Source organism: Mesoplodon bidens (assembly GCF_964165515.1).
Source record: "Mesoplodon bidens genome assembly, chromosome: 18".
Classification (NCBI taxonomy): Eukaryota; Metazoa; Chordata; class Mammalia; order Artiodactyla; family Ziphiidae; genus Mesoplodon; species Mesoplodon bidens.
In genome coordinates, this window is record NC_138175.1 from 47571392 (window position 1) to 47640525 (window position 69134).

General features: G+C 50.6%; 5 protein-coding genes across 10 annotated transcripts in view; 1 reads left to right on the top strand and 4 right to left on the bottom strand.

Annotated features, from left to right (window-relative positions):
* Positions 1 to 7258, top strand: part of LGALS7B (galectin 7B) — a gene marked incomplete at both ends in the record, with an annotated part of 8565 nt that extends 1307 nt beyond the window's left edge. The window contains 4 exons of the mRNA XM_081216029.1: positions 3154 to 3284; positions 5486 to 5574; positions 6317 to 6518; positions 7145 to 7258. Coding sequence (XP_081072155.1) covers positions 3154 to 3284; positions 5486 to 5574; positions 6317 to 6518; positions 7145 to 7258 — 536 coding nt within the window. The remainder of the gene's footprint in view (positions 1 to 3153; positions 3285 to 5485; positions 5575 to 6316; positions 6519 to 7144) is intronic.
* Positions 7259 to 13643: 6385 nt separating this feature from the next.
* LGALS4 (galectin 4) lies at positions 13644 to 20883 on the bottom strand (the record flags this gene model as incomplete). 2 transcript variants are annotated; one of them, XM_081216838.1, is made up of 10 exons in its annotated part: positions 13644 to 13790; positions 13872 to 14037; positions 14229 to 14317; positions 14619 to 14648; positions 14820 to 14858; positions 14982 to 15008; positions 17104 to 17238; positions 18610 to 18814; positions 20427 to 20515; positions 20839 to 20883. In XM_081216838.1, the coding sequence occupies 10 exons, from the start codon at positions 20881 to 20883 to the stop codon at positions 13644 to 13646; spliced, it is 972 nt and encodes a 323-aa protein (XP_081072964.1). The 2 variants fall into 2 exon arrangements, with proteins under 2 accessions (XP_081072964.1, XP_081072965.1); XM_081216839.1 differs by lacking the exon at positions 14982 to 15008.
* Positions 20884 to 22600: 1717 nt separating this feature from the next.
* On the bottom strand, positions 22601 to 32722 carry ECH1 (enoyl-CoA hydratase 1; the record flags this gene model as incomplete). Its single annotated transcript, XM_081216715.1, has 10 exons — positions 22601 to 22898; positions 23077 to 23227; positions 23489 to 23560; positions 23648 to 23718; positions 24684 to 24748; positions 24877 to 24925; positions 25010 to 25134; positions 31763 to 31851; positions 31978 to 32185; positions 32590 to 32722. The coding sequence occupies 10 exons, from the start codon at positions 32720 to 32722 to the stop codon at positions 22794 to 22796; spliced, it is 1068 nt and encodes a 355-aa protein (XP_081072841.1). The 3' UTR covers positions 22601 to 22793.
* Positions 32723 to 35299: 2577 nt separating this feature from the next.
* On the bottom strand, positions 35300 to 49860 carry HNRNPL (heterogeneous nuclear ribonucleoprotein L). 4 transcript variants are annotated; one of them, XM_081217402.1, is made up of 13 exons: positions 47260 to 47548; positions 45211 to 45329; positions 44359 to 44596; positions 44141 to 44228; positions 43016 to 43110; positions 42857 to 42929; positions 39452 to 39523; positions 39060 to 39340; positions 37869 to 37990; positions 37357 to 37558; positions 36455 to 36512; positions 36257 to 36352; positions 35300 to 35525 (listed from the first exon to the last, which is right to left on the bottom strand). In XM_081217402.1, exons 1-13 carry the CDS (start codon positions 47518 to 47520, stop codon positions 35500 to 35502), a joined length of 1731 nt encoding a protein of 576 aa, XP_081073528.1. In that variant the 5' UTR covers positions 47521 to 47548; the 3' UTR covers positions 35300 to 35499. The 4 variants fall into 4 exon arrangements, with proteins under 4 accessions (XP_081073528.1, XP_081073527.1, XP_081073529.1 ...); XM_081217401.1 differs by having other exon boundaries at positions 35300 to 35671; positions 47260 to 47547; XM_081217403.1 differs by lacking the exon at positions 47260 to 47548 and adding an exon at positions 49804 to 49860 and having other exon boundaries at positions 35300 to 35671; positions 39060 to 39523.
* Positions 49861 to 62076: 12216 nt separating this feature from the next.
* RINL (Ras and Rab interactor like) overlaps positions 62077 to 69134 on the bottom strand; it is a gene marked incomplete at its 3' end in the record, with an annotated part of 8276 nt that continues 1218 nt past the window's right edge. The window contains exons 2-11 of one of the 2 annotated variants that reach the window (XM_081216112.1): positions 68505 to 68607; positions 67481 to 67553; positions 67333 to 67397; positions 66910 to 67059; positions 66426 to 66824; positions 65708 to 66025; positions 65316 to 65447; positions 65001 to 65164; positions 64871 to 64918; positions 63425 to 63460 (exon numbers count right to left, since the gene is read on the bottom strand). In XM_081216112.1, the coding sequence (XP_081072238.1) occupies positions 63425 to 63460; positions 64871 to 64918; positions 65001 to 65164; positions 65316 to 65447; positions 65708 to 66025; positions 66426 to 66824; positions 66910 to 67059; positions 67333 to 67397; positions 67481 to 67553; positions 68505 to 68607 (1488 nt within the window). Of the gene's footprint in view, positions 64919 to 65000; positions 65165 to 65315; positions 65448 to 65707; positions 66026 to 66425; positions 66825 to 66909; positions 67060 to 67332; positions 67398 to 67480; positions 67554 to 68504; positions 68608 to 69134 lie in introns of both variants that reach the window. The other variant, XM_081216113.1, reaches the window with a different exon arrangement.

Genomic DNA, 69134 nt, shown 5'->3' on the forward strand with positions numbered 1-69134 from the left:
GAAAGGGCACTGGCTTTTGGAGCCCTGAGCTGCCATGAAGGAAGTCCGGCTACTCGGAAGATGCACAGGCTTCCTAGGAAGGCTGTGTGCAGGTCACCCAGATGATCCCAGCCCCACAGTAACAGAGGTTGCCCCGATATCATGGAACCTTAATAGACAAGCCATTCCCTCTGTGCCCTGTCCAAACCCTTGACCTACAGAAGCCACGAGCCCACACACACACAATGGCTGTTTGAAGCCGCAAAGCGTTGGGGTAATTGGCTTCACAACAAAAGTAACTGGGACCCGGGGAAATGCAACAGCCACATGGCCATCCTGGACTGAGTCAGGAGTCTGATTAAGAAAGAAAGTGATAATGGATATTGGATGGTCAACTGGTGCTCCCTGTTACAGTCCACCCCTTTGTCTACAATAATGTTCACCTGTACTCTTCTTCCCCTACCCAGACCACTCACCTCCTCTTCCGGTGGAGACAACCTTAAGCTCCCATCTGGTTACTGTGCCCAGCCCAGAGGCCAGGATTTTGGTGGAAGACACACACAGTCCTCTTTGTCACGCCCAGCCAAGGCTGGCCCTAGACACCCAATAAACTAAGGTGAAGGCTTTCTTATTCAGGAAACGGGAAACAGGGAAACGTGCAGCAGACACTGGTCCCTAGCAAAGATCAAGCCCACTGGACATGAAGATCAAAGACTGGTTCTGGTTCTGCCTCCAGGGAGCTTCTTCTTGTCTCCACTGCTTTCCAAGGCCTCATCTCGGGGGTAGGGATGTTGGAGAGGATGCTCTTTTTGGGAACCACGGTAGTCCGGATTCTGTACAATCAGAACCCCAAGTTTGATTTATCCCCCCACCATTTTGAAAATTTTCACACTTACAGAAAAGTTAAAAGAAGAGGACAATGAACACCTGCAGAGGTGTCATCTAGGCTCCCAGGTGTGTTAATATTTTCCACATCTGCCATTTCTCTCTGTGAACCATTGGAAGGCAAGTTGCAGGCATCATGACACTTCACCCCTAAATACTTCAATGTGCATTTTAAAAAAAATTTATTTGGCTGCACCAGGTCTTCATTGCAGCAGGGGAGAATCTAGTTCCCTGACCAGGTATCAAACCCGGGCCCCCTGCATTGGGAGCGCGGGGTCTTAAACTGGACCACCAGGGAAGTCCCTTCCGTGTGCATCTTTGAAGCATAATTCTCCTATATAACCACAGTACAAATCACACCCAAAAATGTTAACATAAATTTAGTCATGTAATTATTAGCTCACACGGACACCTCCATTTCCAGCCCGATGTCACAGGGTTCACGGCCCATTTCTTTGGTCCACATCTATACGTCCCTCCTCTGACAGGGAGAGAGCAGCTCTGGACTTGCTTCCATCGCTGACACCCACACGGCATTTCCTCCCCCTGGGGAAGCCGCCCTCCCTCGCTGGGCTCCAGCACCTCTCAGTGATCCTCACCCCTGCACAGACACCTCCTTCCACGTCGGGGCTGCGTTCCCCGCTGTTCCGCCGCCCTCCTTGCCCCCCTCCTGAGGGCCAGACTCTGCTGAGCACCCTCCTCACCGGCGCCCTCTGACACCCCAGCTGGCCCAGCCCTGGGGGAGGGGTGCCCCCTCAGCCCCCTCGCCCCGCCCAGTGGGACCCCACACCCCAGAGGCAGTACTTACTCACCCGCCTAACAGCTGGAGCACCCAACTGCTCAGCAGACGAAGGAAAGGAAGGCAGAAGAGGAGAAACAGCAAATTAGTGTTTTCACAGCGCAAGATGGAAACGTACAAGATTACTTTGGCTTTGGAGAGACAGTGGAAATACTTGAAACTCAACATGTCAAAATCCCACATTCTGATTAAAATGTTTAAAGGGGTTTAATGAACTCAGTTTATCAATGGAACCAAATATGACAGCAACTGCTTCTCCTTTGCAAGTGATTGCATTTGATACAATTTACTATATTTATAAATAAAACTGTAAGGTTTGCAGTGGACTTCCTAGCTTAAGAAAAAGTCACATTTTGGGGAATTCCCTGGTGGTCCAGTGGTTAGGACTCGGTGCTTTCATTGCCGAGGGCCCGGGTTCAATTCCTCATCAGGGGAAAAAGATCCCACAAGTCAAGCACAGCAGGGCCAAAAAAATAAAGGGTCAGATTTTTAAAACATGTCATTTTCCTCATTGGTAAACTAATTTACAAAACCAATGCAGCCCCTGAATTATCTTCACTGTATTTGAAAACCAACCCAAAGTCTCCAAGAAGCTGACATGGACACAGCCTGGGATTTTCAATTCCTACAAACACCGTGGTACACTTAGTGCTTTTCGCCCCAGTTATTTCTGAAGGAGGGGAAAGCCAGCAAACTCAGCCCGCTGGGCATCCCTCTCTTTGTTTTCATGGCAAATGAGCGTGGTGGCTCTTAAATGCTGAGGAGTGACAGTGTTTCCTAGGGCAGGTGGAGGAGGTCTGGCTGTTTCAGGGGCTAAAACTTGATTGGGATGGTGGTTGCCCAGGTCTGTGTATTGTCAAGGCTCATGGAAGTGTTCCGGTAAAACCTGGATGATTTACGAGCGTGACCTACAGCTTGAGAAAACAAAAAGAGTATCGGGAAGTAAGGACATCCGCCACTTATTTAGAGGCGAAACAAAAATGCTCCTTAGCATATTATTCCAGAACTGATTGAAGATAACCAACACAAGTGAGCAAGAATCCATCCAGGACGCCCATATGTGACTGCTGGAAATGAACGAGCAGTCAAACTGGTAACAGACTCAATGCAAACATTTGGCTAAACATCAAGGTCAAGTCAGGACTTTCAGGTCGGCAGCATGTGGGGAAATATCCAACCACAATGAAGAAATCAGGGAAGAGATGAGCTAGTGGGATACACAGCAATATACAGCATGAGGTATAGAAAAGGGACACCCTGAGTGATCAGAGTAATGGAGTCCATCATCCTGGGAAACTCTCCACCCGAGCAGAGGTTGGTGTTACCACCTCAGACCCCACTGTCCTGTCTATTGAAAGTCCCGATGAGGTGCCCTTGGCACACAGAGCGGCTCCAGCCCAGGCCCTGGCCCGTCCTTGCTGTGAGGCCTTGGTGAGAGGCTGGCCCTCTCTAAGCTTGCTTTCTCCTCTGCCAAATGGGGGTGCCTGCAGCCCCCAACGAAAGGCCTAAATGCAGCTGCCCAGCCTCCCTGTCCGAGGCCCTGCCTGGCTCCTCCAACTGCCCTAGCTGTGTGGTCAGGGGCCCGGAGGGAGGCTGGGACGCCCGCGAGGCTGTGGATCAGGTTCTGAGTCTGCTTGTCTCCACCCAAAATTTCCATTCCTGGCTCTGCCCCAGGCTTCTTCACCCTCTGCCGGGTGGGGCGCCAATGGGGGTGGAGTGCGGGGAGTAGGGCGGTGGAAACGGAGAGGGGGCTGCTAGGAGGGGCTTCTGCCCAGCTCCCCACCTCCCCGTCCCTGTCTTCCAGAACCCTCTTTCAGCATTCTCCCTCTGACCCCACCCTTCATACCTGGATTCTTCTTCTGGAGTTTGGGGCTGTGGGGAGTGGAAATGGGCCTGGGTGGAGGGTCCCACTTCTTTCTCTTCCTTGGTCTGGCTGGGGGGCAGGTCATAGGAGACCCCTCCTTCCCCGCCCCTTGTCCTGAACATCGGATGGGAGAGAGGAAGGGTTCTGGGAGGAGGAGGGAGAGAGACTCAAAGGAGAGAAACAGGAACATGTCGGGGGGCGGGGGGACAGAGACACAGGACAGCCAGAGCGACAGAGAGTCAGAGAGACTGGGGCATCCTGGAGACAGAATAAACCAGAGAGAAACTTCCAGAGATCAAGAAAGCCAGAGACACAGTCCCCGTGGTACTGCACAGCTGTGGTTTTTGGGCAAACTGCTTCTCATTTCTGAGCCTCAGTTTCCTTATCTGTCAAATAAGGGGGATCAATGGCCCTCCCTCAGTGGCCTGTCTGAGATCAGTGGTCTGTGGCACATGCTAGAAAGGCCGGAGGCTCCGTTAGTGGCAGCTGTGGTATCTTTTATTCTTTCTTTCACCCATATTTACGGAGCGCTTATGTGTGCCAGGCACTGCACTAGGGACCAAGGAGACAGCCTTGACCATCAGGCAAAATCTCCCGCCCCTCTGAGCTCCCTTTCCTATTATTACTGTTGTTGCCATGGTTATTATTATATTACAGAAGCATAAACCGGAATTTCAGTGCAGACACATCCTTAGCCCTAGTCAGCAGGTCCTAACCTGGGAGAGAGGGTCCAGAGTTGCAACCCACAGCTTAGCCTCTCAGGACTCGAGTTTTCCATGATGAAATGGGCACGAGAGTGTTTTCTCTCCGCCAGGCACCAGGAAGGTAGGGCTGGAGGGATGGTGGCTCAATGAGCCTTCTCTGATGTTTTGGGTTTTTTTAAATACATAAATTTATTTATTTATTTTTGGCTGCGTTGGGTCTTCGTTGCTGCACCCAGGCTTTCTCTAGCTGTGGCGAGCGGGGGCTACTCTTCACTGCCGTGCACGGGTTTCTCATTTTGGTGGCTTCTCTTGTTGCAGAGCACGGGCTCTAGGCCCGCAGGCTTCAATAGTTGTGGCACATGGGCTCAGTAGCTGTGGGACGCAAGCTCAGTAGTTGTGGCTCACAGGATGTAGAGCGCAGGCTCAGTAGTTGTGGTGCACGAGCTTAGTTGCTCTGAGGCATGTGGGATCTTCCTGGACCAGGGATCGAACCTGTGTCCTCACCCCTGTCAGGTGGATTCTTAACCACTGCGCCTCCAGGGAAGTCCCTATAATGTTATTATTACTGTCATTATTGTTAACTGTTCCTATCATCAGCAGCTCAGAGGAGAGGGACTGTACACCTGGGAATACTCAGGGATTGCAGGGGTGTCAGAGGCCCTAGAAGGAGGGTGCTGGCCTGCATGGCCCCAGGGCCAGGGTCTGTGCCAGGTGTGGGTGGTAGGTGTGGAAAGGGGTGATGGTGAGTCACCAGGGCCAGCCACGCCCTGCTTCTACTTAAGGTCCCAGCAGCCATACCCACCACCACCACTGCCTGTCTGCTGTTCCAGCCATGGCCGGGATAATTGTGAGTGGTTCAGGGGTGTGGGGGTGGCGAGGTTTTGGACCCAAGCCTGCACTGGACTGGGGTAGGGGCTGGTGTTTGGCTGAGGTCCCCTGAAAGTGGGTGTTCGGGCATGCTATGATGTTCTGGGTTGTTGTTTCTGGGTTAACCCAATCCATCCCATGCTCCCATCTCCCCCTTGGTGTTTCCCCCTTACTTTCTACCTCTCTGAGTATCTTCCTGTTGATTCTTTGTGTTCCTCTCTCCAACCCTTTCCCTACGCCTGGCTCTCTTTCCTTTGCCTCTGTGCCCTTTCTGCTCTCTGATTCTGCTGGCCTGGGTCCTGGTCATGTTCTCCTCGGCGCTGACCCATGTGTCTCTCTCCTCTGCCTCCCTGATCCACTTTGGCCCCCGCACCCCTGCTGCTGCAGAAGTTGCCCTACAGGGTCTCGCTGGCGAAGGGCTTCGAAGTCGGCACCGTGATGAAACTTCGTGGTGTTGTCCCCAAGGATGCTGAAAGGTGAGACCTCCAAGCCTCAGCGGTAAGGGATGGGAGGTCTCCAAGCTCAGCTGACCCCACTTCTTACAGCCCAGAGAACGCAGCCCCAGGCCAACTTTGCCCACCAGGATCTTGGAATCCCCAAGCTATTTCCCACCTTCTGGAATCTGATGTCTTTACTCATTTGTCCCAGGACAGTGTACCTGGGGTCCCTACAACCTTCTAAGAATCTGGGAGTTCCAGGGCAATCCAAGGCTCTTACTTATTGTAAGACTTCCAGTCTGAGTCTGAAGCAACTGTGGAAACACAGCCTGTGAGTCAGAGGTGCCCTGGGCACCTGGGAGGCCTCAGCAATCAAACCTATGTCTTCCTGGGCCGGGAGCTTCAGGATTTCTGGGAATCTACGATGCCTGGAAATACTGAGGTCCCTGGTACTGTTCCCAGCCCTCTGGGAATTGGGGGATCAGGAGCACTGTGGTTGGGAACCAGGAGCACCCTGGTCTTCAGGACCATGACTCCTTGGCAACTCCCAGACTCTGGAAATGAGGGGGACCCAGGCCATACTACAGTGACCCTCGCCTAGGTGGATGTGTGTCCAGGTCCCCAGTTGGTTTCTGGATGTCCTGGAATCTGGGCTCCTTGGCCTCCAGTCCACCACCCCTCCTTCACTGGTGTGTGGCTCTCAGGTCCCTGTAAACTTGGATGTGCTCTGGCAATCGGTAAGTCCTCTCTCTGACGCCCCCTCCCATCTGCCACCTAACAGCTTCTACATAAACCTGATGTGCAGTGACAAGGACGACAGTGACACTGTCCTGCATTTCAACCCCCGGCCGGGTAAATCCACGGTGGTCTTCAACGCCATGGAGTGCAGCGCCTGGGGCCCAGAGGAGCGCGGCAGTGACCCTGCCTTCCAGCGTGGCGAGGACTTCGAACTGCTCCTGATCGCCCAGGAAAAAGCCTTCAAGGTGCGTCTCTGCCCCAGGGGTGGCCACCAACACCCAGGTCTCTTCCCTTGGCAAGGCCAGGAAGGCCCTTGGCGGAGGTGGGGAGCAAAGGCGCGGCTAAGGCTGGGCAGGGCGCCCCCCGTCCCTCACCTCCCCTGGCGCAAGCGCACTAGAGGGCAGGCGTATGGCGGTGACAAGGACGCGAGAGCACGAGCCCAAAGGGTGGGTGTCCAGCGGGGAGGCGTGGACATCCCGGACCCTATTCCCTGTCCACTGGCGTCTGACGTAGCGGCTCTGGGGCAGGGGGATGGATGGGTTGGGAGACAGGACCCAAAATAAGTCCCAGCAGGGAGTGGTCGCTGTAGACCCTCCACCACCCAGGCCGTTCTCCACTTTCAAGCTGTGCGTCACAGTGAGGCGGTGGACGCGGGCACCGTGGAGACCACATCCACCGCCAAAGCTTAAAAAGCACCCCCGTGCCAACAATGAACTCATTGAATCCTCACGGCAAGGGCTTAGGATCAAGAGTAGTCCTTTTCCTCAATGCGGGGTTGCGGGGGTGACGAGGTCACGCGGCGTGGGTATGAGTCGGCAATGACCCCGCAGTCGCCTCGGGAACCATAAACCCTGTCTCCTCGCCCCTGCAGGTTGTGGTCGGGGACAAGGAATACCACGAGTTCAGCTACCGGCTCCCACCAGCGTATGCGCACTTGGTAGAAGTGGGCGGGGACGTGCAGCTGGAGTTCGCGAAGATCTTCTGAGCCTTCCCTGGAGGGCCGGTGGGGACGGGGCACAGGGGTCTTGGGTGACAAATAAAGTCTTAGCCTCTCTTCTGTGCGCCTCCTGTGTGTCTGTGTCTCCTTCATATAGACGAGGATAGCAGGCTCAGGGAGGTGAAGACACTGACTAAGGGTCACACAGCGATTGCGTGGCCGCGGCGGGTCCGGGCTTGGATCTCCGAGGGCACTTTGTGTCCCTGGAGGCCTGAGGAGGGTCACGATCTGGCGGAGGTGGGGCTTTGGCTTGCCCCCCTGCAGCACTTTGCAAAGCAGCCAGGTGGTAATGCGGTGGGGGGCGACTTTAGGGAATTTGCAGGGGCCCAAGCCATCCCTTGGCGCCCGCTCCGTGGGTGTAACGGACCCCTCAATCGGTACGTGTGCAAACAGGTCCCTTGGAGACCCGGGTGCGTGAATCTCAGGCTCCCTGCGCCGATGTCCCTCTTCTTGCCTCTCGCCGGTTTCGCCTACCTACTGGCGCCTGCAGACAGGTGGCGCGGGGAGGGGCTTGGAGGCGGATCCGGGCCTCGCCTGCCTCCCATCTGTTCGGGAGTCAAGACAGGCCTCCGATGGTCGCGCCCCGGGGCACAGGCGCACTGAAGCTGCAGCCTCCCCGCCGAGAAGACGGGGAACGCGAACGGCCGGGCTCCTGTGTCCCGGCTGCCGTCGAGCTTGTTCACACACTTCGTCCATCTAGGCTCGCCCGACGGCCCCGAGACGCCGGCCCTCCCCGAGATTCTAGGGGGTATGGGGAGTTGGGTATATACAGACGCCCAGTCACCCCCGACCGCCAGGTGGGGATTTTCTGGTTTCTGGGGGTCTCTGGGTCGCCCTTGAATAGCTGTGGTTGGCGGGGGAGCCGGGACCAAGCGAGCGCCCCCAACCTCGCACCCTCAGCGAGGCGCTCGCAGCGGCCGTGGTTCGCAGCTGCGGATGGAGGCGGGGGTGGGGTGGGGAGGCGGGGGGGAGGTGGCGGCAGCGTGCCAGCAGCTCACAGTGGGTTCGGGCCCGGGTCTCGGAAAGTTCGGATTCGCACCCCTGGCGGATGTACCACAGGCTTCCGGCCCGGACTCCGGCCAAAGTGTGACAGACAGATCTCCCTCCTTCCCTTGGGCCGCTGCAGAAGTTGCGGTTTAAAAACGGAGGCTCGGCAAGGTGGGGCTGCTTGCCGACTGAACCTGAAACAGCTAGGGTGGTGGGAAGACCAAACCCTGCCGCGGGACTTGAGCTTTTTCTGGACCCGTTTTTCTGCCCCTTGAGACCCTTCGGCTGAAGCCACTTCACCCCCATGCCCGGCCCTTGAGAGTGTATCTCTGGTTGGGTCGTGGAATGCAGGACACCCTCTCCCGCTGGAGGACCCGGGAAAGTCTGAATTCCCCTGGTCCCAGGGCTCATTATGTTTATTTTTATTTTTATTTGCCTGTTAAAGGAATTTATATATATAATATCACTTTTAATATATATATTAATTTAAAGATATACCTACGGTACAAATTTCAAAGTATGCAGTGGAAAATACAGTTGTTGGCACAACTGGTAAAGGTGTTTGGGGTCTCAGAATAGATGGTAGTTATCCATCTATTAATCTGTTAATTATGGTAGTTATCCATCTGTTAATCTGTTATCCATCTGTTAATTTCCTGATTTTCACTGTTGCCTTACAGTGGACATGCAAGAGAATGTTCTTGTTTGTGGAAATACACAATAAAGTAATTGAAGGTGATCAGGAAGCATGTTGGCAACTTAGTCTCAAATGAGTGTCGGGGAAAAAATTTTTGTACTGTACTTACAACTGTCTGTGTTAGTCATTTCAAAATAAAAAAACTATCAATATATAAAATATGTATATGAAAGTCCTCCTTTGTAAGAGCAAACTTCTGTTACCCGTGTCTTTATCTCTTGTGTATCTTTCCAAAACTCTCTGCACTTCTAAACACATGTATATGCAATTTTTCCCCCCCTTGCATAAAATTGAGCATCTTTCACCTACTCACCTCTTTTTTGTCACTTAGCAAAATATGGGCATAGTTTGATGTGTGTATTTGATGTATTGACCCTTTTATCATGATGAAACGTCCTTTGTCTCTAGTACAATTTCTTTTAACATCTATTGTGTCTGATACTAATTTTGTCCTTCTAGTCTCTTATGGTTACTGATTGCATGGTACTTCTTTTCTCATCCTTTTACCTTCAACTTATTTATGTCTTAGATCTAAAGTGTGTCTTTTGTAGATAGCATATACTTGGATCTTGTTCTCTTATCCAGGCTGAAAATGTATTATTCTCTGTAGCTTCATAACAAATTATCCCAGTAACATCATAACATAACACATACTTACTGTCTTACAGTTGCTGAAGTTAGGAACGTAGAAGTAGCTTAACTAGGTTGTGGTGCTGAGTTTTCCTGCAGTTACTGTCAAACTATAAGTGAAGTTGCTAGCACCCAAAAGAAGTTTTGGCAAACTATGGCTGTTGGTTAAAGCCACCCACTACCTGTTTTAGTAAGGCTCACAATCTAAGAATGGTTTTCACATTTTAAAATAGCTGGAAAAAAATGAAAAAAAGAAGAACATTTCTTAACACTTCAAATGATGCGAAATTCAAATTTCAGTGTCCATAAATAAAGTTTTATTGGGACACAGCCATGCTCTGTCATTTATGTATAGCCTACTGGCCGCTTTTGTGCCTCACCCATGGAGTTCGGGAGCTGCAACAGAGACTGGGTCACCCACAATGCCTAACATATTTACTATGTGACCATTATAGAAAACGTTTGCAACCTCTGCTCTAAAGGCTTGACTGGGATTGGAGGAACTTCTTCTAAGAGGGCTCACACACATGGATGTTGGCAGGAGTTTTCAGTTTCTTGTCACATGAACACTTACATAGGACTGTTCAAGAAGTTACTGACTCCTCCTGGGGGAGTCATTGAGAAATGAGAGAGCAGGAGAGCAAGCCAAGACAGAAGCTGTAGTGTCTCTTATATCCCCATCTGAGAAGTGACATACTCTCAGTTCTGCCATATTCTCTTGATGAAATGTAGTCACACATACCAACCCACTGGTACCATTTGGGAGGGGTTCACACAAGGGTTTGAATATCATTGGAGGCCAGTTTGGAAGCTGACCACCACGGACGATCTCTGACTTTATTTTTTTTAAGTTCTTTTTTTTTTTGGCTGCGTTGGGTCTTTGTTGCTGTGCGTGGGCTTTCTTTAGTTGCGGCGCTCCGGCTTCTCACTGCAGTGGCTTCTCTTGTTGTGGGGCACAGACTCTAGGTGTGTGGGCTTCAGTAGTTGTGGCTCGCGGGCTCTAGAGCACAGGCTCAGTAGTTGTGGCACACAGGCTTAGTTGCTCCGTGGCACATGGGATATTCCCGGACCAGGGCTCGAACCCGTGTCCCCTGCATTGGCAAGCGGATTCTTAACTACTTCGCCACCAGGGAAGCCCCGATCTCTGACTTTTGGTTGGAAGGTTTATTTCATTCACACTTGATGTCGTGATTGATACAGTTGGCTTCATGGCTGCCATTTTGCTATTTGTTTTTACTCTGTTAGTCCTTCACTACCTGACTTTGTGTTAAACAATTTTTAGTATACCATTTAACTTCCTCTGTTTTTTTCTTAAACTGTATATTTTGAAATCTGGTTTTTAAATGGTCACTCTAGGGATGACAATATACATTGTAAATGATCAAGTCAACTTTAAGTTAATAGAGATTTAATTCCAGTAAAATATAGCAGCATTGCTCCAATATATCTCCATTTCCCACCTTTTTTTTTTTTTTTTTGCGGTACGCGGCCCTCTCACTGTTGTGACCTCTCCCGTTGCGGAGCACAGGCTCCGGACACGCAGGCTAAGCGGCCATGGCTCACGGGCCCAGCCGCTCCGCTGCGTGTGGGATTCTCCCAGACCAGGGTACGAACCCGTGTTCCCTGCATCGGCAGGCGGACTCTCAACCACTGCGCCAACAGGGAAGCCCTCCCACCTTATTTTGTGCTATTGTTGTTATATATATCACATTCATATATGTTATACACTCTACAATATAGTGTTATAATTTTCACTTCTACAATCACATTTTTAAAGAAAATAGAAGAAAAAATAAAAGAAATTTTATTTATATAATTTTGAAAAATATTTATCCACATGTTCATAATTTTTAGGATTCTTTATTTCTTCCTGTGGATTTGATGTCATTTTCTTTCATTGTGAAGGACTTCCTTTAGTATTCCCTACAGGGAGGTCTGCTAGCAATGAATTCTCAGTTTTTGTCTATCTCAGAATATCTTTCTTTTGCCTTCAGTTTTTTGTTGTTTTTTTTTCTTCTTAACATTTGCCTTCAGTTTTTAAATATAGTTTTGTTGAGTACAGAATTGCTGACAGTTTTCTTTTGTTTAGTGCTTTGAATAAATCATTCAAGTGCCTTCTGGCCTTCATTGTTTCCATGAAAATTTAGCTGTGAATCGTACTGCTTTCCCCTGTACATGATGAGTTGTTTTTCACTTATAGCTTTCAAATTTTTCTCTTTGTCTTTTTTTTTTTTTTTTTCTTCCAGCAGTTTAACTATGATGGGTCTCGGTATGGATCTCTTTGCATTTATCCTACTTGCAGTTCATTGAGCTTCTCGGATCTAGAAACTAAGGTCTTTCATAAAATTGGGTAAGTTTTCAGCCATTATTTCTTCAAACATATTGCAGCAGTGACAGAAAACTAAACATGGCCTCTCCAGCTCTTTGGGGGACCCTCTCCCTGTGCTCCTCTAGGCTCGTGACTGATGTATCTCCTGACAGCCATCCCTGGGCAGTGAGTGTTCAGTAAGGGAGGAGGGAGCCCAGAAGAAGGAGAAGACTGCCTCAGACTGGAGGCTGCCCGGGTCAGCTCTCCTCCCTTCCTGACCTCCTCAGCATCCATCCAGGGTCTGAGGGCCCCCAGAACATCTTTGATCAATGTTTGACAAATCCATAGAATCTTTTGGAGAACTCAACGAAAATATTGATGCCCAGGACCCACTACAGATTTACTAGGCTAGAACATACGAAATTATTGATATTTAACCACTTTTAACCTACAAAAATGGCATTTTTGTGGTTTAACCTAATGATGGTCTGGGTTGGGGTCAGGTATCAATATTTTTTAAAAGCTCCCCAGGGGATTGCAACGTAGGACTGTTTAAGAACAAGACCAGGTGAATGAATGAGACAATAAACTGAATGAGTAATTGAATAGACAGTGACAAATGACTGGATATGTGAACAAGCGAGTGAGTGAATGAATAAGAGTGAATAAATGGATGCACGAAAGTGTAAGTAAATGAACATATTATTAACTCAACACAAAGATGATGATAAAAGGATGCTTGAATGAATGACACATGGTTAGTGGACAGATGAAGAGATAAATATATGGATAAATAATTGGAAATGGATGGAGGAATAGATCATGAAGAGAAGAATGGATGACTGGATAGATAAAAAATGGACAAATGGATGGATGGATGGATGTGCTGGAAGGCAGAGAACTGCATGGACAAATGAAGGAGGGAGTGAAGAGATGAAAGGATGAATGAAATTTGGATGTAAGGATGGCTGAGTGAATAGACATATGGACTAATAAATAAGTAGTTAGATGTTTGAATGGATGGATGGTCAGATGGATGGGTGAACGGCTGGATGATGAATGGATGAACAAACAGCTAAAATGGAGAGGTAGAGTGGATGGATTGTTGAATGTTTAGATGGATGGATGAACATATGCTCGGATGAATGTTTGGAAAGATTGATGGATGATGAGATAGATGGATGGAGGGATGAATGGATGGGTGGATGGATGAAGGGATGGATGAAAAGATGGCTGGACAAACAGACGGATAGATGGATTGGTGAGTGTCTAGATGGTTGGATGTTGAATGGGTATATGGGCTTTTGGTTGGATGGATGCAGGGTGGATGGGACAACAGGCTGTATAGTGGTTGAGCATGTAGCCTTGGCAGCCAGACCACCTCGATTTGGATCCTGGTTCTGCCATTTATGGACTCTGTGACCTTGGGCAACAGCTTTATCTTTCTTTGCCTGTCTCCTCATCATTTACAGATGGAAAATAATAATAGTACCTACCTCCTGGCATTGTGAGGAGTGAATGGGTTCATACACATAAAGCCCTAGATTTATTATGATGAGAGGATGGATGGACAGATGATTGGATGGCTGAATGGACAGTGCTTGATTGAACCAAGAAGGAAGGAACAGTGAGGGAGGCGAACAGGGTCGTGTACACTCACAAGACACCCTCGGGCATTTTATTAGGGGCTTAGAAAGGAGTCCTACAGGATCTTCCTCTGTGTTCCCAAGGGTTATGGCCCCAGATATAGATCAGATCTGGACATAGGACAAGGTGACATCACCCTGAATCTCCACCATGTCCACCCTCTGGAAGGCTGAAAGGCGATGGGAGAAGTCGAAGAGGTGCTGGCCGTTGGCATACACCTTGAAGCGATCCATGCCACAGCGAATGGACAGCTGCAGAGAGAGGGGCGGGCATGAGGCCAGAGCCAGGACAGAGGCTTTGGAGGGAAGCAGGGAAAGAGACCCCAGACTCACATCAAAGAACTGTCCAGGACCAAACGGGTTGTAGGGGACCTTCCTTTCCTCGGCTCCCCACAAGCCATTCAGAAAGCTGTTCCGAACCACGGTGCCCTCATTCAGCCGGGGGTTAATGTGCAGAGCCAGGTCCCCTGAGGATCCCACCTTGAAGTTGATGACAAAGCTGGGGGCAGAGAGAAAGGTAGGAGTGAGATGGGTGGGGGGGAGGTGGGGGAGCGATTTGCTCCCCAAGGAAGGAGGGGACTGGGGACTGGATTCCCAGGTCTCCAGTGGAGGAGGAGGCTGAGGGCTCAGACTCCTAGGACTGAGGGATGAGGAGGACCAAGGATTCACACCTCAATCTGGATTCCGTACCTCTTGGCTGTGGGGGGTACGTAGCCCTTGACAATAATGGTTCTTCGGGCTGTAAGCCCCCCTTGCAGTCTCCCATTAAATGGCACAGGCTGTGGGAAGAGAACATGGTGTCCCATCATCTCTCAGGTCCCCAGAAGCCAGAGGCGGGACAAGTTTTCAGAGAGGGGCTCTCACTTGTCCTGGGAAATGTCCCAAACCGCCAACCTCCACCCCCTCTGACCACCAACTCCACCCTCTCCCCACCCACCTCCCGCCCCAAACACCCTCTGCCCACTCTATTTCCTACCTTCTCTGGGCTCCCCATGGCTCAGGACCCCCGACCCACCACCAGTTCCTGCTTGCCCACAAACTGCCCACCACAGAACCCTAAACTCCCACCAGAGACCTTACCGGGTTGAAGGTTGGGGGTCCCTCCATGGTCTGTGAAGTGAGGAAGAGTTATTCTATAATATTCGGCAAATATTAGGCCCACCTACTACATGCAGGCGTAGCTCTAGGTGCTGGATTAGTACAACTGGGGATCCAGTCTCTCTGACCACCCTCCAATTCTTGCCACCCACCCCCAAATGGCCACACAACCCTCCCACTTACAGGGAGGTTACTTAGCACTTGGTAGCACTGCCCAGGACCCTACACAGATGGACGGAAGGCATGAATGGAGAGAGGCTGGGGGTCCTTTGGCTGCCCTAGGGCCTCCTCAGCCACTGAACCCCACCTCAAGGGGAAGTCCATCACCCACCAGCAGGTACTTACTGGGTACGCCGGATTAGGCATGGGTATCTGTGGGCACAGAAGGAGAAGGAGGCAATGAGGGGGACCCTAAACTAGGGCCTGGAGGGTGTCAAGGATGCCCGCCCCAGGGCAGCCTACCACCACCATCCAAGGGAACTCGGGGTCAAAGGGTAGCACTCAGATGGCTCATTCATGGAGAGGAACTCGCCGTGTTTAGGGATATCCAGTGCACAGCGAACCTCAGCCCACTCCTTTAGGACAAGGCTGGTAAATTCTGTTTTTGTACCCACCTCTGTCCTGGCTTCCTGCTGACCCAGGACCCTCATCCACTCCTCTCCTCCCACTCAATCCAGGAGCCACACGATAAAGTGTGCACCCTCATTACACACCCCCAGGCCCACACAGCACCCTGCTCACCTCATCTCCAACCATGATTTGCCCCTCCCTCTACATGCGCACCCCTGGGGCAACTAGGGGTGCTTTAACCAGCCAAGTTCGTGTCTCTCCCTTGTCTGTCTCAGCTCTTTCAGTCTGTGTGTGACTCTGTTTCTCAGCCTCTCTTACTCGCTGTCTCTGTCTCTGTTCCTCTCTCTCGTCCTCACCTTCTCACCAGTGGTTCCTTTCCCCACCCAACAATTTTTATTCACTCTTTCTCTCTGTTTCTGATGCACTCATTTCTGCCTCGACTCCCGTTTTAAGCCAACTATCCTGAAGGTCCTTTAAAAATTGCTTCATCCTTGTTTTTCTTTTTATTCTGGCTGTGCTGAGCGTTTTGCAGGATCTTAGTTCCCTGATCAGGGATTGAACCCGGCCCCTCGGCAGTGAAAGTGAGGAGTCCTAACCACTGGACCGCCAGGGAATTCCCATGTTGTTTTTCTTTTTAAAATACATTGATGAGGGAATTCCCTGGCGGTCCAGTGGTTAGGACTTGGCACTCTCATTGTGGGGGCCCGGGGTTTGATCCCTGGTCAGGCAACTAAGATTCCGCAAGCTATGCAGTGCGGCCATAAGTAAGTAAGTAAATAAATAATAAAATGAAACACACTGATGAAGCACAAGAGTAAAATGAACACCCATGGGCCCAAGGCCACCTTAGGGATGAAGACATTCCCAGCGTTTCCTCATCAGGGAGGAAGAGGAGTGGTTTGATCCGTGCCTCTGCCGCTTACAAGCTCCATGACCTTGGGCAAGTTACTGAAGCACTCCGTGCCTCAGTTCCCACATCTGTAGAATGGGGCTGATGATCATCAGCGTACTTTCCCCTTGGAGGGGCTGGGGGACTTACAGGTTGGGAAGGGTAGAGCCCTCAGCTGAAGGACATGCCAGGGTTCTGAAGTTTGGGCTTCTCCAAGGAGTGTTGCTGTGGGGTTCTAGTGCTTGTGTCTTGGCCAGTTGTTCACCGTGGACCTGATAGTGGGGTTTCATGGTCACCGGTGTGTGTCTGTTCAGCTTCCGTAGATGCTGCCCAGTTATTTCCCGAGGTATGGGAGTCTCGGCCAGTCCACAGCCTCACCAGCCATGGGTATGATGTGCCTTTCCCGTTGTAGCCCTTCTGGCGGGTGTGTAGTGGTAGCTCCCTGTGATTGGCAGTGAATTTCCCAGCTGACTGATGACGTCAGGCAACTTCTCAGAAACATGTTTGCTACTCCTGTGGTTTTTGTCCCTCCCTATCTTCACTTTCTGACTCAGCTTACACACCTACTTCTCCTCCAGAAAGCCTTTCCTAAGACTTTCCAGGGACTTCCCTGGCCATCTAGTGGTTGGAACTCTGCACTTTCACTGCCAAGGGCCAGGGTTCAATCCCTCGTCGGGGAAGTAGGATCCTGCAAGCCACGTGGCACAGCCAAAATAATTAAATAAATAAAATAAAATAAAATGATGGTGTAGAAAATGGTGCAAATACCTTAAAAAAAAAAAAAGACTCTCCAAACCTCCTGTATGTGCCCCACCCCTGCACTGACGACTTGTGGCCACTACTATCTGGTGACACATGTGTCTTCCCAGTAGACTGTCTTGGTTGCCGCTGGGTCTGTGGCATCACCTGGCAAAGGGTCTGGCACAAAGCAGGTGCTCAGGATATAAGTGAATGTAGGGATGAATTAAGGAAGAAAGCAAGCAAACAAGAGGGGGACACACCACACACCTGGTTTGGGGTGGGCTGGCCTCCGATGATGTTGATTGATTGAAGCTGCAGGTCGCCATCCACATGCAGGTGGGTGACCATCTGTAGTGGGATCCGGTGCCCAAACTCATAGAAGGGATTCCCATTTACCACCACCTGGAGGGCAGGGGTCAGGTCAGAGGTGGCACCTCTGACCCTGGAGGGTAGAAAACAGGAAGCAGGAAACAGGGAGATTTTTAACTTGGGGTCACAAGTTTTGAGGGTGAGCTGGGATAGCCTCAGAGTCAGGAATCTTGAGTCCACCGGTGAGAGGTCAAGCTGAGGTCAAAAGTCAGTTCACAGATTGGTGGGTGGAAGAGAATAGAGAATTTAGCCTGAGGATGGAGATTGGGAGATAACTTAATTGGAGTCCTGGTTTTGGTACCAAATGATTGGGTGTCAGGTCCAGCTCTGACATGTCTTGGCTGTGTGAGCTTAGGTAAGTCAGTCACTTCTCTGAGTCTTTGTTTCTGCATCTGTAAAATGGGATCTCGCTCTGGGACTGTTGGGAAGGCATGTCAAAGGCACTGTGGAAATCCCATGTAGAGCCTTGCCTTGTCATCACCTCTCAAGAGTACTGTAAGCCATCACGGTTCTATTTATAGTGCTAAGCAATGGGCACAGCCGAGACCCAGCTCCCCAGGACTGAGAGCTTCCTACATGCTAAGCGCTTTACCTGCTGGCATCAACATGATGATTGGCTCAACAGCTCTGTGAGGGAGGACAAAACACTGTCCCTGTTGTTCAAGAAAGCAGAGGTTCCAGGTGGTAGAGTGACCAGTTCAAGGTCACATGCTGGGGAGAGGCAAAGCCCAGACTTGAACCCGTGTCTGTCCGAGCTCAAGCCCTGATGTTAACCTTGGTGATGAGGTTAGATATCTGGTGTCCATATGAGGGCAGGTAACGTCCAGGTAGGTTATCCTGCCAGAAGACTTCTCCCATGGGTCAGGCTGGGACAGATGTGCACAGGGTGTCTGATGTGTGTCATTTATGGGGAGTGGCAGGCAGGGGATGGAGAGAACTCCATTCATATTTATGAATGAAATTATGTGATAGCTGGGATTTGCTTCTAAATAACCGGAGGGGAAGTGGGAGGTAGAGAGTGGACATCTCTCGGCGCTGGCCAAGGAGAGGGGGGCTTCCCAGGACTCTGTGCTTCTGTGTGTGTTTAGACTTCCTGATAAGAAAGGGCCAACATACATACCTCGCAAGAACACGGGAGCAAGATGTTATGCGAGAAACACGTTAGAAGGCTCTCCGAGGTGGAGGAATGGGAATGAGAAAAAGAGAGGCAGGAGAGGAGGAAAAGAAAAGAAAAGAAAAGAAAAGTGAGGTAGGAAGGGAGGAGGGAGGGGGAAGGGAGAGAGGAAAAACGAAGAAAGGGAGAGAGGGAGGGATCAGGGGAAGGCAGAAAGGCAGGGAGGGAGGGAGGGAGGGAAGGAGGGAGGGAGGGGTGGGGAGGGGAGGCCCCGCCCTCGAGGCTCCGACCTTGTAGTGCTCGGCCAAGACCATGAACACCAGCTCGAAGGCGGCGCCCCTGCTGAAGGGCATGCTCCTTTTCTTCTCCTCCTTGCCCCAGTTGCCGTTCTGCCTCGTGTTTAAGACCACCTTATCCCAGCCGTCAAAGCGGGGATTGAAGTGGAAGGCGACGTCTGCCTCTGGGCCCTGCCCCACCTCGAAATTCACGAAGAACCTGGTGGGACACGAAGGGCTGTTCCCCTGGCCGCCCACGCCAGCGCACTACTACCCAAGACTGGAGGCGGAGATCGTGCCCCTGCACTCCAAGGGGCAGATTCCCACCGCTACCCCTTTGCTCACTCCCTTTCCTTATGAGACCCCCTTCCCTGACCCAGCTTCAAATAAGACTGCTACTGGGACTCCTGCGTTTACCCCAGCCCAGTCTCTATCGGCTCAGGTCTCTCTGCCCCCGCCCTGGCTCCTGAAGGCCATTCTCCACATGCAGCCAGAGGGACCCTGTGAAAACCCAAATCGGAGCACCTTCCACAGCTCCCTTCACACCATCATCCCCCAAATTATTCCAAGGGGGCATGTACACACCTGCCTCAGGACCTTTGCACTGGCTGTTCTTTCTGCTTGGAATGCTCTTCCCTCAGATACACCCCAGGCTCCCTCCCTCACCTCCTTCAGGTCTTTGCTGAAAAATTCCCTTCCCAGGAACCTTTCCCTGGCCACCTTATTTAAAGGGACAATGCCACACAACCCCTACCCCACATCTGCTCCCCATCTCCCTTCCCTCCTCATTTGTCTCCATAGCATTTATTGCCATCTGACTTATTGTATATCTGACTTATTTATTTTTTATCTGTCTCCTCTACTAGGATGTCAGCTCCACGAGGACAGGGATCTTTGTCCTGTTGAATGCTCTGTCCCCAGCGCCTAGGCACAGAGTGGGTACTCGGTGGACACAGAAACAATGAACAAAGAAACAACAGTCCTATGACATCATTCAATTATCATCACCATTTTTTTTTATCATCACAATTTTAAAACCATAAAAAAAGCTAAGTGGACTTCCCTGGTGGCACAGTGGTTAAGAATCTGCCTGCTAATGCAGAGGACACAGGTTTGAACCCTGGTCCGGAAAGATCCCACATGCCGCGGAGCAACAAAGCCCATGCACCACAACTACTGAGCCCGCGTGCCACAACTACTGAAGCCCACAAACCTAGAGCCCGTGCTCCACAACAAGAGAAGCCACCGCAGTGAGAAGCCTGTGCACCACAACAAAGAGTAGCCCTCCCACCACCACTCGCCTCAACTAAAGAAAGCCCGCATGGAATGAAGACCCAACGCAGCCAAAAATAAATCTAAAAAATTAAAGAAAACAAAAAGCTAAGAGTTATTGTAGTGCTGAATATACGACTCTATATGCTTTACATATTGAATCCTCAAAACCCATTCTACAGATGACAAACTAAAGCACACAGAGCTTTCCCAGTCATACGGATGGTAAGTGACAGAGCTGGGACATGAACTCAGGTGGACCAGCTCTGAGCCTGTGATCTTAATTCATGCTGTCATACCCATCAATTCCAATCCAGTGTCCCAACTCTGGGGCCACCTGTCATGGTGAGTCTCCCTAACACCTCCCAGCCCCCCGCCTGATCTGATCACCAAGCCCTGGACTCCCCAGACCAGAGCTGTTCTTTGGCCATCAGGTGCAGTGGCATAGAGCCCTCTTCTCAGCGGTGGGGAGGAAGGGAAATAGGTTTCCTGCACCTGGGCTGGAAGCCCCCTGTTTGTAGCCCCCTCCCAGCCTAGCCTGGCATGGAGGAGGGTCTTACCTCTTCATATGCTCGCTAGCCACTCCTTGGATGTAAATGGACATTCCAACTCTGAGATTGCCTGGGATGGGCCTGTGGTAGGGCAGCGTCTGCAGAAGGGGCCAGGTGAGGGGCCTCAAAGGCCATCTGCCTATTGCAGCCCTTACTACTCAGTCAGAAGCCCCTCCAGCCCCCCTCCCTTAAGCAAGGGAGAGGAAACCAAGGGGTGAGGGATCAGCGTGAAGATGAAGAGGGTTGAGAGCTGGAGATGGATGTAAATAGTCTATCAGGGTGGGAGTAAGTCAAGCCCTAGGGTCAGTACTGGGTAAATCAGACCCACCATGGCCGGGTGGGTGCCTCTGAGGATCAGGGTGAGGGTAAATCGGTGCGTGGAGGTCAGGGTGGAGCTAAGCCGGGGACTAGGGTATCTCACCGGGTTGTAGGTAGGCTGGTAGCCTGGTGCAGGAACAAAGGCCATCTTGAGAGGCTGGGCTGGTGGCTTGTACAGTGAGAAGAGCTGCAGGAGTAGGAAATGGCGGCAGATAGCAGCTGGTGGGTGGTTCTTATACCTGAGGATAAGGGAGTGGCTGGCAGGGCAGGGTCCACGGGGTCCCTCTTCTGGGCATCCTAGGCACGCATCTTCTAGGGCACCCCCAGTCTCCCTTCTCTTACCAGCCTCACTGGTAACCAGCCGGAACCCAGATCTTCTGGGCCAGGCCTGAGGTACTCAGCTCAGGACTGCCTCCTCTAGGCTCTTCTGCAAAGAGGAAGTGCTGGCGAACTTTGGCCCTTCAAGGGCCTTATCAGAGCCCATAAAAACCTGGCTGACCCCTTGTTGTCAGAGGGAGGGTGAGGCCAGGAGGGTTGGGCAGGGTAAGGCTAAAAGGAGTGGCCCAGGACAGATGGGCAATGGAAACAAGTGAAAAAGCAAGGAGGAACTGGGCACTCTTGATACTCCCAGGAACTGTTCAAGGACCTAAATTTATTGCTGCATGCCTCTAGTATGTACGTTATATTGTATATGTAGTGGTTTAGATCACTGACTTCTGGAGCCTGAGGTGCTGGGTTAAACTCCTTCCTCTGCCACTTCTTCACTGTTTGATCTTGTGTCAGTGCTTTAACCTCAATTTGCCCATTTGCCCATCTGTTAAATAGGGAATATTAATAGTATTAACCTCATAGGGTCCTTGAAAGGAATTACTAAGTTAATAAATATTCATAACAGGACGTGGCATATAGGAGACACTAAATTAATGCTTGGGGACTTCCCCGGTGGTCCAGTGGTTAGGACTCCATGCTTTCACTGCCGTGGCGCTGGGCTCCATCCTTGGTCGGGGGAACTAAGATCCCACAAGTCTCCCATAAGCCGCACGGCGCGGCCAAAAAAAAAAGGAAAATAATACCTTGTAAAAAATGCTTGGTCTCGGGCTTCCCTGGTGGCGCAGTGGTTGGGAGTCCGCCTGCCGATGCAGGGGACACGGGTTCATGCCCCGGTCCGGGAAGATCCCACATGCCGCGGAGCGGCTGGGCCCGTGAGCCATGGCTGTTGAGCCTGCGCGTCCGGAGCCTGTGCTCCGCAACGGGAGAGGCCACGACAGTAAGAGGCCCACATACCGCAAAAAAAAAAAAAAAAAAAAAAATGCTTGGTCTCTTGCCCTCATTCCAAACATAAATCCAGGGCGTTGGTTTATTTTTTATTTTTTTGGCCACGCCACGCGGCTTGTGGGATCTTCGTTCCCCCACAGGGGATTGAACCCGGGCCACTGCAGTGAAAGCCCTAACCACTGGACCGCCAGGGATTCTCCAGGAGGTTGGGATTACATATGGAAAAGAGAACTCAGAGCTTAGAGAAGTGAGGCAGTTGGCCCAAGACTGGGTAGCAGCAGAACCCTAGCCAGACTCCAGCACCGGAACCTACTATGCTGTGCGGTGAGTGGGGGCCAGGCAGGGGAAATGCCGCCCTCAAGCCTGGAGCAGGCAGGAAGACCGTCTGTGGCCTTTCACGTGACTTGCTACCAGCCCTGGCCTGCCCACTGCCCCTCTGAATGGTCATCACCTGCATGGCTCCCATGCCCATTGGTCATATCTCTATCCCCAACTTTCAGCACAAGTGTGGTCCTTGGAGCCCCCAGGATCATCATGTTAACCCCCTTTCTGCCTCGCCTCTCTCTCCAATAAGGACACCGGGTTCTTTATATTGCTTTATTGTTCGTGGGGCGAAGACAGGCATGAGTAAAGCTGTGTCATAAAGTTATGAAGAGGGAGACTGGCCAAGAAGACAGCGAGGGGGACCATCTTCACTAATCCTCCCTCTCTGTGAATGAGGAAGCGCAGGCATGAGACGGGACAACGCTAGACCCTGGGCCAGGACCTGGGACGAAGGGCCTCTCAGAGCTTGGAGAAGGTGATGGTCTTCAGTTCCTTCTTCTCCATTAAGGCCTGGAGAGACTTAACGACGTCCTCTGTCTGCAGCATGCTCATGTTCCAGGATTTCTGGATAAAGACGGCGGCGGGGAATGGAAAAGATACGGGAAGATTTTAATTGGACCAATGAAAAATGGGAGATAGCAGTGCACCAATCAGAGGACAAGGCCTGCCAGGGGCCGCTGTGCCCTGATTGGTTGCTCTGGGATCAGAGAAGGGATGCGATTGGTCGGACGGAGAGTCTCACCATGAAGTTGAGGCTGTCTGTCACCGAATGGTCGCGGGAATAGAGCAGGTTGATCTTGGTGCTCTGCACCGCCACGGGGCTCTTGCTGGAAATCTCGGCTGCCAGGGCGAAGGCCGCATCAAGCATGACCTCCTTGTCTGGGAAGACCCGGCTGAGGATGAAAGGCATTTGGAGTCAGCGGTCTGAGAAGAGCTCTCCTCTCCCTCTCATGGATGAAGAAGTGGCCAATCACAGTAGAAAACGGAAGATACCACAGTGAAATGGACCAATCAGAGCAGGGCAGTAGACTCCAGACCACCCAGAGAGAGGAGGCCACTTGGAATCCATGAGTTAAGGTACACGGGGATCCAGAGAGCCCCACCCAGGTCTGGCTGCCCCTGAGCTCTTATCCAGCACAGGCCTCAGCCCCTACCTGACCAGCCCACTGTCAAGGGCCTCGTCAGCCATCATCTTGCGGGCAGTGAAGGCCAGCTCGTTGACCAGGCTGCAAGAGGGCAGAGCATGTCGGGGGTGGCAGTCATCCCAGGTCTAGATGTCCTGCCGTCCCCTTCCCCAGGATCCTCTCACCCACCTCTGGTTTCCGATGACTCTGGGCAGTCGCTGCAGGGTTCCCACATCCGCTGCCAAACCTAGGTCCACCTCCTGGGGGGAGCAATCCTGTCCGTGCTTGGTTTCTGCCCACTACTGTCCCCCATGCAACCTCAGTGCCAATGAAATTCTGCATTTACTGCAGAGGTCCCACCCCACCTCAGAAACTCCCATTCCAAACACCCCGTTTCATTCCCATCCACATACTTTTGCTTGCCCATGTAGGTTCCTTCGGTCTAGAATACAGCCCACCTTCCAATTCCTCTGCCCTCCCAATTCTTTGAGGTCGGCTGCATCTATCTCCAGAAGGAAGCCTTGCTCATCCCTGCCCTGCCCCCCTCCATCCATGAGCTCCATCGTGCCTCCTGCCCCCTCCAGCACTGATGCCAGCAGCGCCCCCAGCCTCAACCCCTCCCTGACAACTTTACTCACTCCTGACCTCACACTGACTGCATGACCTACCCATGACTTCCTCCCTGGCCAAGTGTTACTTTTCTTTCTTTTTTTTTTGCTCCTGTGGCACGTGGGATCTTAGTTCCCTGACCAGGGATCAAACAGGCGCCCCCTGCCTTGGAAGCGTGGAGTCTTAACCATTGGAACACCAGGGAAGTCCCAAGGGTTAATTTTTTTTTTTTTTTTTTTTTTTTTGCGGTACGCGCGCCTCTCACTGCTGTGGCCTCTCCCGTTGCGGAGCACAGGCTCCGGACACGTACGCTCAGCGGCCATGGCTCACGGGCCCAGCCACTCTGCGGCATGTGGGATCTTCCCGGACCGGGGCACGAACCCATGTCCCCCGCATCGGCAGGCGGACTCTCAACCACTGCGCCACCAGGGAAGCCCCCAAGGGTTACTTTTTAAGGTTCACTTCTAACTAACTCTTCCATGAAGCCATCTAGACTCACTCTCACCCCCTTAGCTTGCTCCCTTCCTGCTCTACCCCTGCTCTGACCTGTCTCTGCCACTCATTTCCCAGCTCTAAGCAGGGCCCAAGGAAGCAGAAGCTCGGGAGGATGGCTCACCTTCACCTGGAAGGAAGCGTCCTGGGTACAGTACCGGATGTCACAGGCGGTGATAAGATCCACTCCTGGGAAGTAGAGGCCAAGGACACTAAACAACCACAGGACTGCTCCACCCCCACCCCCAGACTGTGGGGTTGCACCTTGGGCCAAAGTCTAACTAGCAACAGATCTGGGTGGGTGGCTGCAGACTCACCTGCACCAATGCAGGCCCCATGGATGGCACCAATCACCGGCTTAGGGCACTGGAAGGGGACAGGAGGGGCAGGGTCAAGGCTGGTCCAGGAGCGGCAGGCAGGGGGGATGCCCTGCTAGCCTCCCAGAGTCACCTTCTCGATGACGCTGAAGGTCTCTTGGTATCTGCTGAGGAGGCTATGGAGGTGCCAGCTGATGCGGGCCACGTCGTCTCCTGCGGGCTGAAGGAGGCCTGAAGCCATGTCCACGAAGTCGATACCTGGTGGGGAGATCTGGGGAGGCTCACCTAGCCGCCCAGGCCCAACCCATTGCCCTGGCTAGAGTTCAGAGGCCACGCAAACCACCACAGTGGCAACAGCAGCTCACACAGGAGGGACTGCCTTTGGGGTGTGAAGTCAAGGCAAGCTAACGTATATCGAGTCTTTGCTCACTTCAGCCTCACAAGGACCCTCTGAGGTAGGTCCTATTACTACCTCCATTTTCCTGGGGGAGAAACTGAGGCACAGGGAGTTTAAATCACACGCCCAAGGTCACACTGGCTTGTGAACAGTGGAACTGCTGATTTCAAACCCAGAACTATGCAGCTGGCTCCAGGGGCCATGGTTTTCACTGTGATGCCAGATGGCCTGGAGGTCAAGGTTTGGGGCACGAGCAACTGCGTCAAAGGTGGTAATGTTTCCTGAGACAGGAAGCTCGGAAATGGAGAAATTTTTGTGGCTCCAACTTTAAGACAATCCCAAGTCTGACCTTTCCTCCACTGACCTGCCTCCACAGTCTGTTCCCCACACGCGGCCAGAGGGCACTTGTGATCACCTCAGGGCCCTCTCTTCTCCCCGACGCCCCCCATCCCTCTTACTTAGAATGAAATGCCAGGTCTTTTGCCAAGGCCTTACCAGCCCTGCACAAGCATCATTTCCAACCTATGCCACTGGGCACACAGCCTCCATCAGCCGTCCCAACAACACATTCGCTTCCCAGGGCCTCTGTGCCTGCCCCTCCCTCTGCCCAGAACAGCCCTTCCCCAGCGATCAGGCCACAGTTCAAAGGTCACCTCCTCAGAGAGGCCCCCTCTGGCCACGTGGCTAAATAGCAGCCTGTCACCCTTCACCTCCTTTCTTGGCCATGTCTCCCGCACTGCCTTCTTGTTAGCACATAATTGTATGCTTACCTCGTTTAGTGCCTGTCTCCCTTTCTAGGATGTGAGCTCCATGAGCGGAGGAGTTTGTCTTCCCCGCCTCCCCACCCCCAAGGAGTTTGGCTTTTTGCCCACCACTGTATCCCCAGTGCCTACCAGGGCCTAGCACGCAGCAGGTGCTCAATAAGTGAACAATACAGACAACAATCTCTGCCCCCATGGAGCTGCCCTTCTATGGGAAACAAACAGGTAAGAAGATACATTTTGTCAGGTGGCAACAAGTACTAAAAGAAAATTAAAGGAGGGAAGTAGAATGGAGTGTGTGTGTGTGTGTGTGTGTGCGTGCATGCACATGCACAGTGAGGGCTCTTGCAGTATTAATTAGGGTGGTCAGGGACCCTCTTAACTGAAAAAGCGACATATGAATAAAGATCTGAAGGACCACAGGGAGGGAGCTGTAGGGATATCTGGGATAAGAGAGTTCTACATGTCAGGAACAGCCAGTGCAAAGGCCCTGCGGTAGGAATGCCCCCAGTGTCTGTGTGAGGACCACTGAGGCCAGCATAGTGGAGTGAGCAAGGGGGAGATTAGGAAGAGCCAACGTCAGAGAGGTGACAGAGGCAGACTCTGTGGGGCCTTGTGGGCCAAGAGGAGGACTTTGGCTTTGACTCTGAGTGAGGTGGAGCTACAGGGTGGTTCTGAGCAGAATTTTCTTCTTCCCGAGGTGAACCACTCTCATCCTTTTGCCTGTCCTCTGAACAACGCTATTTGACAAACCTGAAAAATCACTCCCACCTTCAGCCACACCCCTGACTCTCTGAGGCTCTGTTGCCTGCACAGCTTATTTAAATGAACGAGAACAGAGGAGTGTTGACTCAGGGCAGAGCTGAATTTGTGCAAGTTAAATATGGGTAAGACAGAGCTCCTCTGTGTGACCCTGGCCAGGTCACTCCATCCTTTGGGTCTTGGGTTTCTGCTCTGTAAGATGAGCCTAAAATCCTCCTGAGAGCTGATGGGGCTGCAAGGATTCAAGCGACAGAGCCCAGAGGCGCTTTGAGCAATGCCTGGCACGTAATGGCATCACAAGTTACTATTATTATATACTCCGCCTCAGCTGAGGCCAGAACCGCCTGCATCAGCCTGCAGGCATCTGCCAGCTTCCCACTAGGCCTGCACAGCTTGTAGGACTCAGTGGGAGCCACGCTTACCCCCAGAACAAGCCCAGCTTGGCACCTGGCCACACCTCCTCCTGCTGGTTTTGCTGGTTTATCCACCCTACCTGGATCTGCAGACGCGGGTGTCTGCAACCCCTTGGAATAAAGGGCCCCAGACCACGGTACAAGGTGTCCCCCTCCAGAGTCAGAAGTCATTCCGGAGAGGTCCCCTATCTTGTTCCCTGGGAACCTCTGAATGTTTCAGATCTCCTTCATCATCACAATTAAGTTATTTATAATCATCAATAATAACAGCTACGGGGACTTCCCTGGTGGCACAGTGGTTAAGAACCTGCCTGCCAATGCAGGGGATACGGGTTCGAGCCCTGGTCCGGGAAGATTCCCACATGCCGCAGAGCAACTAAGCCCATGTGCCATAACTACTGAGCCTGCGCTCTAGAGCCTGCGAGCCGCAACTACCGAGTCTGCGTGCCACAACTACTGAAGCCCGCGCGCCTAGAGCCCGTTCTCTGCAACAAGAGAAGCCACCGCAACGAGAAGCCCGCGCACCTCAATGAAGAGTAGCCCCCGCTCGTCGCAACTAGAGAAAGCCAGCGCGCAGCAACGAAGACCCAACGCAGCCAAAAATAAATAAATTTATTTTGAAAAAAAATAATAGCAGCTACATTAATAAAAGTTCCACATGAATTAATGTTCTGTGCCTAGCAACTCGTTTCATCCTCACGGCAACCTGATGAGGTGGGGGCTCATAGCATCTCCCTTTTCTTCAGATGGGACCACAGAAAGGTGAAGGTGTGTGCAGCTGGCAGGGGTGGGAGGGGGCGGGCTCCTCCGGCTCGGCATACTTTGAACCAGTCTGTCAGACACCTGGGCCATAGTCACTTAGCCGTGAAGAGCAAGGATTCTGCAGCAAGGCAGCCCATGTTCAAAAATCCCAGCAGTGAGAACTGGGCAAGTTTCTTCCTCTCTCTGAGTCTCAGTTTCCTCACCTATCAAATGGGGATGGGGACTGAGCCTGTCTCATGGGGTCATGGTGAGAATTAATATGTGTAAGGTGCTCAGAGACACTCCGCAAATGTAAATAAGTGTGGGCTAGTTCTTTTTTTTTAAATTAGTAGTTTCATTCTATCATTGAAACTGCTAATTAAGTTGGGTTTCTTCTTTCTGGCCTTCAGATCGAAAATGGGACGAGATGGCCACAATCAGCTGTGAGCTGAAAGATGAGGACCCCAGGCCTGGAACGGCTGGCTACACATGAACCCTCATCCTGCACTCCATGAGGGAAAGGGCTCAGAAACAGGGGCTGCTTACTTTTCTTTCTTTCTTTTTTTTTTTTTTTTTTGCGGTATGTGGGCCTCTCACTGTTGTGGCCTCTCCCGTTGCGGAGCACAGGCTCTGGACACGCAGGCTCAGTGGCCATGGCTCACGGGCCCAGCCGCCCCGCAGCATGTGGGATCTTCCCGGACCGGGGCACGAACCCGTGTCCCCTGCATCGGCAGGCAGACTCTCAACCACTGCGCCACCAGGGAAGCCCGGGGCTGCTTTCTGTTTTGAGGTCCGTGGCACCCAGGAAGGGGGCTGGCACTGGAATGTTGAATGGATGAACAAAGGAATGAAGGAGAACAGAGAGAGTTGTAGAAAGAAAACAACGGACACGACATGCGGAGATGTTAACAGACGAAACAGAAATACATGGTCTGAGCAGGATGAACCATCATTACAGACTAGAGTGTCTGATGTCTCTGTGATGCCACTGCTTGGAACTGACCCAGTTCAGGGCAGGGGGCACTGGTCTGGAGTCGCCCTGGCTTCTGCTGACTCATTGGTTTCTTCCCAGGCCCCTGATTCTTGAAGGAGGCTCCTGAGCGCCTCGAGGGCGTTTAAGACGTCCACTGTTGTGTTATTCTTGAATAAAGCAGGAGAGCTTTTGGAAGCCCAGCCAGGGCAGTGCTCCTTCACAGAGATTCAGGGCTAGCCTGGTGACTGAAGGCCTAAGGTTTGGAATTCTCCTCTTGAAGAAGTGCTGTTGGGGTAGCTGGGATGCCCCGGTAATGGTTCCTGCCACTTCATTCACAGCAGCGCACCTTCTACCTGGGTACTGTGAATTTTGCTGACACAAAGGGTGTCCTCTACCTGGTGTTGGACAGACCCTTGGAACTTCACATGTTTCCTGCCTTAACCTGTGTGAGCAGCTGTCAACCTCCTGGGGTGGGGAGAGGGGACTGCCTAGAAATTTGGGGGCCAAAATCATTGAGGTGGCCTTGACTTGGTCTTATCAAGAGGATTCCAATAAAATATTTTAAAGCAAATTAAAAAAAAAAAAAGAAAGAAAGACATTGTTTACTGTCTGTCTTCCCCACTGAATTGGGAACTCCATGAGGGCAGGGCCTGGGGCTGCCTCAGTCACCACTGGGACTCCAGCACTAGGCTGGGCCCTGTGCAGAAATCAGTGTATGTGACCCTCCACTTCTGGTATGGACCCTCCTACAGGTGCCAACTATGTGCCCTTGTTGGACAAGATCCAATTACCTGAAGGCACCAGGCAGACTCTGGAAAAAGTGACTGGCCGAGTTACCTGTTTTTAAAGAAGTTAACCTGAGGGCAGGTTGAAGTTGTACTTGAAGAACCAAAGGACAAACAGAGCCCAGGGTGACCTCAACTGATAGAAAGTGAGGGGGGGAAATTCCAGAAAGCAGAGATCCAGAGAGGGGAGCCCCAGGTTCTGTGTATAAGCTCTGCCCAAATCTCTTGTTGACTCATGAAGCAGGCAGACAGCCCAGCAAAGAGATTTAAACACTGACTCCAACTTAGCTGCTAAAACAGGAAACTCAACACTCTGGAATTTTGTAATAGGATCCTGAATTTCCACATCATTTTCTCCCATAGTCCAATATCCAGGATACAATCTAACCTTACTCCGAAAACAAAGAAACAGGAAAATGAGACCCATTTTTTTTCAAGAGAAAAGATAAGAAACAGAGATTGACGCCAAGGCGACCCAGATGTTGGAATTAGGAGACAAGGATTTTAAAATAGCCATTGTAACTACGGTCAGTGATGCAAAGAAAGATATGGTTGTGGGACATCCCTGGTGGTCCAGTGGTTAAGAATCTGCCTTTCAATGCAGGGGACGCACGTTTGATCCCTGGTTGGGGAACTAAGATCCCACATGCCGAGGGGCAACTAAACCCACACGCCACAACTACTGAGCACACGGGCCACAAGTAAAGAGAAGCCCGCACGCGGCAATGAAGATCCCGAGTGAGCAACTAAGAACCGATGCAGCCAAAGATAAACAAATAAATATTTTTTTAAAAATATGATTGTGACAAACAAAAAGATACGAAACTTTAGCAGAGAAATGGAAAATATAAAAAAGAACCAAATGGAAATTTGAGAACTGCAAACTACAAGTATACCTCATTTTACTGCGCTTCACAGATACTGTTTTTTCTTTTGATTTTTTGGCTGCACCACACAGCATGTGGGATCTTAGTTCCCTGACCAGGTATCGAACACATGCCCCGTGCATCCCTGCATTGGAAGCAGGGAATCTTAACCATTGAACCACCAGGGAAGTCCCACAGATACTGTGTTTCTTACACATTGAAGGTTTCTGGCAACCTTGCATTGTCAAATGGTTAGCATTTTTTAGCAATAAATTATCTTTTAATTAAGGTATGTACTTTCTTTTTTAGACATAATGCTACTGCACACTTAATAGACTACAATATAGTGTAAATGTAACTTTTATATGCACTGGGAAACCAAAAAGTTCGTGTGACTTGCTTTATTGCTATATTCGCTTTATTGTGGTAGTCTAGAACTGAACCCACAATATCTCTGAGATATGCCTGTATCTGAAATTTTTAAAAATCATTGGATGGGCTTAACAGCAGAACAGAAGTGACAAAGGAGTTGATGAATCTGGTCAATGGAAATTATCCAACCTGAAGAAAACACCTGTGGGACAATCAAAAGATCTAACAGACATGTAACTGGAAATCAGTTCATGTGGGCTGAGTAATTAATTGCATGAAAGCATGCAATTTTTTTTTTTTTGGCCGCGCCACTCGCAGCTTGCAGGATCTTAGTTCCCCGACCAGGGATTGAACCCGGGCCCCTGCAGTGAAAGTGCTGAGTCCTAACCACTGGACTGCCAGGGAATTCCCAGAAAGTGTGTAATTATTACAACACGCTTTACTGACATAAAAAAAAAACAGATTCTGGGTGATTAAAGACCTTGATCAAGGCCACAGGTTCAGGATGAAAACCCTGACTTTAGAGCCGATGATCCTGTCATGTTCTGTTGGACTAATTTCTTTTCTTTTGTTTTTGCTGCACCGTGCGGCATATAGGGTCCTAGTTCCCCAACCAGGGATGAACCCATGTCTCCTGGAGTGGAAGCGCGGAGTCTTAACCACTGGACCGCCAGGGAAGTCCCATGGACTAATTTCTGTATTTGAAAATGATCAAAGTGGAAGTTAGAAGCTGCTTAAAACACTAATTATGAAGCATTACTCTATTCCCAGGAGCAGGGGAGACTGGCAGGGGTGGGTGTGGCGAGCCCCTGGTACCTGAAGTGAACATTTTTCCTGCGCCAGAGATCACCACAGCACGACAGTCAGCATCTTCTGCAATCTTGTTGAAGCACACCACCATCTCGCTGTGGGGGAAAGGGGGGAAGGGCCGTGTCTGGCGTGGGAATCCCCTGCCCTCAGGCCCACCCCTGCCCAGTCCCTTAGCCCCCGCCTCCTCCTGCAGGCAGGCCTCCAGAATCTGCAGGCCGGACCTCCAGAAGGCCTTGTTCATGGCGTTTCTCTTCTCCGGCCGGTTTAGCTGCACATGCAGGATGTGTTTCTGGACAGATGTCACCCGAAGGGACTCATAGCTGTGGCCTGGGGCTTCCTTGGGGGCTGCTTTGGAGGCCTCATCTTGTGCAAAGGAACTCATGGGATGAAGGTTAAGGCTGAGACCCAGGTTGGTGCGGGCTGTCAATCCTGGGGAGATGAAGGAAGGAAGAGCCATTGATGGCCCCAGATTGGGGGCACAGCACCTTCAAGAGCAGAGGGCACACATCTCAGTGACACTAGATTGGGGAACACAGGCCTGTTAGAGGCCTTGGTTTAGGGAAATACAGACTTTAAGATTAGGGTGCACTTATCAGTGGCCTCAGTATGAGGACCACTTCAGACCCGTGATCGTGCTACTGACTCCAGGTTGGGAACACTGAGCCGTCAGGGACCCGAGTGTAAGACACAGGCCGTTTGGATGGGGGCACATGGACCCCTGAGTTTAATAAGGGGCTCCGACCTTGCGAGACCCGGGACAGGCCTCCCCGTCCGACTGTCGCTATGACAGCACGAAAGCTCAACGGACTCCCAAAGGTCAAGAGGTGACTCACGCCAGGTCAGCAAGCTGCGGAGCCTCCGAGAAGCCGGTATCACCGCCGCCATTGCTACTGATTCGCTGGAGTAAACCGACAGGAGGAAGCTAAGGGGGCGGGCACAAAAGGCCGCCATGTTTGGTGAGGGCATCGAGGCCACAGCCTGACGCCAGTGACGGTCCTCTTCTCGCCATCTTTACCAAGGGCAACCGGAAACAGCCTTCTAGGTTCGCCGGCCATTAGAGTGATTCGGTCATGGAACCTTTGGACCAGTAGATACCCGGACTAAGAAAATGGTTCATACTGCTCTTGGACATTATGTACAGAATTCACCACAGCTGTTTCATAATGGTGGAGAAACTGAAGACAGATGAATGTCCAAGGGCATAATGGCAGAATAACTGCAGCTCTGCAAGTTTGCAATCATGCATTTGTACCATATTAACTAAAAAAAAAAAACACACAGGGAGCTTCCCTAGTGGCACGGTGGTTAAGAATCCTCCTGCCAATGCGAGGGACATGGGTTCCAGCCCTGGTCCGGGAAGATCCCACATGCCCCGGAGTAACTAAGCCCGTGGGCCACAACTACTGAGCCTGCGCTCTAGAGCCTGTGAACCACAACTGCTGAAGCCCACGCACCTAGAGCCAGTGCTCTGAAACAAGAGAAGCCACTGCAATGAGAAGCCTACTGGCTGCAACTAGAGAAAGCCCGCGAGCAGCAATGAAGACCCAACGCAGCCCAAAATTAAAAAATAATAAATTTTAAAAGAAAAAAGTTACTACTGAATTTATCCATGTAAGGGAATGGGAATATAGGCCGGCCAACATTAAGCGCTGACTGTATAATCTGAATTGCCACACCACCGCGGGGTTGTACTATATTTTACGTTGTATGCAGAGGAAACCGGCTGAGGAGAAGTCACTAGTTCAAGGTCTCTGTCTCTGGCAAATGGGGTTGTAATGAATACTTTGCTTTTTAAAAAATTTTTTTATTTAATTTTTTGTCTGTGTTGGGTCTTCATTGCGGTGTGTGGGTTTCTCATTGCGGTGGCTTCTCTTGCAGAGCACAGGCTCTAGGCGCGTGGGCTTCAGCAGTTGTGGTTCGCAGGCTCTAGAGCACAGGCTCAGTAGTTGTGGCCCACGGGCTTAGTTGCTCTGGGGCATGTGGGATCTTCCCGGACCAGGGCTGGAACCCGTGTCCCCTGCATCGGCAGGTGGATTCTTAACCACTGTGCCACCAATGAAGCCCTACTTTGTGACTTTTTTGTTGTTTCTTTTTGGCCGCACTGCACACTGCATGCATGTAGAACTTCTCAGACCAGGGATCAAACCTGTGCCCCCTGCAGGGGAAGGGTTGAGTCTTAACCACAGGATCACCAGGTAAGTCCTACTTTGCCTTCTTAATGTGTCAGATGGTTAGGCTCTTTTGGAAAACAGAGAACTGTTTGGTCAGCTACACAATGGAGAACTCTGGAACCACTATGCGGATACCAAGATGTGAGAATAAAAAATTTAAAGATGTAGAACATTTAGTTAGGTTGCTATAAAGTTATAGATGGCTGTACCTTCATAAAAAATATATGCATAGAATATCTAGGAGACTCATAACTACTAACATGGGATGAAGACTGGGTACTGGCAGACAAAATGGGGAAATTTACTTTTTACCCCCCCTTGATTAGCTTAAAATAATCCTAGATTTTTAAGTTACGGCTGCAAGGTGACTGTAGTTTCTCCTTGTCTAGAGGTTGTTTGAAGCTTTCCCTGGTGAAACTTTGATAAATGCCATTTGACTTCAGTAGATGTTACTGTTTAAAAACTCTACAGAAAATTACCAAAGTGGGTTTTTTCAAGCGCACACAAGCAACTAGACTTTTTGACTTGCTCCTCTCTGCAGGACCTCTTCCCTCCAGTATGAGTCAAGGTTCTTAAAGGCGGCTCCCTTCCAGGTTATCGTCTGCCCTCCACCCATATGGCCCAGTCCCAACCATAAACACAAGTTCCCACACACCAAGACTGGGGAATATCTATCAAGTTGCAATTGAATGCATCCTTTAATCCAGCAATTCCACTGCTAGGAATTTACCTCCAGATCAGTATCAAGGAAGTTGGATAACATGTGTATAAAGATGCATAGTAGTACTGTTTGCAGCAGCAAATTGGAAATTACCTTCAGAACCAAGTAAATTATGACATATCCACACAAGATACTGTGTAAGACTAAAGATAATGAGGTTGCCCTGCATGTGATGTGAGAACATCTTACAGTACAAAGCATTTTCTGTTAAGACACATAAGCAAATAGGAGAACTTTCCTTATGGAAAAAAAAAAAACTTGTTTTCAAGGGGAGTGGGGAGATGACTTTCACTTTTATCTGAGGATTCATTTTCCAACCTTAAAGGCGGGTAAGTTTACTTTGTAAGATTAAGGCTTTCTTCTTTTTAAAATCTCAATTTAATTTTTTCAACTATTTACTTAAAAAAAAAACAGACTCTTCAACTAGATCCAGCTTGCTTGGGTAGAGCCCATGAAGGATGCCACCAGGTCTCCCAGATTCTCAAGACCCTTTCATCATTTCCCAATCTGCAGCTCTGGCCCACATCACTCGTCAGGGCTGGACCTGCCCCTCTGGAGGGGCCGCAGCTGTGTCCTGGCCGGCCTGCCCCTCTTCAGAAGACTTGAGTGTGAGGGAAGCAGACACACCCCAGAATCCCAGAAAGTGCTACGTTTATTTTCCAAACAATTTTATTGAAATGTGCCAAGAGTACACGGACAGCACAAATGTATGAACAGGAAAAAAAAAAAAAATTACATGTACAATAATTTTTTAAAAGTGAAGGTTAATCTTGGGAGATAGCAGTTCCCCTTCCCCTCCCCCTTTAGACTTCCAGCGTTTCCATTATGGTTAAGCCTCTACTAACCTAGTATTAAAAAAAAAGGAATACAGGAACATCTGCAAAACAAAACAAACAAAAGAAAAAAACAGCATAAAGGAAAGAAATGTTTTCCTGCTCAGATGGGACTCTCCATAGGCACCTAATTAGGAGGCGTGCTGAGCAGTGGAGAAACACAACTTCAGGGTGTAAGGGTATGGCCCATCTGCAAAAGAGAGGACAGAGGTGTAACTGGGCCCCTCTCTGGATGCTCCCCCCACCCAGAGTTCCCCTGGTTTTGCACACATCTCTCATTTTCTGCAATTCAACTGCAAGGGTCAAACTCACTCTTCACTGCCACTTCTGAGACTCAAAAACAAGACTAACACACAAGGCATTTCTCCTTCTCTTCCTTCAATTCCATGGAGGATCCCATTCCCAGTTTTTCAGCTGGCTCACAATAGGCCTGCCTAGGAACTGGGTGGGCAAATTTTACCTGCTGGCTATTACAGCCCCTTTTCCTGGGTACTGAGCCAGCCTCTGATGCACAGAGAACGGCAGCTCCCTGGAGGACAAGCCTGAGCAACTCCCAAGCTGGCAGAGCGGGTGGCAGCAAGCAGCTAAGCTGGCCCTCCCACATGAAACATCAGGCTGCTCTCCTGGCGACCAGGTCCCACCTGCCTGTGTCAGTGACAATAAGGAAATCCCTGGGGCCCTATCTTGATGGCAGGAAGGATGGCTCTGGCCCGAAGCGAGCCAACCCATTAAGCAACAAGGGGGATGCATGACCGCAGGACCCACAGATACTCACTTGGGTTTTTCATCTGATAATGGTTCAGGAAGCCCAGAGTCTCCAGGGCATCACTCTTGGATTCCCACTCCAGCAGCCCAGAGGAGCTGCGTTCACCTGATGGGAAAAACAAAGGTTTGAGGCTGACCTGAGCAGAAGCCAGGGAGCTGCCCATCTACAGTCAAGGAATGGGGGAGGAAGGTGGGGCAGTTTACTCACTTTTGCCTGAGAATACTTTCACAGAAGATGGCCGCTTCACTCCCAGCTCATCGCAGATCTGCAATAGAAACAGAAAACAGACTCAAAGGACTTCCCTGGTGGTCCAGTGGTTAAGACTCCACGCTTCCATTGCAGGGTGCACGGGTCTGATCCCTGGTCAGGGAACTAAGATCCCGCATGCTGCATGGCCAAAACAAAAACAAAGAACAGACAGACTCAGAAACACAAGGAGTGCCACATGGCAGAATTCAAGCACACCACAGCTGAACACTTGGATTTTTCTGGACAAAAGAGTTTCTAAGCTTTTATCACACACTCTAAGGTGTCCCTGTAACCCCCGCAAAGGTTGAGAAACACTGCTCTTAACTATTTTGTTGCCTAAAACCGGGAAACTGCTTTTTAAATTTCCCATCTTCAGCTGTTATTTGGGTGTGTTCTGGCACTAGGTAAATGTTTGCTAAACCGGAATAGCAACACCTCAGGCCACAGTAAGGCCCAAAGTCCAACTCCACAGTCAGACTTCCACCCTTCCCCAAAGCTGCCGAGGTTCCCTCTGACAGCACCATAATGGGACCCTCCCTTCTAATGTCATCTAGGCCCCAGACGGCCTGACAGTGTGGATGTTTCGAGATTGGACTCCAATCACCAGTCCGTCACCCAGACAGGGAGCAATGTTTCAAGGCAAATGAGCAGCCACTCTGACTTGCCAAAAATACAAGCAGCATGGCAAACTCCACTGTTGCTGGAAGTTTGGTGCCATTCTGAGCCTTTCTCGGTCCCTGCTATGTCCCTAGCACCCAACCCAGAGCCCAGCAGAGCAGCTCAATAGATATTCGTTAAAATTCAAAAATGAATGGCCTCCTCAGATGGCTATGCTGAAGGACCAAGTCCACGGCACCCACCTCAAAGAAATTCTCCTCAGTCACCTCCAGAGGGGCATTGAAAAAGTGTAGCACGTTGCTAGGGTGCTGGATGCGGTTCTTGGCTGCCTGCTCTGGAGTGGAGAACCGATTGTTCCTTGACTCACTGAAGTCTTTGTAACTGCAGGACCCGTCTTCTAGCCCGTATGACTGACCGGGCATGATGGCTGGTTGCTTGGAGACACTGTAGGAGGGAAGGGGAGCCCTGTGTCAGACCTCAAGTTGCCCCCCACCTTCTACTGTGGCCTCCTTCCTGTCTGACAGCAGTGTACGCCTCAGAAGGCACTGCTCCACAGCTGAGGAGAGGCCGACACACTTTTGCCCACTGCTTCAGAACCCCTGGGAACACACCTGCATGCCCAACTCCAGCCTGGATAAGCACTTGGTTTCTCTGTGCTCCTCTGACCTCTGTCCAGAGTGGGCCCCACTCCCCCTCCCGTCTCTCCTCCGTCCCTCTCCAACCCTCCCCAAGCCCGAGGAGCCTGGGTACCTACCAGACATTCAGCTTCTGCCCAAACATGAAGTTGTTGTTGAGGTGAGTGATGGCCCGGTCCACAGCATAGCCATCAGCCATCTCCACCATGGCGGCCCCTGGCTTGCTTTTCATGAATTTCACCTTGAGGAGAGCAATCGTATCAGCACCACCGCCCAGCTGTCAGAGACCCTTCTCCTGTCCCTTCCAAGTCAGTTAGGAAGTCAACTCCTGCTCTGGATCGAGGCTTCCATTTCCTCACTTGTGAGGAGTCAGAACACAGGAGCCTGTCTGGCCCACAGCAAGTGCTCAGCCCAAGTTGGGCAGCAAAGACTAGGCAGTCTTTCCCTAAGCTCAGGACCTGATCCCTGAGTAGGTCATTTAACGAAGCACAACAGAAAAGCAAGTATGGTGGGAGAAAAAAAGCAGCTATTTCCATCAACAGACATATATACAGATACTGAGTCATGACTATGTGGGTTATGTTACAAAAACACTAAGAACAGTAGTGTCAGCTCTGAGTCCTGCTTCCACATAAAGGTTAAGTGAACCTGGGCAAGTTATCTGCCCCCCAGGCTTTCAACTCCCCTGCTTGTCTCATCAAGAATTCTTGTGAGAATGAAACAACTTACAACATTTAAAGCACTTTTAACAGTGGTACAAAAAAAACGCTTGACACGTTATTAGCTGCTAATGTTAATGGGCCAGGCCAGGGGCTATAAACTCAAAGGCTTCCAGGACCCAGATGGGTTTGACAGAAGGAACGACCTAGTCTGAGGTGGACAGTCACCAGACAGCCCCAGCCAACTTCTCCCAGGCAAGGCAGTAAGGCTCAGTGTTGCCATATCATCTGAAGTGTTCCATAGAAGATCCTTACATAATGATCTTTAACTGTGATGGGTAAATTTATACACCGTAATATTTATGTAATATTAAGTACTAACACTTTCATGTGATAAAGTCTTTTTTTTTTTAAATAACACTGAAAATTTAAAAAAATTAAAAATAAAAAAATAAACCACCCACATAGCATGAGGACCAAATAAAATCCATCTGCAGCGTCACCTGATTAAATTAGTTACCCTCTCTGGACCTGCTTGCTCCTAAAGAGGCTCCTTCCCCATTCTTTGCTCACTGGGGGGGCCAAAAGGTCGGGGCCTCCCCTGGGGCTGCCAGGTCTATAAGGAAAGCAGTGGACCTAGTGGAAGCTCACCTTCTCCACATTGCCATACAAGCAGAAGACATTGAAGACCCGGTCACAGTTCATCTTAGACTGATCCAAGCCATAGACCATGAGCACAGGGCTGTCGGCGTGGGGGCCATACTCGGGTGGTGGGGGAGGGGGTGGGGGGTGCCCATACTGGGGGCCGTAGCGACTTGGGCCCCGGCGGTGACCCCCCACTGGTGGGCCCATCCTTCTCCCTTCGTAGTGAGGTGGGGGGGGCCCGTAGCCCTCATCATGGTAATGGCTGTGGTACCCACCGTGGGGCCCTCCTGGGGGGTGGGAAGGAAAGAGAGGGAGGACGGGTGAGAATTTGTGCGGCGGGCGGCGGGCAGGGGCACATGAGCCACGGGAGTCCACGGAGGGGAACCCCCTGCCCTCACCATATTCTGCGGGGTGATCTCCCAGGAGAGGGGGCTGCCTCTGGCGTTTGTTAGGGTTGCTGCCAGGGTCACCTGCAGACAGAGAGAACAGTTAGAATCTAACTTGGAAAAAGAGGTATTTCTCTCCCTCCTGACTACAGAGGCTGATCTCAGCGTCCCTCAGCTCCTGAGGGCCTGGGCAGTGGCCTTTCCTTCCTCACAAGGGTTACTGGGGCTTCCTTCCTGTGGCCGGGCCCAGGGTGGGCATGAAGCCCAAGCCTCAAGGGTGGAGCCCACTGTCCCTCCCGCCGCCCACTCCAAGCAGGCTGCTTTCCTTCATCCGTGAAGGATGAAGACAGGTTCCGGGCCTCTCACCTTCCCGAGCTCCCTCGGGAAGCTCCCGAGCTTCCCCTCTGGGGAAGTTGCAGCCACTATGGAAGCTGATATGGGGGCTGGGAACAGATTTCTAAAATAACTCCCAATGAAGGGAGAGGAGTTAAGAGCCAGAAAATAACACAGGGAAGGGTAGAAAAATAGAATTGGGCCCACAAAGCCCCAAGGGTCTAAGAGTGCTAGGGCCCACTCTCTAGAGAGAAGACTTTCTCAATCTTGGTACCAGTCACCCTCCCCTCTAGTCACATCCACCCCAAGAAGAGGGACTGTAGGAAAGGACAAACAGGGCGACATCAACATCAGTTCAAATGAGCAGTCATGTACAAGGCATCAACAGTCTCAGACAATGGCGCAGTTCCACCCCGCCCCAACCCCAGCTGCAGTTCATAATCGCTACCGTTAACTTAGCACTTGAGTGGCACTGTGCTAAGTACTTTACAAACAGACATCACCGTTTCTTAAATTCCTCACAACAACCCTATGAGGTAGGTACTATTTTAGCCCCGTTTTACAGATAAGGAAAATGAGCACTTAACTTTTAACTGAGCAGTTATAATACAATTTGGCCCAAGGTCACAAAGCAAGTTAGTGGCCAAGCTGGGACTTGAACCCAGGCCTGGTTGACTCCAAAAACCCAGGGCTCGGGACCACTGCCCTTTCCTGCCACCCGGCCTGGGTTTTGTTTTCCAACAGTCATTTCAAAGATGGAAAAGGGCTACTTACAGCAGAAGTACAGAGTACAATGTCCATTTGTCACAAAAAACAAATCTGTATTTTCTCTTACCATTGGACGCTTCAACAGTGAGTTAGCACAGTTCTGAAAGATGGCGTCCCATCAAACATACACTGCGACCCTGCATCACATGGTTTTACAGTCATAAATACAAGTTACGGTACACATCCGATACAACTTTTTAAGAATTGTTTTAAAAGTCAATGTTTTGATTAAGTCAAAAATGGCTCACAGATGTTCTGTCCTCAGAAGATATCAGAAAAGTGGAAAATAAAGGTGTATGAAGTGGATAGTGTCCCTCCATGTTGTCACCTCCTCACATTGTGTGCTGCAGTGCGGTGCTTCTGGCTGTGTAGCATTCCGTGTGCGTGTCTCCTGGTTATGAGGTGTGCCAGTGGCCCCACTATGCCCGCGCTTTTGGCCTTGGGAGCACTCCCAGTTACCCGCCAGCAGGTAACTGTGTACCTCTGAGCTGTTTGGCTGTTTGGTTTTAGGTCTGTTTTGGTTTTTTTGATTTTTTGCTGCTGTTGTGGTTTAAGTTTTTGGTTTTTTTTTGGTTTCTGATCTCCAGTTGGTGCAGATTATGTTGGCAGCCGATGACTGCAGAAAAAATAAAAATATCAAAACAGAAAAAAAAAAAAAGAAGGCCCTCCCCAAACCAAAGGACTTAAAAAACGAAAAACAAAAAAAACCAAACCCACATGGCGAGGAATGGAGAGGATCCTATTGTCTTGGAGGCCCATGGAATCTACTTCAGTCTATGAAACGTTCTCCGAAAAGAGCGCCGCTGGCTGGCTGGGAGAGCTCTGTTCTCTGTGTTTCCTACTTCTGTGTACATTTTCGGGTTCAAGTTTGCTTGGATTTTGACATTTTTTTAATGTTTAGTAAAAAAGCAGTGTCTGCTGCCATGTTGCGTCTCTTTCTTTGTCTCTGTCTGCCTCTGTGCTTGTAGCTGTTCCTTGGAGCGCGGTGTGGTGTTCTTGATGTAGTGAGCTCAAGTCTGCGGCTGTTTCTGGGGACGTGGTGGAGGCTGCGTGTTCTGTTCTCTCCAGGAAGAGCTAGTGGTTTCTACCCTGTGTGTTGGTGAGCAATGTGCAGAGGCAGAGCCGCTGAAGTCTGGTTCCCAAGGGGGTGGCGAAGCACCTCCCTCACTCCAGGTCACCTCAACAGCTCTCGTTTTTGACCCCCAGCCTGGGGGCGGCCAAAGCTGAGAGGCATCAAAACCAATGCACAGCCAGCCCCTGCCACTAGCCCCTGCCGGTCTGCACATCTTCTATTTATGTTCCTTGGAGAAGAAATGGTTGGTTGCCGTGTTTCTGTTAGCAGTCATGTAATGCCATTGCCCGCTCTGGTACATTCACTCGGTCACCAATTTGTCTCTGACCTCTGGAGGGGGCAGCGAGCCCCACAGCGCCCATTGTGAGGGTCCTGGGGAAGAGTCTAGCCCACCCGGCCCACGGCTTCCCAGCTGCAAGGGCGAACAAGACAGGCCTGCCTAGGAATGGGGGCCTCTGGCCTCCCAGGGCCTGTGAGATGTCAGCAACCAGCCACCTCCCTCAGCCCATGGCCTAGTCCGACGTATCAGACCAAGACAGAAACAGAGATGGATGGTCTTGCTGAGGGGGCGCCGCTGTTTTTCAAAGGCAATGCTCCACCTCTCCCTCCTATCCAAGGCAAACCATTCTTGACAGATTCTAGGAAGGGGGTTGTCCATTTGGGCCCCCTGCAGAGATGTTGCATTCCCTCTACAAGTGAGGTGAGGCGTGTCCGCCCTGCTCCAATCCAGGGTGTCTCACCTCCACAAGGTCAACTTGCTCAAAGGCTCTGCTGCAAGGGCCTGGGAGCCCTCGTCACATCCCCAATCTGTCCCCCCAGAAGCAGACCCTGTCAAGAGTGGAGAGCAAGAGGACCATTCCTGGCCCAGTGAGAATGGGGTCAGTGACCCTCAGCAGGCTCCTAGAAGAAAAGCAGCAGAATCCGTTTGGGAGCTGCTACTGGTTTGTAAGCCATTGCCGTGGCCTGTGCTCAGTGAGGCCCTGCTCCCCACCCCACCCAGGCCTCTGCCTTGACCCTGCATCCTCTGCTGCATCAAAGGGCCACAAGCAGCAGCTAGGACCTACAGAGGCCCCTCATTCACCCCCTCCCACTGGAGTGTATCTTCCAAGAGCTGACCCCCAAGGCCCTCCCATGTCCACAGGAGCCCAATGGCATTACATAACCCTGAGTCCAGGTCTATGAAGTGCGCTAGTCAAGTGAAGGCAAGGCGGGTATGTTTAAAACAAAGCTGCCGTCAGGATTACCTTGTCCACTGAGGTTGGGGTTGGTGTAGTCCCAAGTATCCTGATCATTCTTGAACACATTTAAGCGTGTAGGCTGCAGGGACAATAAAAAGCTTGAGGTCAGCCAGGCTCCGGGCTCACCTAGGAAGCTGACAAGGGGCAGCCATTTCCCAGACCTACCTTCGCATACTCAATCTTCAGAGTGCAACAGCCTGAGTAGATGTCAGCCCCATTGAGTGAGGCCTTGGCCCGCTGGGCACTCTGCACAGAGTCAAATGTGAGTAGAGTTAAGGGAAAGTCCCATCCCAAGAGCTCTCTGAGAAGAGCTTCAAGTTGCGCCAGAGAAGGATGAGAACAAGTAGCACCCCAAAGACTGCTCCAAGCGGGCTTCGGGGTTAGTTCACTGCCCACAGCCACCAGCCACTTGTACAGACACAGCTGGAGTGTGGCCCCAAATGCGCAGACACGGCCAGAGCTCCTCTGAGACCTGTACTCCCCCGTCCTGCCCCACAGCAACAACCTTCTCTGCCAGCATCACAGGCCAAGCCACCTTCTTCTTCAGCCTCATCCTCCCCCTCTGCTTCTACACGCCCTAAGCCTGAACAATCTCTGAAACGTTAACCAGATTATACTCCTGCCCTGAAAACCCATCAGTGACTTCCCGCCACTGCACCGACCCAAGCTTGACCCCACTGCCTGGGATGCCGTAACTTCTTCCAATGTCCTAAGGAACCCTCTCCCCCTCATCAGCTACTCTTCAGTTGTCAGGTTGTTCGCCTTCTCCAACACTAAGCTCCTGCCCACCTGAGGACCTCTGCAGATGTGGTGTCCTCAGCCTGAGTATCAGTTCCTACCTCTACATGGAAATAAGGAGAGCACCTCTTCAGAGACCTTCCCAGAACCCCTGTGAATTCTTTCCTCTTGCATCTCATGGCACACTCTTCTTTCCCTTCACACTTTAAACCTCGTACTTTCACACTACACAACGCTTGAACACGTGTGCGTGTGTTTTAGCGGCACCGACTCTCTGTGCAGTTGAAAACCCATGTATTTAACCAACCACAGATGGCATAATACTGTAGTATACATTTAGTGAGTGAGATTCACCTTAAGGTGGACCCCCAGAGTTCAAATCTGTGCTGTTCAAGGGCCTATTTAGGTGTGATTGTTTATTAACCAGCCCTTCCATGAGACCATGGGCTCTATGAAGGCATCTGGCACATGGCAGGCGTTCAGGAGACACGTGCTGGTTGAAAAGATGGATTCCTACCAAGCCCTGTGAGCTCCCATTTCCCAGCAAAGGATATTCCACCATAGCCTGGACTCCATTCTTCCGGAAAATGACAATTCTCTGGACAGGACCACAAGGGTTACAGATAGTATAAAGAACATCCTGTAAAAACCAAACACAGGCAAGATGAAGGGACACTGGCAGGTCAGTCTGGCTCATGGGAGAAGACAGGGAAAAAAGGCAGGAGGTAGATTCCATAGGAGAACCTAAACGAATAACCACTGGCACGCACCGTGGTAATCGAATAGATGGGGTTCAGGATGGTAAAGAGAAGCACACTGTTGACGCTCCTGGAGTCATCCGAGTCCCCAGGGCGGGAGATTTTCTGGCTGGTAGAGTAATTGACAAAAGCTGGGTGGCCCGCAATGTAGATCTGGTTGTCGGCTGCGTAGTTCACGGCGTTGCAAGCCCCCAACACATCTTCAAATTCCACCAACGCTTGTCTCTTTTTAGGCATCACCACCACATAACTGGTAAAGAGAACACAAGTTGCAATCCTCTCAGGGGGATGGAGACAAGAGTCAGAGGACAGCCTCAGTTATCTGCGATCCGACTCCTCCCTGGCCTCTGGACTCCTCTGTGCCAGTCATGGTTTCTTGACCTGAACATCCCTTGCCGTAAGTGGCACGACAAGCAAAAGAGGTGTGTGTGGCTTTGGCATCAGCTTCTCTGGGAAGCCTTCCTTCCCAAGCCCTCACCTGATTGAGTCAGATGCCTCCCACAGACAGCTGAGTTTCCCCTATCACAGTGTTGACCACTCTGGGTAGGCAACTGTCTGGGAGGAATCAAGACAGTGGTGTTCACCACTCTATTCCCATTACTCACCATGTGCCAAAATTACAAGGCAGAGAAAGAGGAAAAAAGGAATGAGAAAAAAAAAAAAAGGAAGGAGGAAGACACAGAACTTGCTGTAACTTATCCAAGGGAAAATGGCTAACCCCAGGAGTAATGGAGCCCCAGAACCTAGCTGAAGGAACGTGGACCAAAATGGCCAAGTTACTTCTAACCAGAAACCCAGTTACACTCAGGACACCAAGGAGTTAACTCATCTGAATACCCAACCCCTGGCCTCTGAGCTGAGTACCTGATGGGTCCAAACTCCTGCAAGGCCTCCACAAGGTCAGCTTCCACCACGCCGTCAATCAGGCCCCTGATGTGGACAACTGGGGAGGCGGGGGTTTTGTGCGGGTCATCGTAGTTCTCCTGAGAAAGGAAGCAAAAACAAGACTTCACTTTCTGTTGTACAAGACAGTAGATTACTGGCGTCTGTGCCACTGTGGACTCAGACAGATAAAACATTCGAGTGTGTCACCCAGAAAAGACATACAGGGCAGGCAACTAGGGGCAGCAATTCAACCAATCACCCCAAAAGGATTCTGGGCCAGCGGAACAGAAGGCCTGAGTGTATGGCCACATGCCTAATGGCTCTTACTGTAGTTTCTGAGGAAGGCAAAATGGAGGACCAGACAAGTCCCAAGTCCCATCTTACAGTCTTCCCAGCACCAGTCTCTTCCCACTGGTCAAAGAAATGTGGGAAAAGAGAGGCTTGGAAAGGGGACTCAATTTTCTGCTGCATTCACCCAAGTTTTTCTGCCCCTCCCCTAGTGGAGGAACCTACCATCACCACACAGCCAAGCACTGCTGTTCCCCACCACTCATCCCCAGGTCCAGCAGGTGCCTCAGACACTGGCATCCAGGCCAGTCTTGACTCTGCCTCTAGTCTTTACTCTCTTACCAAAATCTGTATTGGAAAATACTACCTAGGTCAGACTAACAAAAGAGAGAGTGAAGTCTTTCAAAAGAAGAGAAGATCCAACCTGTACCACTAAAAATCAAGACAGTTCCCTTCCCAGGGGAAGTATCTTTCCACCCACAGACAAAAGTGTCTGGGAATCAATAAAGAGCAAAGTAACTTTCTCCACCTCTCCTGGGCTCTGGGCCCAGCCTCCAATGTGAGAACCACCAAGCAGAAGCCCATGTAACATGGGCAGAATTGGATTCTATTTCAGGAATGAACCACACAAACCACAGGAGCCACACCCGCCTGATGGTTACCAGCTCAGTGATTTGGAGTTCCACGGCCCTAAATTCTAATCCCTGCCCCTCCTCAGACTAGCTACAAGACCTAAAGGAATTTACCTCGCCTCTCTAAAAGGGGAATAGTAAGCCCATCTCTTACCTCATAGAGGAGTGTTAAGAATTCAATTAAGACACCTTTCGAATGCGTGCAACAAGACCTGGCACGGTTTAAATGCTAGTAAATCATGGCTACAGAGCGCCGCTAAACCGTGGAAAACTCTGCAAATGGCTGAACGAGACAGGGCTTCAGGAACTTCCAAGGAGGAGGGAATGGGCTCCAAGCCAGGAGTAACAATTGGTTGTCTTTTCCGAGCAGGAGACGGAAGAGGCTGAATCCCTTACAAAGTGCCCACCCCTCAGGGAACATTTCGGTTCATCAAACCTACGGCATCCAGTTAACCCTCAGAAAATGTAAGCGAACTTGTGATAACTCGAAAGCTTGGTTCAACTTCCAAACGGCTAAAAAGACCTCTCACAACGCTTTCTTCCGGTTTTTAATGCCCACAAAAATGAGGCAGATATTCTGGTCTGGGGGAATATCCTCAAAGAAATCAATTTCTGTACTGAGACAAACCATGACGCTACAAAGATCAAACAGCGATCAGGCAGATACCCCACTCAGGCACGGAAAAGACTACCGCCCACTCGTTCCCCGCTCACGTGGTGCCCCTCCCCCCCCCAACCGCCCACAAGGCCCGGGCAAGAGAAGTGCGCCTGCGCATGAGGCCAGAAAAGAAAATGATAAAGAAAAAATCGGCCCGACCGCGTGCCCGGCCCCCACAAGCCAGCCCGCGGCGCCTGCGCACTGCGCCACCTGCACCGCGAGCAGTTTCCTCCGCCCCCCACACCCCGCTCTGTAGAGCGCGCACGCGCAAGCGCCTGTCCTCGGGCAAACCCCGCCGTTTGCCCAACGCCTGCCCCTCCCCCACCCCGTCCACGGCGCGAGGGCCTGGGCGCGTGCGCAGAGCCCCCCCTCCCCAAAATAAATGCCCTCAACGTGAGAATTTTCCCCTCCCTTCCCGGCCGTCTCCGGCGCTTAGGGCCCTGGCCTCACCCCGCCGCCACCGCCCGCCGCCCCGGCTCCTCCACCGCCGCCGCCGCCTCCATGCTGGTCGCCAGCGTTGTCAGTCTTGAGCCGTTTAGGGGCCCGGCCGCCCTCACTGCCGCCGCCGTAGTAGCGGCCACCGCCGCCTCCGCCGCCCGCCGCCGCCATCTTCACCATCGCTCCGGACCGCCTCCGCTGCTCGTCCGGCTGCTGCCTCTGCTCCAGCCTCCGACGCCGCTTCTCCGCCCGGGGCAGCAGCCTCCGCGACATGGCGGCCCAGAACCCGCCTCCCCCCGCCTCTCATTGGGGGAGGGACACGCCCGTCACCCGCCTCCCCCACCCGATAGGGGGAGCCACTGGTCCCGCCGCTGGGGGAGGGGAAGCCTCCATACGCCTTGCGCACCTATTGGATAAAGCCCACGCCGTTCTGCAGGAGTGCCCGCCCTTGTTTGTCTGGGACACTCCTTATAGGCGATCGCTTTCTGCCAGTCATTTCTCCGACCCCGCCGCCTTAAAATAAACTCCAACTTGATTGGTCAGATTTCTGACACTGCCTGGCCTCGTTAGGAGCACCTGATAGGAGCGGCGCTCACCACTCTCCCCAAAAGCCCCGCCTCCTTCCCACTTTCATTGGTCTTCTCGCTAATCCATCAAACCGAAAGCCCTTAGTCTTCCGTCACAGCAACTACCTTCCCGCGCCTCTCCGCAAGGAACCAAGGAGGCCCCTCCCTTTTGCCTCTCTCCACTGGCTACTGCAGGTGTCCATCTTCTGCAAGACGCCCGATTAGTCAGTTGAGAGTGGAAAGAGTCCTCTCACCAGACGGTAGGACCACTGGTGGCCCCTGATTGGGTGAAAAAGGAGAGCCCATCCCTGACCCGTAGGCGCTCTTTGGCGCAGTCTAGGAAAGGATCGGAGGAGAGGACGCATGCGCGAATCGCTCTCAGGCGCCGCTGGAGGCGGGGCGACCCTCTAAAGGAGGGAAGGCCTGAAGTACCCTGAGTCTTTATTTACCGCTGTAAGCAGCCCCGCAAGGGCAAACTAAGTTAGAAGGGCAACTGCCAGTGCAGCTCTGTCCCCATCACTGTATTCTATTCCTCTCCATCTCTAACCTTCACAACGCCAGAGAAAAATTTTTTGAACCCAATCTGACCCCTTCCTTCAGTATAAAACCATTTGCTGTTGCCGACTATCTTATGACCCAGTCCAGCTACCACTAAATTCAACCACAAATAACTCCTTTCAGTTTGCAGAAAGGGCAGGATCTTTCGCGCACCTCTGGATCTTTGGCCCGAGCAGGCCCTTCCACCTGGAAAACTTTCTCCGCTATCCCTCCTGCCAGAGCTAAAGAATAAAATTCTCTTGTTCGTGCTCTGCTCACTCTGAGAAGCGTTCCTTGTCCCTACCAGCCCAGACCCTCGGCTTCCCCCATAATAACGCCTGATCGCTCAGGCCAATGGTTCTCACGCGACAGCCCTTACTACTCTGGGTCGTCACAGTTTGGTGGCTGTCTTTTTCCGTAGCATGTAAGTGCTTGTGTGAGCAAGGGAGCAGTGGTCTCTGCCTCGGCCTTAGTGAAGCTGGCCACCCTACCAAGCTCCAGGTACAGCACCCGGTACAGTGCCAGCACTCTGCAAAGGCGAGTAGTTAAGAGTATTCTAAGCGTCTGGCGGGCCTTGTTTCCTCCGAGGCAGGTAGGGCCACCCCGCAGAGAACACCTTCCCAAGTCTCTAGGGTGCAACGACGCCCAACAGCCGGAACCTGGGGGCGGGGCTGGGGCGCTGACCTAGGATCCCGCCCTAAGGGCTTTAACGTTATGGGGCTGCCTGCTGGGGGGGGGAGGGGGAGGGGGGAGGGGAAGAGGAGGAGGGGACGCTGCTCTTAGCGAGGAGACAGACGTGGGAAATGCGGGGACGCCCCCGAAAGATGCTCTGGAACCTTTCCACTCGGGTGAAAGGGGGTTCCCGAAATAGGGGTACTAGTGGAAACTAAGTTTGAAATGGGGTCTGTGGCACTAAGAGAGTGGGACCTTCCTGGTAGGTCCGCGGGTTTGAGGAGATACGAAAGTTGGGGTGGGCTGGTGGAGATGTAAATCAGCTCCCAGTCACCCCGAAAAGATCCGAAAGAGCCGGCCGAACGGAGATGGGAGACGGCGCAGCGCCTCCAACACGTGATCAGTGCGACGGAATTAAGGCGGTGCGGCTCCGACTGAAGGGCGGGGTCGCGAGGTCCAGACGTCAGAGGAATGCGGTGGGGGGAGGGGGAGAGAGGGGCCCCTCCCCTCCCCGCCCCCGCGCCGGGCCCGGACGCCCCTCGCGCCGGCGCGCGCCGACGGGACGCGACGGAACCGTCCCACGCGCGGCAAGTTCCAGGCAGCTCGGCCGCCCGAGCGCGCCCACGGCTCGCGACCGGGCTGCCGCGTTATCTGCACACCCGCGCTCCCGGCCTCCGCCCCTCCCCCACCCCTTGCACACGGGCCGCGGTCGCGGGCCCCGGGCGGCGCCTCCCTGGGATCCCCCCTCACTCCTCCCTGACCCCTCGCCCCCAGCCCCTACCAGTTCGGCGGCGAGCCTGGCCGGCCGTCCGAGATCGAAAAGAGAGCAGACACTGGGAAGTTTTGGGGGAGGGAGGGGCGGGACTTAAAGGGACCACGACCTCTTTCCAGCCCGGGGGAAAAAAATGGGGAGGTAGAGGGGGGAGATCGAGAGTTGCTCTGCGGTTGAATGGAGGAAACAACGCAAAAAAGGAACGGGAAGACTCCGCGTCCCTTTTCCCCAAACATCCCCAGCCCCTCAATACCCGCCCCCCATCCCTCACAGAAAGTCGCACAGTTGTTTGGGAATCACGCCTCATTCCTCCTGGTCAGCCAAGTGTTCTGTTGGTTGAGGTAAATGTTGGGGTGCACATCGTACAGACGGGGAAATGGGCTCAGGGGACGCTAGCGACCTACCCGGGATCCCACCGATTGTAAGTGGCATATAGCAGGATTTGTCTGCCACCAAAGACACATAACCAGTGCACTGCAGTGCCTGTTACACGGTGATGGGGTCTGCAATATCCCTTGGAGGTTAAGAGCATGAGTCCTGGGGTCAGACTGCCAGCGTTCAAATATGGACGGTGCACCTACTTACTCTGTGGCTTTGGAAAAGTGATTTAGCATTCTGGGGCCTCTGTTTCCTCATCTGGTAGGAGGTTGGTAATAGCACCTGCAACGCTGGATGGTCTTGAGAAGTGCTGAGAATGTCTGGAAGCAGAGGGGACCTCAGGTCTACCTCCATTTCAGAAATTGAAGCTCAGAGAAGGGAAAGACCAACTGAAATTCACCACATCATCTGAAAGAACAAGTCCTCCCTCCTTAGGGCCCCCACGGCATAATCCAACCCTTGTGGGCCCATCCAAATCCATGCCTAACCCTTTCCACTTGTCCTCTACATGGCACAAACACTGGTTCTCCTTCTGTTCATCAGATACCTAGAGCTCATTCCTGACTCTGCACTGGCTGTTCCCTCTGTCTAAAACACCCTTCTCCCAGATCTTTGCTCCTCATTTGAGAGGCCTTGGCTCACATGTCACCTCCTGAGCACCCCAGCCTAGTTAGTCGCCATACACAGTTATAATCCTGGCTTCCCATTTATCTCCCTCTTTGCTCTTATTGCCATGTGAAAACAACCAGTTATTTAATTTTTGTCTCCTCAGTAGAATCTGGGCTCTTTGGGGGCCAAAAGTGGGTATGTTTTCACCCCTCTAAAGACCTACCCTGGGGTCATTCACTCATTCATCAGATGTTTATTGAGCTAACACTCTTTGGGGCATCTGGGATAAAAATGGTGAACCAGAGAGGAAAAAATTCCCTCCTTCCAGGGGTTCCATTCTAGTGAAAGATGCACAATACATCAGTAAAATATGTATCAGAGGTGATAACTGCTATGAAGATAATAAAACAGGGAAGGAGGGTGAGGAGTACATGAGGCCAGTTTGCTCAAAAGGGTATTCAGGTGAAGCCTCACTGAGAAGGTGACATTTTAGCAAAGGTCTGAATAGGAGAGAGAGGAAGTCACGTGGATACTGGGGGAGGAGCATTCCAAGCAGAAGGAACATCCAGTGCAAAGGCCCTGCGGTGAAATGTGCCTGGTGTGTTCCAGGAATTGCTAGAGACCTTTGTGGCTGGAGTAGAGGAAGGGAGGGGTAAATGGTAAGTGATGACATCAGAAAAGGGGGAGAGGGCAGTCTGTGAGGGTCCTCCTGGGAGGGGAGGACTTTTACTTTTACTCTGAGGTGAGGCCACAGGAGGGTTCCGAGCAGGTAAGGGCCCTGATCTGGCTCAGGTGTTCGCAGGAGCCCTGTGGCTGCGTGCTGTGGTTGTGGGAAACAGACTGTGGGTGGTGGGGTGGGAGCAGGAAGACAGGAGGCTAATTCAATGGGAATGGGCTGGAGAAGGTGGACGGGGTCAGGATGGGGGCCGTGGAGGGATTGAAGTGAGCAGGTTATAGATCTGTTTTGAAAGTAGAGCCCATAGGATGGGCTGAGGGGTCAAAACTCCTCATGATTCAAAGCCACCCCAACTGCAGGGCTCATAGTGGTGGCCAACATCCCCAGCTCCTTTTGGTCCTCTATCCACTATGAGATGCTTCTTTTTTAAGGAGCATCTCTTCTCCCTCTCCCTTTGATACAGGCCTGCTCCATGGCCTCCCAGGACCAGCCATCCACATCAGTGTCGTGAGTGTGCATAACTGCTCTCAAACACCTATAGCAAGCCCGTCCAGATGGAGGTGGGGATTCCCCTGTAGCCTTTTGAAAAAACACTTTTTATAAAAACAATAATTTTTTAAAAAAATTATAGTTGATGTACAGTATTATGTGTCCCTCCCATGGTCACACCTAGACCTTGTCTCAATCACCACAGCCTCTTTAGAACCTCAGTTTCATGCATCTTGCGCTCTACCGATCACCTGTCTTTCTAGTTCACTCCCTTCAGAAGCTCAACTCCGATAATCCATTAGCCCTACCATGTTTCCATGACCCCTCCACCCCCTCATACCTTCACACAGATTAAATTCCTTGACAAACCACTATAATCGCCCCCTTACGCACATTCTCTACACACTTCCCCCTCTCCAACCTACTCATCTGGCAAAACCACAATCCTTGTTAAATCTAAGACTCCATCTATCGCATGCCTGCATCTGTGCAGATGAATGTGGATGGAAAAAAAATACACAATCATGCTAAGTGCTCTCTCCTTAAATTCATACCCACCGACTTGGAATGCTGCCTAACAAATTTTGCCTCTGCCCCTGGTCCCTTGACTCTCCCAGATGATGATCAGATCCTCTCCTCAAACCTCTCTAACAGCGTCTTCCTCGTTGTCACTCTCAGCAGTGACTTTCTCCCTGCTTCCTGGGAGAACTACAGCCACCCTCCCCCCATATCCACCCTCCTCCTGCCTACTTCTGAGTGGGGTAGCTAGCCATGTTCCCATCTGCTGGGCTTCTTTTTTTTTCCTATGCGTATTCTCTTTTTTTTCTTCCCTAGTCAAGAAATTGGTCCCCTGTGGGCTCAGGGTCTCAGGAGAGAAATGTGACAGGCCCCAAAACAGAAATAGGCCAGCTATCTTTTCTTCTCTTTTTTTTAAAGCCTCTTCAGGGCTCCAAGCGGAAATAGCTTCATGGTCTATTGGGCCTCAGATTGAAAACTCAGATGCCTTTAGGGGTCAATGGGTGAAGCCAGTGTGGTAGAGGAAAAGTTCTCAGTTGCATTACACAGTTGTGACTTATTTTTCCCCAAGCTTTATCGAGATATGCCTGACATTCAAGAAACCATACATATTTAAAGAATATGGTTGATGAGTTTTGACTTATGTATAAACCTGTGAAACCGCCACCACAATCAAGGTGATGACCAAAAGGAACAAGGACACCTACTGTATAGCACAAGGAACTATACTCAATATTTCATAATAACCTATATGAGAAAAGAATCTGAAAATATATAGATAGATAGATAGATATAGATAGATATGAATTGCTTTGCTGTACACCAGAAACTAACACAACATTGTAAATCAACTATACTTCAATAAAAAATTAATTAATTAAAAAAAAATTTTTTAAGAGAATCTGAAAAAGAATATATAACAGAATCACTATGCTGTACACCTGAAACTAACATGATGTTGTAAATCAACTATACTTCAATTTAAAAAATAAAAAGAGGGGACTTCCCTGACAGTCCAGTGGTTAAGACTCCGCGCTTCCATTGCAAGGGTGCGCAGGTTTGATCCCTGGTCTGGGAACTAAGATCCCTGGGGACACGGGTTCGATCCCTGGTCTGGGAAGATACCACATGCTGTGGAGCAACCAAGTCCGTGCGCCACAACTACTGAGCCTGCGTTCTAGAGCCCGCGAGCCACAACTAGTGAGCCCGTGTGCCACAGTTACTGAAGCCCGGCCTAGAGCCCATGCTCCGCAACAAGAGAAGCCACTGCCGTGAGAAGCCCGCGTACTGCAATGAAGACCCAACGCAGCCAAAAATAAATTACAAATAAAATTAATTAATTTTTAAAAAATTAAAAAAATAAAAAGAGGGGACTTCCCTGGCAGTCCAGTGGTTAAGACTCCGTGCTTCCATTGCAAGGGTGCCCAGGTTTGATCCCTGGTCAGGGAACTAAGATCCCACAAGCCACACAGTGTGGCCCACCCCCCAAAATTATTTAAATAAAAATAAATAAATACATTTTAAAAAGAAGAATAAATGACTTAACCATGAAAAAAATAAAAATTTAAAAATAAATAAATAAATAAATGTATGTTCTCAGGAACATCAAAAAAAAAAAAAGAAGATAATGACTAAAAAGGTAATGAATATATCCATCATCTCCAAGTTTCCCCCTGCCTCTTGATAAACGCTTCATCCCTCACCCCTCGACACACACATCCCCAGACAACCACTAATCCACTTTCTATCACTGTTGGTTAGTTTGCATTTTCTAGAATGGAATTATATAGTATGTACTCTCATGTCTGGCTTTTTTCATTCAATATAATTATTTTGAGATTCATACATGTTTAACAATAATTCATTCTTTTTATTTCTGAGTGCTGTTCCATTGTGTGGAATAGTTTATTTATCAAGTCACCACAATTTGTTTATCAAGTCACCCACTGATGGACATTTGTGTTGTTTGCAGTTTTTGGCAATTATACAAATAAAGGTGCTATGAACATCAATGTACAAGTCTTTGTGTGGATACGTTTTCATTTTTTTAGTGTATATACCTAGGAGTGGAATGTCTGGATCATGTGGTAGGTATATATTTAACTTTTAAAGAAAAGTTATTTTCCAAAGTAGTTGTACCATGGTGTCCAAGTATTATTACTATTAACAACAAAAACAACAATAAACCAGTTGAAAATTTAGTATTTATTTTAATTCATTTATTCCTTCATTTGACAAATATTTACTGGGTACTGCTTTGTGCCGGACCCTGTTCTAGGCACTGGGGATTCAGCAGTGAACAAGGCACACAGAATTCCCACCCTCGGGGAGCTGATGTTTGACTTATCCTCTCTCTCAGCCCAGATGATTTGGTTTTCTAGGTTGGGACCACACACGTGCTGAGGAGCCAGATGGCCTGGTCCAAATCCTGGCTCTGCCATTTCCTAGCTATGTGGCCTTGGCCAGACCCCTTATCTCTGAGTGTTTTTCTGTAAAAAGGGGGTGCTGATAATGCAATCTTTACCTCCTAAGGTTGTGGCATTGTTGGTTCGCAAACCGGCCCCTGTACACAGAGAGCAAGGAGAGACCCAAGAAAGAGGCATGTCCAGATTGGTAGATGGCAGCTTTAAGAAGCAGGGGAGGGCTTCTCTGGTGGCGCAGTGGTTGAGAGTCCGCCTGCCGATGCAGGGGACACGGGTTTGTGCCCCAATCCGGGAAGATCCCACATGCCGCGGAGCGGCTGGGCCCGTGAGCCATGGCCGCTGAGCCTGCGCGTCTGGAGCCTGTGCTCTGCAACGGGAGAGGCCACAGCAGAGGGAGGCCCGCGTAGAGCAAAAAAAAAAAAAAAAAGAAGCAGGGGAAAGTTCATACGAGGCTCGTCTTGGGCAGCCACAAGATAAGTAGATCTCCTTACCCACCTGCCAGAATCTTCAAAGTTTATATACTGAGCCCTTAACTGGGCTCAGTGACACATACCGTCGAGATGGTCTCAACAAAACCCTACTCTCCCAAGGCTGTGTCTTTGGAACAGCTCCCACTGTGGGAACAGTGGGCAGTGTACATTCCAAGGACAGGGGAGTGGGTGAGGAGACTCTGATTGCCCGGGCCCAGCTCTCAGGTCAACTGGCAGTCACGTGTGTCCTCTTGATGACCTCTGCCAACAGGCATGCAAGCCACTAAGCATTAGCTATTATCTATGCTGGGGGGTGGGGGGAGCCAGAGAATAAACAGGCAAAACATACATTGTCCCTTAATGAGCGTGAAATAGTGGCTTATAGTGGTTTTGATTTGCATTTCCCAAATTATTAGTGACGTTTATTATCTTTTCATGTGCCTATCAGCCACTTGCATATCTTTTTTGGAGAAATATCTATTTAAGTCCTTTGCCCATTTAAAAATTGGATTGTAGGGAATTCCCTGGCAGTCCAGTGGTTAGGATCTCTGTGCTTCCACTGCCCAGGGGAAAGCTGGGGGCACTGGGCCCGGGTTCGATCCCTGGTCGGGAAACTAAGATCCTGCAAGGCATGCAGCATGGCCAATAAATAAATAAACAAATAAAATTGGATTTTTGTGTTTTTTTTTTTTTTTTGCAGTACACGGGCCTCTCACTGTTGTGGCCTCTCCCGTTGCGGAGCACAGGCTCCAGAAGCACAGGCTCAGTGGCCATGGCTCACGGGCCTAGCCGCTCCACAGCATGTGGGATCTTCCCAGACTGGGGCACGAGCCCGTGTCTGCTGCATCGGCAGGCGGACTCTCAACCACTGCGCCACCAGGGAAGCCCTGTGGGGTTTTTGTTGTAGCTGAGTTTTAGGAATTCTATATGTATTCTGGATGTTGACCCTATATGATTTGCAGATACTTTCTCCCATTCCGTGGGTTGATGTTACACTCTGTTGATAGTTTCCTTTCATGCACACTTTTAAATTTTGATGTAGTCCAACTAACTTTTTTGTTGTTGTTGCCAGTTCTTTTGGCATCACACCCAAGAAATTATTGCCAAACCCAATATCATGAAGATTTTCCCCTATGTTTTCTTCTAAGAGTTTTATAGTTTTGACATTTAGGTCTTTGATCCATTTTAGGTTAATCTTTATATGGGGTGTTAGATAAGGGTCCAACATCATTCTTTTGCACGTGGATATCCATCCAGTTTTCCCAATACCATTCGTTGAAAAGACTGTCCTTTCCCCATTGAATGATATGGACACCCTTGTTGAAAATCATTTGACCATACGTGCCAGGGTTTATTTCTAGAATTTGCATTTTTAACAAGTTGCTGTTGAAAACCATTGATATATGGTATCAGATTGTTGCAGGAAGGGGGACCCCTTCCAGGGCCCAAGAGAGGGCTCTTGTCTAATACTCAGAAATGAATTGTCCGAGGAGAAACACACGCTGACAAAGCAAAAGACTTTATTGGAGAGGGGCATCTGGGTGGAGAGCAGCAGGGTTAGGGAACCCAGGAGAACTGCTCTGCCATGTGGCTCACAGTCTTTGGTTTTATAATAGGGTTAGTTTCTGGGTTGTCCCTGGCCAATCGTTTTGACTTAGGGTTCCTGGTGGCGCGCACATCACTCAGCCAAGATGGATTCCAGCGTGAGGGTTTCTGGGAGGTTGGCAGGATATATCATCTCTTCCCTCTACCTCTTGGCCCCTCCCGAACTTTTCTGGGCTGATTTTACAAGAGATACTATGGGCGGGCATGTCCTCCCTCCTTTCAGCCCCTCCCGAATTCTCCCAGTTAGTTTTCAGTGGCAGCACCTCGTTCTTTACTAGGACCTTCTGTTGTGAGACAACTCAGACAAGCGGTTATCATCCTGCCTGGCCAAGCTGGGCGGTTTTGGTCAACGGCTCCCTAACAAGATTAACAATAAAACAGGAAGGGAGGGCTTCCCTGGTGGCGCTGTGGTTCAGAGTCCGCCTGCTGATGCGGGGGACACGGGTTCGCGCCCCGGTCTGGGAAGATCCCACATGCCGCGGAGCGGCTGGGCCCGTGAGCCATGGCCGCTGAGCCTGTGCGTCCGGAGCCTGTGCTCCGCAGCGGGAGAGGCCACAAGAGTGAGAGGCCCACATACCACAAAAACAAAAAAACAGGAAAGGAGGCTGTACTTTTTGAGAAGTCATAGAAAAGGTGATAGTTGAGCAAAGCCCTGCAAAACACAAGGGAGTCAGACAAGCATGCATCTGGGGAAGACGCTCCAGGTGAGGCAGGAGGGACGGGGGCAGGGCACAACTGTTAAAAGAATGACGCAGCCGTTTGAGACTCCAACAAAAACTAGTTAGAATCGGGCCTCCCTGGTGGCGCAGTGGTTGAGAGTCCGCCTGCCGATGCAGGGGATACGGGTTCGTGCCCCGGTCTGGGAGGATCCCACATGCCGCGGAGCGGCTGGGCCCGTGAGCCATGGCCGCTGGGCCTGCGCGTCTAGAGCCTGTGCTCCGCAACGGGAGAGGCCACAGCAGTGAGAGGCCCACATACCGCAAAAAGAAAAAAAAAAAAAAAAAAAAAAAAAAAAAAACAAAACTAGTTAGAATCAACTAGGCCCAAGATGGCAGAAGATTTGACTTCCCATAAACCTTGAGCCTCATTATATGCTCATTGTAATACATCAGCATATGCTAAAAGACACACCCACAGGTGCCATGACAGTTCTGAGGCTGACCATAAAAGGCCAAAAAGTGGGCAGTGGCCCAATTCGTGGAAACCCCTGCCCCTTCCCCAAAATAGTTAGACTATTCCTTCTACTCATTAGCATATGAAATTACCCAGCCTATAAACACCAACTACTCCCCCACACCAGCTGAGATGGTCCACATTCTGTCTATGGAATGTGTGTCTCTCTAAATAAAAGATAAAATAATGTTTCTTGCAAACCTAATTTCTGGCCTGAGAGGTAGACCTCTGAGATCTATTTTTAAAATTTTCTTCTGGCTGCCACGTGGGTGGGTATTGGAGAGGATCCCCAGGACTGGGAACCAGGAGGCAGAGGGAGGCTGGGGCTGGACCAGGATGGGGCTGTGGAAAGGGAGGATGCGGTGGGAGGGAGTGGGAAGAGGAAGGGTGCAGGACGAGGCTCAGGCTCTGGCTGGCCTAGGGACCAGGGGATCGGGGCGCCCCCTGAGATGGGGACTAGAAGGAGGAATGGGTTTCAGGGAGATGCTGTGGCCAGTTTGGGACACCATGGGAGCCCAAGGGGAGGCATCCAGCACAAAGCCCAGAGCTCCAAAGTGTAGTCAAAGCCCTAAACCAGTGATACCATCAGCCATTTGGTTTCAATTTCCCATACTTTGCCTCGTATCCACGCATCACCTGTACACTTAGCTACTTAATTATTTTCTTTAAATCGATTCACTGTTTTTTTTAAATTCAACATATTTATTTATACAGGAAACGTCATTTTACTCCAGGAAGTGGAAAACGGCCATGAATAGAATATAACAGTACAAATAAATCCAATGATTCAGCAAGGATCAAAAAGAGGTGGGGCTTCCCTGGTGGCGCAGTGGTTGAGAATCTGCCTGCTAATGCAGGGGACACGGGTTAGAGCCCTGGTCTGGGAGGATCCCACATGCTGCGGAGCAACTAGGCCCGTGAGCCACAACTACTGAGCCTGCGCGTCTGGAGCCTGTGCTCCGCGACAAGAGAGGCCGCGATAGTGAGAGGCCCGCGCACCGCGATGAAGAGTGGCCCCCACTTGCCACAACTAGAGAAAGCCCTCGCACAGAAACGAAGACCCAACACAGCAAAAATAAATAAATTAATTAATAAATCCCCAATATCTAAAAAAAAAAAAGAGGTGCTGAAAGAATAGGGTAAAAAAGTTGTTGGGGACAAGTTGTTCACAGGGTCTCAATGTACCACCTACGGATAACATCATAATTCAAATGGGAAGAGACCTGATAGTCGCTGCCTATTATGGGCTGAACTGTGTGTCCCCACCAAACTCATATGTTGAAGTCCTAACCCCCAGTACCTCCGAACGTGACTATATTTGGAGAAAGAGCCTTTAAGAGGTGATAAGTGAAAACGAAACCATATGGTTAGGCCCTGATGCAACGTGAGTGGTGTCCTTATACGAAGAGGAGATTAGGACACAGACACACACAAAAGAAAGACCATATGAAGCAAAGGGAGAAAATGGGCATCTCCAAGCCAAGCAGAGAGGCCTCAGAATGAAATCAGCCCTACTGACACCTTAATAGACTGCCAGCCTCCAGATCCATGAGAAAACAAATCTCTGTTCTTTAACCACCCAGTCTGTGGTATTCTGTTACAGCAGCCCAGTCAAACTAATATACTCCTTAACTCGATGGGCAAACTTAGCATCACAGATCACGGGGTGCCTGATGGGAGGTACTGAGAAGGACCGAGCATCACCTACACAGTATTCTTCATTTTAACTGCAGGACTGGAATCTAATCGTGAAGAAACATCAGACACATCCAGCAAGTGGGGTCGTCCACAAGACATACTCATGCAGGATATAAAGAGCTTCTACAGGGCTTCCCTGGGGGCGCAGTGGTTGAGAGTCCGCCTGGCGATGCAGGGGACACGGGTTCGTACCCCGGTCCGGGAAGATCCCACATGCCGCGGAGCGGCTAGTCCCGTGAGCCATGGCCACTAAGCCTGAGCGTCCGGAGCCTGTGCTCCGCAACGGGAGAGGCCACAACAGTGAGAGGCCCGCGTACCGCAAAAAAAAAAAAAAAAAAGAGCTTCTACAACTCAACAACAACAGCAAAACAAATAATCCAATTTAATTATGGGCAAAAGACTTGAATAAACATTTCTCCAAAGAAGATGTACAAATGGCCAGCAAGCATATGAAAAGATGCCTAACATCATTAATCATTAGGAAAATGCAAGCCCAAACTACAATGAGATATCACCTTACACCCATTAGGATGGCTACTATCCAAAAAAGAGAAAATAAGTGTCGGCAAGGATGTAGAGAAATCAGAACCCTTGTGCATTCTTGGTGGGAATGTAAAGCGGTGCAGCTGTTAAGGAAAACAGCCAAGAGATAAACTGTTAAAAAATTAATTTTAATTAAATTAAATCTGTTGTAAAAAATTAAACGTAGAATTACCATATGATCTGCCTATGCTACTTTTGGGTATATATCCAAAAGAAATGTAAGCAAGGTTTCGAAAAAGATATTTGCCCCCTCTTGTTCATTGCAGTATTACAATAGTCAAGAGGTGGAAGCAACCCAGTTGTCCACAGAAGGATGACTAGATAAACAAAATGTGATATATACAAACAATGGAATCTTATTCAGTCTTTTAAAAGATGGGGGACTTCTCTGGTGGTCCAGCAATTAAGACTCCACACTTCCGCTACGAGGGACATGGGTTCGATCCCTGGTCGGGGAACTAAGATCCCGCATGCCGTGTGGTACAGCCAGAAAGAAAGGAAAAGAAGAAAAGTGTAAAAGATGGAAATCCTGTCCTATGCTACAACGTGGTTGAGGCTTGAGGACTTTATGCTTAGTGAAATAAATCAGTTCACCAAGAGACAAATGCTGTATTATTTCACTTACATGAGACATCTAGAGGTGTCAAAATCATGGGAACAAAAATTAAAACGGTGGTTGCCTGGTGCTGGGGGGAAGGGGAAATAGGAGCTGTGTTCGATGGGTAGTTTTAGATTTAAAAGATGAAAACGTTCCAGAGATCTGTTACACAACAATGTGAATATAGTTAATACTACTGAACTGCACACTCATAAATGTGTAAGATGGGGGACTTCCCTGGTGGTCCAGTAGTTGACTCTGAGCTTCCAGTGCAGTGGGTATGGGTTGCATCCCTGGTCGGGGAACTAAGATGCCACATGCGCATGGCCAAAAAACAAAAACAAACAAACAAAAAAAGAAAAAAGTGTAGGGACTTCCCTGGTGGCAGTGGTTAAGAATCCGCCTGCCAATGCAGGGAACATGGGTTCGAGCCCTGGTCTGGGAAGATCCCACATACTGCGGAGCTACTAAGCCCGCGACCCACAACTACTGAAGCCCGTGCGCCTATAGCCCATGCTCCGCAACAAGAGAAGCCACTGCAGTGAGAAGCCCGCGCACCACAACAAAGACTAGTCCTTGCTCGCCCCAACTAGAGAAAGCCCGCCCGCAGGAGCGAGGAACCAATACAGCCAAAAATAAATAAATAAAAAATTTAAAAAGATAAGAGCGTAAATTATATATTTTTGCTACAATTTAAAAATAAATGAATACATACGTACATACATAAACACATAATAAATCAATGAAATTCTTGATGCCCTGCTTGCCCTAGAGGTCAGCTCCTTCTTACAGGAGATGACCCCTCCCATCTCCTGGGGTCTGACCACACCCCTCGGTGCTGTATGAACATAAGATCAGATACTGTATCCTGCAGTCTCTCCAATCCCTGCTTCCTGCTTCACTGCCCAATGCAGCCATCCTCAAGGTTCTTGGCTTTCAAAAACAATTGTGAAAAAACTCTATTCCCTGGGACATTTTTCAGTTGACATCTAAAATTACAGCATTTTGATCATTATAAAATGTAAAATTTTAATGGCAATGCATCTCTTCATTAGATGGATTAAGAGGGATTTTCCTATTTTTCTAGTAGATGAATGTCCTTGTTGCTGGAATGAGGTTGAGTATTAATTCTACTCTTATTTTTCCTTTTCATTAATAGTGCTGAGACTCTGTAAGTTTCCTGGGGCTGGTATAACGAATGACTACAAACTCGGTGGCTTAAAACAACAGAAGTTTATTCTCCTCCAGTTCCGGAGGCCAGAAATTAGACATCAGTATCACTGGGCTGAAATCAAGGTGTCAGCTGGGCCACACTTGTTCTGGAGGCTCCGTTCCTTGCCTCTTCCACCTTCTGGAGAGTGTTCCTTGGCTTGTGGCCACATCACTCCAATCTGCAAGGCCAACATTTTCAGATGTCTCTCTGCTCTGCCTTTATATTGCCTTCTCCTGTTTGTGTCAAGTCTTCCTTTGCCTTCCTTTTATAAGGACACATGTGGTTGCATTTAGAGCCCCCCTCGATATTCCAGGATAATCCCTCCGTTTTAATCCTTAATCTGGGACTTCCCTGGCGGTCCAGTGGATAGGACCCAGCGCTTTCACTGCCGCGGGCCCAGGTTCAATCCCTGGTCTGGGAGCTAAGATCCCGCAAGCCTCAGGGCGTGGGAAAAAAAAATTCTTAATTTGATAACATCTGCAAAGACCCCTTTCCAAATAAGGTAACATTCATGGATTCCAGAGATTAGGACGTGGATATCTTTGCGGGGAGCCATTTTCAGCCTACCACAGAAGATTTGTTCATTGAATCATTCAGCAAGTATTTATTGAACACCTACTGTGTGCCAGGTATTTGTCTAGGCACTGAGGATACAGCTATGAACAAAACAGAGATCCACAGCCTCCTGGAGCTGACGTCCTAAGGCTGTACTCACTGTCTAAAAATGGCAGCTACAGGCCCTGAGTGGCTATTGAGCACTTGAGATGCGGCTAGTCCACATCTCAAGTGAGAGGTGTCGCAGTGTAAAACACACTGGAATTTGAAGATTTAGGATACACACAAAAAGAATGTTAAATATCTCAATAATTCAAAAATATTGATTACATGTTGAAGTGATATAATGGGTTAAATCAGATATGTTAAGTTAAATTCACTTGTTTCTTTTTATTTTTAAATGTAGCTATGAGAGTATTTAGAATTACATGTGTAGCTTGTATTCTATTTCTATTGGACAGCGCTGTCCTAAGGAGAGGGAGAAGATTATGGACAATTAACACAGTAAATAAGTATATTATATGGAATGATTGGAAGTGAAAGCTTCTATGGAAAAAAATAAAGATCAGGGTAAGGGAGTGTTTCCTATGGCTGCTGTAACAAATTACTACAAACTTAGTGGCTTAAAAAAACACCCATTTATTATCTATTGCAGTTCTAAAGGTCAGTTGTCCAAAATATGTCTTAGGGTCTAAAATCAAAGGCTGAACTTGAGTGGACCTAGAGGTTATCATATTAAGTGAAGTAAGTCAGACAGAGAAAGACAAATGTCATATGGTATCACTTATATGTGGAATCTCCCCCCCAAAAAAAGATACAAATGAACTTATTTACAAAACAGAAATAGACTCACAGACATAGAAAACAAACTAATGGTTACCAAAAGGGATAGCAGAGGTAGGGAGGGAGAGATAAATTAGGAGTTTGGGATTAACATATTCACACTACTATACATAAAACAGGTAAACAACAAGGACCTACTGTATAGCACAGGGAACTATACTCAATATCTTGTAATAACCTATAATGGAAAGGAATCTGAAAAAGAATATATATATACATAACTGAATCACTTTGCTGTACACTTGAAACTAACACAACATTGTAAATTAACTATACATTTTTTTTTTTTTTTTGCAGTAGGTGGGCCTCTCACTGTTGTGGCCTCTCCCGTTGCGGAGCACAGGCTACGGACGCGCAGGCTCAGCGGCCATGGCTCACGGGCCCAGCTGCTCCGCGGCATGTGGGATCTTCCCGGACCGGGGCACGAACCCGTGTCCCCTGCATCGGCAGGCGGACTCTCAACCACTGCGCCACCAGGGAAGCCCTAACTATACTTTAATTAAAAAAAAAAAAATCGAAAGCTGAGTTTCTCTTGGAGGTTCCAGGGGAAAATCCATTCCTTGTCTTCTTCAGCTTCTAGAGGATGCCTACATTGGCTCCTGGACACATCACTTCGACCTCTGCTTGCATCACCACATCTCTTCCTCTGACTCTGACCCCACTGCCTCCCTCTTATAAGGACCCTGGGGATACATCGGGCCCACCTGAATCCAGGGTAATCTTCCCATCGCAAGACCCTTAATTTTTTTTGGGGGGGCCGCACCCCACGGTATGCAGAACTTCCCCCACCAGGGATCGAGCCCACAGTGGAAGCGCGGAGTCTTAACCTCTGGACCACCAGAGAAGTCCAAGATCCTTAATTTAATCACATCTGTAAAGTCCCTTTTACCACTTAAGTAACATATTCACAGATGATGGGGATTAGGAGGTGAACATCCTGGGAGGGCATTATTCTGTTTCCCACAGAGAGGGTCAAGCCAGAGAAGCTGTGGTTTTAGACAGGGATGTCTGGAAGAGAGCCTCACTGAGAAGGTGACATCTGCCTAAAGACCTGAAGGAAGGGAGGGAAGGAGCAGTGTGGATATTCGGGAATGGCATTCCAGGAAGCAGGGACAGCCAGTGCAAAGGCTCAGAGGTCTTCCCTCAGACCCGTTTCCTTTTCCTGGGAGCCCCTCCTTCTTGCTGCCTCTAGTCTAAACTACAGGGGTCAGAAGTTGGTGCTGCCCTAGGTGCCTCCCGAATCTTGCTTTCGGAGCAGAAGGGTTTGAGATTCTAATCATCACTGGCCTCTTGCACAATCTCTATTGCCCATGGTTCCTCAAAGGGCAGCTTGGCCTGTGGGGAGAGGCAGGAGCCTGGGTCAGAAAGGCAACAGATCCAGCCCTCCCCTCCACCCGCAGTCCAGAGGGGCGATCACCTCGACTTCGGTGGGGCTCTGTCTATGCAGCGTCCGCCTGCGGTGCCACTGGCGCAGAGAGGCCCGGGCCTCAGAGCTGAGCCCCTGGGGCGCACGGACCGTGTCGCGCTGGTAGTGGGCAATGTGGTACAGGGCCCCAAACCACGTGGTCAGGTAGTACCCGGCTAGGGGCAAGAAGGGGAGGTCAGCGCAGCGCCCTCAGGTTCCCTGGCCGCCTGCAGTCTCCCTGCAGGTTGCCCGCCTTCCCTCCCGCTGCAGGCGGGCGGCCTAGGGCGCCCCCTCTTGGGTCCCGGCGTTCTGGGGCTGGGGCGTCACCCTCTCCCCGTAGCTCGTCCGGATCCAAGAGCTCCATGAGAAACTCCACGTCGAGCTGAGTCTCCCCGATGTCCGGACTCCAGATTAGTTCCTCTGTTAGCGCTGGCAGGAAGGCGTCGGCCCCCAGGGGCTCTAGGGGAGCCGGAGGACAGGCTCTGGGGTGGACGGGGCGTGCAGGCACCTTCCATCCGATCCCCAGGACCGCAAGTGCTGGCTGCCCTTCCACTTTGCCGGGCATGCAAACGCCCCTTACTAGATTCCCGCGGCCCGCGTAGACGCCTCTTGCTAGAGCATGCCATCTTCCCCTCGACGTGTGCACGGGAGCCTCCTACCTGGCTCCCGTAACCCTCAAGCCACTCCACATTCAGGTAGACTCAAGAGTCCTCCTTTACCTTGGTTTTCGTCCCGAGCCAGGCCCTCGTAGACGTCACTGCACACCGCCAGCAGGAGTGACACCTTGCGGCGTGGGGCGCAGGCTGAATGGAGGCGCGCCAGGCGCGCGTGGATGCGGTTTCGCAGGGCGGGGACGGGGCCCCGCCTCTCATGCCCCGCCCCCTGAGCTCCCGGAGGCCCCGCCTCCACCCGCAGGGCTATCTGTCGCCGCCGCAGTTGCCGCAGAGCTGGGGCGCGGAGCGTGCGGAGTCGAGTCCACAGGGCCGGCTTCAGAGGCGCCAGCACCGCCCGGCACAGGGCCGCCTCCACCGCGGGGCCTGCAGGGGTTGGGATGGGTGAAGGGAGGGTCGCCAGGCTGACCCACGCCTACCCTCTCTCTCCAGCGACCCACCCTCGCCAACCGCAACACCTTCCTAGCCTCTGGCCACCCACTTGTGTAGATTTAGGTGAGAGCACGTGTGGAAGAAGGAGCCTGGGTGTGAACGAGCGCGTGAGAGTGTATGGCTGTCACACGTGTATGAGATGGAGCAGTGGTGAACAGAATAGGTATCACTACATGTAGGAAAGGGCGTGTGAGTAGAAAAGGAAACAGGTGTGCACACAGGCAGAGAGAAGGAAGTTGGGTGTGAACACCTATGTAGGGCCAAGAGATGGCAAACGTGAACCTGTGCGGGTTGGGAGAGTGGCCCTAAGTTCCCTCTCAGCCCTCCTCATTACCTAGATCCTCGTCCTTCTGGGGGGCCCCTGGCACCCTGCTCTCAAAGACAGCCCTGACATCGGGGTCCTTTGCTAAGTGATCTTGGAGGTCAGCAAGGAGGTGCCGCATATCCTGAAGCAGCTCTGTGGCCGGGTCCCCAGGCCTGTGGGGACCTTCAGCCTCTGAGGTGAGGCGCACCCGAAAGCTCCGGAACTGCCTGGCCACGTAGCTGCTCCGGGCCCTGGCTAGAGCCCGGATGTGGCGCGTGAGCGCATCCTCAGCTCCCTCTTCTTCATCTTTGTAGTCATCCTCCTCCTTCTCTTCCACCAGCCTGGCCAGAGCTGGCCTAGGATGGTGTACTTCTGGGCTGAGTGGGCCTTCCACCCAGGAGACCTGGTGAGGGGCTGGGTTCCTGGGGGCTGATGGGGAGAGAGGATTCAGTTCCACAAAACAGTGGCGGCAGCTCCTTCAGCCCTCAGGGGCCCAGGGCCCTGCTCATCTAACCTGGATCATGTCTCCCAGCAGTCTCTGGAGGTGTCTCTGGGGGCGTCTGCTCCATCTCCCACCCTCTGTGAGTCTCCAGGTAGAGCTTGTTCACCACAAAGAACACCCTCCCTGAGGTGTTGAGTTGGATGCTGCCAATCTGCAGAGGATCTGGGGGCCAGCAGAAGTGAGGTGTCCCAGGTGTCCAAGGGGCCAGCCTTGGAGACATAGTGTCCAGCTTCATTACTGGAAGAACTGAGGCTTGGTCCCTGGCACCTCCTCATTCAGGCCCAGGAGTCGAGCACACACACCCCCCCACACACCCTTCTCAAACCCCAGCCTTATCGTCCCTCGAACCCTGTAGCTTGGTCCCTCAAGTACCATCCTCCTGGACTAAGGAGGTGGAAAGGTGGTCTCTTCCTCCATTAGAGAATCACACCTCACCTGTGTTTTGGTCTCCAGGCCCTAGAGTGGGAGGGGGCAAGAGCAGTGTTCTGGGCAAAACATCCCTGAGAAAAAATGAGGAGTCACAGTATGGGTGAGGTGTCATAGGGAAGGATCCCCCTTAGCCCTTTTGAAAGGTGACCTGTACCTGCTGGCTGATAGGAAGGCCAGGAGATGGGGCAGGTCTGACATGCAGAGGTTAGAGGACTCCAGAGACACACCTGAGGGGAGAGGGCAAGGAGGAACAAGTTAGAAAACTTGAGGGTTAGCAGCCTTCTTTTCCCTGGGACTCTCTCTTCCCCAGTCCTGCAGGTCCCCCAAGAACCTTCAGAACAAGAAAATTTCTACCCTTGCAGTCCCTATCTTTTCCTGTGACTTTATGTTTGCATTCCACTTATGCCACCAAATAGGATTCATTCATTAGACAAATATTTATTGAGCACCTATTCATTTTCAGGCACTGGGGATACAGTTGTCAAAAGGCAGATACATTCTCTGTCTTCCTGTAGTTTAGTGGAGGGAGACAAAAATGAATGAGTAAACAAATAAAGATAAGTGTATAATGTATTGAGTGCTATGAATGAAATGGAGTGATTGAAAGTGACCAGGGCTCTCATTAGCTGTGGTGGTCAAGGAAGATTACATTTCTACAGAGGCCTAAAGGATGGAGACTAAACTAACCATTGAAGGAAGGGCATTCATGCAGGAAAAACAAATACAAAGGCCCTGAAGTTGGGACACATTTAGCATGCTCAAGGAACAGAGAAAACAGTGTGTCTATAGTAGAGAGAATGAAGGGCTGTAGATGGAGAGGTGGGCAGGAGCTAATCATTCATCACCTTATAGACCGTGATGGGCTGTAAGGAGTTTAATGTTTATCTAAAGATGTTGCATGTCCTTTGCAGGGTTTAGGGCAGGAATGTATAACATCTGATTGATATTTGAAAATATCACTCTGGCTGCTGTGTTCAGAATGGAAGAAAAGGGTGGGAGCAGGGAGACCAGAGAGGAGGCTACTGAAATTGTCTGGGCAAGAGGTGATGGTGGCTAGGATTAGGGTGATGGAGGTAGAGAGCATTGGGGAGATTCAGGAGATATTTTAGAATTAAAACTGACCAATCTTGGTGATAAATTTGCTGTGGACTGGAAACTTGGGGGTATAGGCTCCTCACCTCCAGGAAGCTTCAGGATCTGGTAGGTGTTGATTTCCCCTGGTGAAGGTCCTGTCCTCAACACAAGGACCTGTCTGGGATCATGTCCTATGACCAGGAAACTCTGGGGGAATGGAGGCAAAGTTCAGTTTGAAGAGGATTTGTGCCTGCCTAGCATCCATTGCCCTTATTTTGGGTTCCACACCTCAAATTTCCTTTAGAAAACTCTCTACTCTAGGTCCTGTGGGTGACTAACTCTCCATCAAGCCCTAGGGGTGGGTCCATGACCTGACCTAGCCAATAGGATTGACAGTGTTCTCTGACCACTGTGATTGGTTCAGAGATGGGCACGTGAACCAAGCTCAGCCAACGGAAATATTCCACAGGATTTTTGCTGGAGCTCTTTGGAAAAAGGCCTCTTTTTACACTGGGGTTGCTAAGCTGGTGAGATGTGGCCCTGAGCTGGGGCCAGCCATCTCTCTCACCACAAAGAGAAAGCCCCCCTGAGGAGGAAGCTGTGGTATACCTGTTAGTTGCTTTCTCCAGATCTATTCCCTATTCCTTGCAGAACTCCAGCTTTATTCAGGGCATTAATAGGCCCAGCCATAGAAGATGGATAATGATTGATGTAGGCAGTGGTTCTCACCTCTG

Coding starts and splice junctions, on each gene's coding strand:
- HNRNPL (XM_081217400.1), bottom strand. CDS start 47,520: ATGTCGCGGAGGCTGCTGCCCCGGGCGGAGAAGCGGCGTCGGAGGCTG. Junction 36,513..37,356: donor CTGAGGAGAATTTCTTTGAG/GTGGGTGCCGTG, acceptor TTTCTATTGCAG/ATCTGCGATGAGCTGGGAGT. Junction 35,672..36,256: donor TTATCAGATGAAAAACCCAA/GTGAGTATCTGT, acceptor TCTCTTTTGCAG/ATGGGCCATACCCTTACACC.